Raw genomic sequence first — 53,844 nt, forward strand, 5'->3', positions numbered from 1 at the left:
AACAGTGCTGGTGCAGCGCTGGGTCTCTGGCCTCCAGGATGGTGCCTGTTCCCCTGTCTCAGGCTAAACAAGACGGATTCTCACAGAAGGAAGTGTTTTCCAGAGGTGTGGGCTCTGTGCCCTCCAGCAGGAAAGCTGGTGGGTACAGCAGGCTGCATGTGGTAGATCCTCAGAGAGGAAGGGGTCCCAGCACCTGTTTCCCTGACGGTGCTGCAGGGGAAGCACCCCACTGAGGGACAGGACCACCACCCTCCCTCTTACCTGTTGAGACCTTCTTGGGGCTGTTGTGTTGTTCATGTCTGTTGTCTGAGCTCAGACTTAGTCACCAGTGGTGTCTGACTGGCCTCATGGGACAGCTCTCTCCCACCCTGCAGGGAAAATCTATTTGGATTGGATTTTCAGGAGGTGAAAGGTGGTATCCAGCAAGAAGATACAGAACATGCAATAAGTGTTGTGTCTTCCCCGTCCCCACCTCCTTCACCCACGTAACTCAGTTACACATGAAACAGACATTCAACAAGTTCTGCAGCCAGGACTTGCGTGTGTTTCTTTTAATCACTAGAGATCTCTGACCTATTGGGTGCCGAGTGCATCACATAACCCTTTCATAATTGAAAATGGCTCTTCCTCAATCAGAGTGTTCAGACCGTAGGCATCAGGGGCCTTCTACTTCTTTGCTTTTGCTTTCTTCCCTTTGTGGGTTTTGGACAACTTAAGAGCTTCGTCTTGGCCTGGCTGACCAGCAATGGGGACCAAGGGAGGGATGGGAGCGTTGAGGTTTAGAGTCTTCTTCTGAAGTTTCAGGTCCAAAATATCAAAGGTTATCTGTATCTCATACTGCAGCAGCTCCTTGAGGCACTCGATCTGGATGTGAATGGCCTCAGTGATGAGTTTCTCTAGCTCCTGCAAGAAACAGAACGTGGCTGGTAAACAGGGCCTGGGGAAAGCTGAGGCCACCTGCAGGCAGAGTCCCACCTCAGGTGCCTCTTCTCAACCCAGCTGTCTCCTTTCTCAATATGCTGGGATCTTCCATTCCCTGCTCCCCAGACCTACTCTCTGTCCATCTCCACCCTACTCTATGCCCCAGGAGGCTGACTTTTAAGAGCTGCATCAACCAGCTCCCTTGACCTGTCACTACCGACTGGGTTCAGCCAGTGGGAGGCCCTGGCAGGAGATCGGAGGGCGGGGAGAGGATGAAACCCCCATGGCCCTTCCTCCATCCCCCAGGCCTCCATGAATGCCAGCTCTGCAGGCAGACAGGGCACTGCGGAAGTCTATGGCGGTTTGGAACCTGGGGGCTCCTTTGGTGGAATCTGTGCTAGAAAGAACTTGGACTTTGGGGTCAACCAGGCCTCAGTCCAAATGTAAACTCGGCCACATGCCAGCTCGGGAACCTTGGGTTAAATCAGTTAAACTCTCTGAGCCTCAGTCATCTCATCACTAAAATGGGGGATTGAATACATCTGAGGGATGTTTCATGAAACATGTGCACAAAACCTGTGCCCTCCTGTGCCCTCCCAAGGGTGAGGACCCCAGGGTCCCGCCCGCGGGTTCTCTTGGAGGGAAGGGACATAGACTGGGGCAGGAGAGCCTCCCCCTGCCCCACGGGCCCCTCTCACTTCTCTGTTCAGAGTCTGGTGCCGCCGCCCAGGCAGCTGGGAGAATGTCTCCTGCAGCAGGTGCTGCTGCTCTAGGCGCAGGGCCCCCTTCAGCAGCAGCATGTTGGTCCGCTTCTGCACCTCGGCCGTGCTCAGCTCCTCCAGCTGCTGCTCGTGCTTCCAGACTTCCCGGTCCTTGCCCTCGGCCAGTGGGAGCGGCTGGGGCGGCGTGCACACCTCCAGGTTAGTAACAGTCAGGTTGACATCCTGGTCCTGGCCCAGCACATACTGGTAGAGTTTGTAGTGGCGGATGAAGGTGTTGTGGAAGTAGTCGCACAGGGCCAGCAGGTGGGTGGTGTTGAACTGCCCCTGGTAATCTCTGAGCTTGTTTCCCAGGATTGTCACGGCCTCGGTGATGGAGCAACCTGGGGGCACAGAAGGGCTGGGCAGCAAGTATGAACCAGACCAAACTGGCAGGGATGGCTGATCAATATGTGCTCACCCCAGAGTCCATGTCCTATGAACAGTTGTATGTCACCAATTTTTAGCTCGAGAAAGCCATGGAGTGTATCATGTTTCCCTTTTTCCCTTGGCTCCTGGGAAGGTCAGGGGGCAATTTTATACAGTAACTTACATTTATCCTATTTTTTTCTTATATGATTATCCCACTCCTTGCCTATATTTTGACATTTAGCTCTTGTTTTAAAGGCTGATTTCAGCTATGCTTTATGCTGTTTCCACTTCAGACCCTTCAGGAAGGAGGTGAGAGTATAAAAGAGATTCTGATATGAGTGGAGCGTGAGATGGTTGCAGAGACAGGGACATTATACTGGCCACTTGGGTCACTGACTTAGGCAAGTATTGTTTAGACCATGTAGAGATCAGCTCTGAGGGTAGCACTGGGCAATGCTCCTTGGAGGATAAGCCATCTTCTCCCATCTTCTTCCTTTCACATCTCTCTCTTTTTAATTTGTTTACTTTTCAGCTGCACTGTGTGGCATACAGGATCTTAGTTCCCTGACCAGGGATCGAACTCATGCCCCCTGCAATGGAAGAACAGATTCCTAACCACTGGACCACCAGAGAAGTCCGCCTTTCATGCCTCTTGCTCACAACTCCATCAGAGGCTCAGGGTAAGAGTGTGGTCAGGATGGCAAGACTCTCCCCAGCATATGATTGCATCTCAAGACAGAGGTGGTTCAGTAAAGGGTCTTGCTGAGTGAGGTGCATGCCCTATGGACAGATCTCTGGCAGGGAGAGGACAGGACAAGTGACAGAGAAGGACCCTGGACCCTCATATGGATGCCACCACCAGGGGCACCGTGAACTCAGCCGTGTCTCTCTCGCCCCCTGTCTCAGTGTCAGCTCTGCAGGACAAGAGCTTGGGCACAGACAGGGGTATTCCACAGCTCCCTCTATGAAGATGGAGACCAGGTGCTGCACACAGGGAGCCTGGCTTTTCTCCTGGGGTGGAGGCCAGCCTGCTTGCAGATCCCCCCCACCTGGTGACCACCCTCTTCAGGGCCCTGCCAGAGTACCCCTGGGGCCTTCAGGAGGGGCTGTCTCTGCCTGGCCCATAGGGCTGTTTTTCAAGCCCTCCCCACCCGCTGATTCTGCCTTCACTTTGGCTCCTCAGTCTTGGCTCTGCATGAGTGTTTTTACCTTAACTCTCCCCAGAGTCTGAGAGAGCAGGGCTTTACACAAATATTAGCACACGGAGCACTGCTCCACCTTGAGCCTCAGCAGAAAGTGCTGTGAAGTGTCACTAGGATTTAGGCTTCAGTCTCTCAGGGGAGATCAAGCCCATCTATCCTAAAGGAAATCAACTCTAAATAGTCATTGAAAATACTGTTGCTGAAGCTGAAGCTCCAATACTTTAGCCACCTGACAGGAAAAGCTAAGTCATTGGAAAAGACCCTGATGCTAGAAAAAATTAAGGGCAGAAGGAGAAGAGGGTGACAGAGGATGAGATGGTTGGATGGCCTCACTCATTCACTGGACATGAATTTGTGTAAACTCCAAGAGATAGAGAAGGGCAGGGAAGCCAGGCGTGCTCTAGTCCATGGGGTCACAGAGTCAGACACAACTGAGTGACTGAACAACAGCAACTCCTGGGGGAAGGGGGGGGCTTCTGCATCGTGCAGAATTAAAGGTTAGTGGGCTGTGTTTTTCCTTCCTTTCAAGGCAAATCAGCGACTCCAGGGTCCAAGACAGTACCCTGTCTGAGGATGGGGGAGGGGAGGGTGCTGGGTGGATGATGGACACAGCTCTGGCTCCTCCTAGTTGTGACTCCTGGACCACCACTCCCTCCAACGTAAAATGGGGAATAGGCGTGTTTACTTCATAGGATTGTCAGGGGGATCAAGTGGGATGGTGTGTCCAAGTGCCTTATACAGAGCCCACTGCAAGGCAGTAGTCAATGAATGCTGTAGGAAAAGAAGTGTTTGTTTCTGCACTGTGGGAAAACTCTCCAGGCCACATCTTTGCATCTCTCCATAGGTCTTTTCATTCATCCATCCCTCTCTCCATCCATCTATCCACCATCCGAATACTCACTCGTCATCCATTCACCCATCTCTCAATCCATCTATCGCCCATTCACTCATTGTTCATTCATTCATCTCTCCACCCAACCATCTTTCCATCCATGCATGTGCATCCATTCATTTATCCATCCACAATTAATCTGTCAAGCTGTTCCTGAGGGCCTGTTAATCACTAGGCACTGTGCTAAGTTCTAGCAACATTAGGATGTGTCTTGTTAGACACATCTCTTGCCTTCAGAGTTCTCACAGGAGAGATACACAAGCCGATATTGACACATGTGTAAAGAGGAACAAAATCAGGTGACGGGGAATGCTCCGTTGAGGATATGGGTTCTCCTGGAGAGGACGAGGCTTAAGCGACATCTCAGTGGCTGAGTGGGACTGAGCCAGGAAAGACTGTGGGGGAGGCACGGCGTGGGTGCGGCCTGCCTGAGATCCGAGGGGCAAGGAGCCACATGGCACGGGTGGGAAACAAGACTGAGTTTGTTGTCGTTGGCACCTGTCGGGGGAGGCAGAAAACCGCATGTTGAGTGGAGAGGTGGGAGGAAGGCAGCTGGGAGGGCCGTGAGTGCTGTGTTAGAAGCCAGGGCTTTGTACTCCAGGCAGCCCAGGGCCTGCCCAGGGAGACCGTGGTCATGTGGTGGCCTGCGGGGAGACTTTGGCCCAGTCCAGACAGGAGTCAGTGTGGCCTGAGAGTGCCAGGTCAGCAGGCACGGGCAGCAAGGGCAGATTTGAGCGGCAGGACCGATGGTCGGGTGTGGAGGGGGATAGAGGCCTGCCTGACCGCAGCCTGTCCCCGGGGACCCTTAAGGAGCAGGAGGGCCACCAAGAGAATGTGACGCAGGTGGGACGCACCTCTGTCGTGACCCCTGCCCTCAGAGAGCTTCCAGCCTGGGGAAGAGGAGACAGCTGGACAGATGGCATCCCCTCTTTTCTCTCAGTCCCCAGCTCAGCGCTCTGTGCTCAGTGAGGGCCAAAACATGTCTAGTGAGTAAATGGACAAATTGTGACACGTGAAGTGTAGTAATGGAGCTATTCATTTATCCCTTCAACAAGTGTTCATTAGGGGCCTTCCTTCCATGGGTCAAGAACTCATCTGTGGTCCAGGAAGGTGGTGAAGTCCTGGGGGAAACACGCATAGTATAATCCTGCTCAGGGCTGCTTAGTGCTGGGTGGGCACCGTAGAAAGAAGGGACTTGCTCGAGGAAGTCAGGGAGCAGGTCCCTGAGGAAGTGGGGAAGGATGGGCTGTGTCAGAGGGGATCACTGAGCAAAGAAAGGTGGAAAAGGAGGAAGCAGACAGGGGAAACAGCGTGTGCAAAGGCCCCGTTGGAGAAAACGTGGCTCATCTGAGGAATGGGAATGCTGAGGACTGGGGGCTGGTGGACTAGAGGGCAGCCAGTGGGGTCCCTGGTTCTCACAGAGGTCTCCTAGACCACCCACCCCACATCCCTTATCAACTGGTTGCCTCGCTGTGTTAAGCAAAAGTTGAAAGTTAAATTTACTGAAAATAATTTTAAGGAATTAATTTTGCCCATTGTTTTCCCAGGAAAATAACAGTTTTGAATGACATTTTAAGAATTGTTTGCATTGCTGTTGTCATGATATATTTATATAAATTGTTTCTTTGCTTATATAAATTGACAATTACAAATTAGGTACATAAATAAGCCACATTAAAAGTTACTCAGAAAGTACAATTAAGTTTGATGTTAATAGTTTTTCAGTTTTAAATTTAATCTTAAAATGTTATTTACTTATCTTTAACCTTGCATTGAATATAAAGAGTAAGCTTTATAATGTATAAAGCAGATATAGTATATAATCAGACATACAGAATACCTATGTTATTAAAATTTGATGAGGTTGGACAATTAGGGAAAAAAAATCTCCAAAATGGTTTCTCAAAAGGCTCCAGCAATCCCACTTCAGAGTATACATGCAAAGAAATGAAACCAGGATCTTGAAGCTGTGGCTGTACCCCCATGTTATTCACAAGAGCCAAGGTATGCAAACAGGCTGTGTCAGGCCAGGTCTGTTGACAGATGAATGGTTAAAGGAACTGTGATACACACACATACGATGGAATACTATTCAGCCTTAAAAAGGAGGAAATCCTGTCATTAGCAACAACATGGATGGACCTGAAGGGCATTATGCTAAATGAAATAAGCAAGACACAGAAGGGCAAGCACTGCATGATTTCACTCATATTTGGAATCTAAAAAGGTGGAACTCGCAGACGCAGAGGGGGACACGCGGAGCTGTGAGTCAAGGACAGAGCTTCAGTTACACAGGACAAGAAAGCCCTGGAGATGGACCACAGAGGACGTCCCCGCAGCCAACCACACTGCTCTGTGCATTTGAAATGTGCTACAAGAGTATGTCTTGAGTATTCTCACTACAAACTGAAGTGGTGACTCTGTGAGGCAGTGGATGAGGAAATCGCGGGGTGTAACTGAAGCACTTATTTCTCATTTATTGACAAATTGATACATTTTGATCTGTCAGGAGACTCAAGTTCGATCCCTGGGTTGGGAAGATCCCCTAGAGAAGGAAATAGCAACCCACTGCAGTACTCTTGCCTGGAGAATCCCATGGACAGAGGAGCCTGGAGAGCTACAGTCCATGAGGGTCACAAAAGAGTAGGATATGACTTAGCAACTAAACAACAAACAACCACCCAGAAAAATAAATAAGTACGACAGCTTCTCAGGGAAATGATGGTGATAAAACTACATGGGTGGAGACACAGCTCCGGCAGCTCCAGAGCAACGCGCTTTCCTCCTGTTTGTAATCAAGCCTCATGGCTACCTGCCTGTGTCACAGAAACCAGTGACCCATGCATTCCTTGGAGTGTCTCTTGTGCCAGGAAATAAGCTGGCTGCTGATCCTGAGGTCCCCTTCACCCCTGAACCTCTGCCCCAGGGACCAGCAGGAGCCCTGGGTTCCATCACCATCCAGAGCTTTCTAAAAATACAGCACCCCATCCCTCCCCATATACACATACTCCCAACCACCTCAGAGAAACAACCACTGACTCCAGGATGGGGTCTGGCTCGAGAACTGCTGCCTGACTTCCATCAGAGTTATGAGGCAGATTGAGCCAGAGAACTCAGATTTCCATACCCAGGGGCCATCACAAATTGACCAACTGGTAGAAGGCTGGAGCCAAAGCCCCATAACACTCTTCTCTGCCAAGAGACCGTGACACCTGGCGCCTGGTCTCTTCCTGCAAAGACGTGAGCTTTGCACTGCTCAGATTCGGTGGGCATCTGTACTACTCTTCTTTGCTTTTGTGGAGGGATGGATAGAAAATGACAGTCTCTGGTTTAATTCTTTTTTATTTTTTTGATCATAATACTGCACAGCATGTGGGATTTTAGTTCCCCAACCAGGTATCAAACCTGCACTCCTTGAAGTGGGAGCGTGGTGTCTTAACCAATGGACTGCCAGAATGGAGTCCTGTTCTTTTTTTATGACACTTGTGTACATGACATAATGACATAGCAGGAACTGAAGATTCCTCCAAAAGCAACATGCGAGCAGGTGCCCAGGCTTAGGGCAAAACCAGGCACCAGGAGGAGAGATGTTCACATGGGGGAAATGTCCTGACCCAGGATGCTGAGTGTGGGAGCAGGGGAAGCTTTCCTGCAGGGAGGTTGTGGAGTCCAGTGTGGGACAACGAGGAGGAGTTTGGTGGGAGTCGGTGGGAATAGGCAGTCCCGATGGAGGGTCAGCAAGGGCAGAGACCAGAGGCAAGTGGAGTGCGCTCTTTGCGTAAAGGGACCACACCTAGTTTGCAGTTTCTGGGGGGCAAAACTGAAGTCTAAGGGTCTGGGCTTGGGGACAGAGGGCCTGAAGGCTTCAGTCTGCAGAGGGCAAGCTGTATAGATCATGTGAGAGCACTGGACTTCATCACAGAAGCTGGGCTCTTGAACTGGAATTCATGAAACGTGAGGACATCCAAGGAAGGATCTCAGGACTGACCGGAGCCCAGAATTGCATCTGGAATTTGCATGCACATTTTTTTCTGGGGAGAGTGTCCATAGAGAGAATGGTCAAATTCCTAAAAGAAAGGTTAAGAATCTCAGCTGAGAGCCCTGGGCCACTCAGAGGCCTTAACTTGAGAAGTGAGATGCTGGGTGGGTATTTCAGAAGGAGAGCATGTAGGCCACTCAGAGGCCTTAAGTTGAGAAGTGAGATGCTGGGAGGGTATTTCTGAAGGATGGTGTGTGGAGGATGATGGGCAAGGCCAGCAAACGTGTCCCAGAGGGCAGGTAGCAGTGTGGGGTCATTGGTTTCTGATGCTCAAAGCTGAACTTCAGACCTGTGTGGAGGCACTTGTGTGTGGACCTGGGGAGGTGAATTATGGAAGTTGTTCTGGGCTTTGCAGAGCTGAACCTGCCGGAGGGTGCTCTGATCTCCTCCTATCTGGCCGGGCAATACCTGCGTGGAGCTGGGGTCACCCACAACCTCCCAATGGGGGCAGCCATCACTGTCCCATTCGGCCAGGCCAGCAGCCAAGCGCAGAGCCCAGGTTTGAAGTGAGAAGTCCTTGGGCCCCGTCGTGCTAACACCCACAGGTGTCCCAGCTGCCTGTCATCCTGGCAGATGCCCTCCTACAGTCTTGGCCATGACCTCAGCCTTCAAACGCAAGTGTGGGCCTTGTCCTGGGTGGAATTCTAACTTTCAGCCCCAAGACACTCTTTGGACCAGTTCTGGTTTTTAGCAGAGGTTGTCCAAAGCTGGCTTACGAGACACACTTGGCCCCTAGACCACCCTCCGTTTTGTCTTGAGCCAAGAAGCCCCCGATGACTCAGAAAGCTAAGGATTAAGTCTCCTGGAGAAGCCTCCAGCTGCCAGGCGGCCAGATCTGTCCTTGCAAGTTACTCTTCAATTACAGGGAGTGGCTGGCTTCATTTGCATTGGCTGCTGGGAACTTCCTGAAGACGGTCCCCAAGGGCCTGGAGGCCAGCACCTGCGCGGAGCTGGTGGGAGTGGGGAGGGGAGCTTGGGGAGAGCGTGGGTGGGATGACAGCCTCCAGAATCAGGGCAAAGGGGTGCAAGGCCTGGACCAGATGGGCTGGGCTCCCTCCTTTCCCCATCCAGACTGTAGGATCTGGGGCTGGGCAAGGGGGAGCACGTGGAAGTGGGGGTTTGGGAAAGGAGAAGAGGGGCTGCTCCTTCTGGGTGGGCATGAGGGGGAGAATCCAGGTGCCACTGGTGGCCCTGACAAACCAGTTTGGTTGCCCCCGCCTTGGCTGCCAGGGGAGGAAACCGGTCAGGCTGCAGCCTGACCTGGCTTACAGTTCCCAATACCTGAACTCCTGCCAGGGCAGCCTGGGATGCTGGGAAAGCGGAAGAAAGCCAGGACCCTCCACCCCACCCCCATTCGGGGTCCCTAATGCTGCCCCTGACAAGCCCCTTTCTGCCCTTGAAAAGGTTCTGCCAAACTCATCCACCCCAGGGTGCTGGTGCCAGCTCAGAAGAGGGTGTGTGTTTTCTTTGGGCAAGAGAGGGCTCTTGTTCAGGGAGTTCCCTTTGTTGGCCCGCATGCCCTGGGTCATCTCAGGCTCTGCCCAAGACCTCCTGGCAAGGTGAGCAGGTGTAACCACCATCACCACTTTACCTTCGAAAGAAACTGAGGCTTCAGGAGGTCAAGGGATATGCTGCAGGGCACAGAGGTGGCCCTAGTGGTAAAGAACCAGCCTGCCAATGCAGGAGACATAAGAAACGCAAGTTTAATCCCTGGGTCCAGAAGATCCCCTGGAGGAGGGCATAGAAACTCACTCAAGTATTCTTGCCTGGAGAATCCCATGGACACAGGAGCCTGGTGGGCTATGGTCCAGAGTGGCAAAGAGCTGAACACGACTACTGAAGCGACTTAGCATGCATGCACACACACAGCTGGGGAGTTGCAGAGCCAGAGTTCCAAAGTTCCAACCCCAGCTTGACCTGGGGAGGCCTCTTTCAGTATCCAGATTGAGGTGGCTTGGACTTGCTTTGTAAACCCTGGAGATGGACACTGGAAGGGGCCTCCAACACTCTCGGTCATAGTTTTCCAAAGGTTGTTTTGCAACAGGTATTACGTAGAAATGCGTGGCCTTGAATATAGGTTGGAGCCAGGGAAATTAAACATGTGTCCTTAATATGCTCATGAGCACAGCAGAGTATGCTAACAAGCTCAGCAAATGGCCAGAAAGGGTTGAGTCTATGCAATATTTCTTAGATTTATTGGAGGCAAACACACGCAGATCTTGGAGGTATATTGAGTTCAGTTGCAGACCACTGCAATGAAGTGAACAGTGCAATAAAGTGAGTCACCTGAATTTTTTGGTTTCCCAGTGCTCATGAACATTACACTGTCTGTAGTCTTAAGTGTACAGTAGCACTCTGTCTATAAAATAGTGTGCAACTCTTTAAAAAAAAATATTTACTTCTAAAAATGCTAACCATCACCTGAGCCTTCAGGGAGGTGTCATCTTTTTGCTGGTGGAGGGTCTTGCCTGGATGCTGATGGCTGCTGCCTGACGGACACCGAGACCACAGTACCTAGGATCCGGTCACATTGCACCTTGCCAGGCACGTGCTCTGTTCTCAGCCACCACTCAGAGTCGTGAGGAGGCCACCTGGGAGTCCAGGGCAGCCCCTGGCCTGAAGATGGCCTTGATGCTGGGGCCGTGCCTCAGAACTTTCTGTGGTTGTAAGAGCATAGACTGGGAATTCAGGCAGCTGTGAGCTCCTAGCTTGTTTCTGCTCCTTAACTACTTGCGTGAGTTATTTTGCCTCTATGGGCATCAGTGTTCTCATCTGTAAAATGGAAGCAGTAAAAACATCTAACTCGTAGGGTTAGATGTGAGCATAGGGGATAGAGCTCCCACAGTGCTTGGTACACAGTGCGTGCGTGCGTGCTTCACTTCAGTTGTGTCCAGTTCTTTGCGACCCTATGAACTGTAGCCTGACGTGCTCCGCTGTCCATGGGATTCTCCCAGGCAAGAATACTGAAGTGGGTTGCCATGCCCACCTTCAGGGGATCTTCCTGACCCAGGGATCAAACCTGTGTCTCTTACATCTCCTGCATTGGCAGGCGTGTTCTTTACCACTAGTGCCACCTGGGAAACCCTGGTACACAGTGGCACTCAATAAATCACATGGTTGTCATCATTGTCATTGTGAAGATTCCAGGCATCCCCTACTCCCCGGGGGCTGTTCTGGGATAAATCTGTCTTCCCCAAGGACTCCGAAGACTCCTAGGGCAATGAGTTCCTAGAGGCTGGTTTTCCTCAATCCACTGTTTCCTAGGTCTTTACCTGGAGACTCTCTCTTCCTTGCTGGGGGTGGGGCATGGGATGCTGATGTGCTTTCTCTCCTGGCCACACCGGCTGCTAAGGGTAAAGGATGGCTGGGAGTTGGCTAGAGGGTTGCAGAGGACAGAAGAAGAGGCAACCCTTCTGGTCAGAACATGTAGTGAGGACCCAATAGTACACAGTTCTCCCCAGATCTCTGGAGTATTCTCTTCTCTCCCTGCTACTGTGAGCTTCTCAGTACCTGCTGGAAAGGACTAGATTTCTCATTTCCAAAGGATCTTTCCAAAAAGCTCTGGACATGTAGTTGCTGCCCAGGATTCAGCTCTTAGTAAATAATAATACAACCAGCCTGCACAGGTGTGCTACTTTATAGGTTTAAAGCATTTAATTATCCATCAATTTATTTAATTGGTCACAATCAACCTATGAAAGAGGTAATTGCTGCCATTTAACAGATGAGGAAGTTGAGGTTTAGTGTATGCAACCAGAATCAGGACTCAAACCCAGGTTCTCCAACTCCAAGAAGTATGCCTCAGCTACTGGGGTATTTTTAAGGTGTGAACAGAAGACATGGGCTCCGTAGAGCTACAGTACTTCCACTAGAACTTTTTAATTTTAATTTTATTGTGGTAAAATACACACAACATAACATTTACCTTTTTAACCCTTTTTTGGTGTCAGTTCAGTGGCATTAAGTCCATTGTCGTTGCTGTGGAACCATCACCACCATCCGTCTCCAGGACTTTTTTCATCTTGCAAAACTGAAACTCTGTATCCATTAAACACTACCTTCCACTTTCCCCTCCTCACAGTCCCCTGCAAATCCTTTTCTGTTTTCTGTCTCTACAGATTTGATCGCCCTAGGTACCTTATATAAGTGGAATCATACAGTATTTGTCTTTTTGTGATTGGTTTCTTTCCTTTAGTAGAAGGTCCTTAAAGTTCATCCATATTGAAGCCTGTATCTGAATTTCCTTTCTTTTAAAGGCTGAATAATATTGTATTTTATGTATAGACCACATTTTGTTTATCCATCCATCTGTTGGTGGGTTACTTCCACTGTCTGGCCATTGCTGCTATGAACATGGGTGTGCAAATATCTGCTCCAGTCCCTGCTTTCACTTCTTTTGGATGTATCCCCAGAAGTGGAATTGCTGGAACATAGGTAATTCTATGGGTAGGGTAATTCTATGTTTAATTTTTTGAGTAAGTGCTTAATGTTTCCCCGTTCACTAAGCTTTTGTGTTTATCTTAAAGAAAAACCAATAGCCACATTAAAGGAAAAATCTACCCATACATTAAGATTTGGAAAGATTTTGTTGTCCTTTTAGAATTTTCTTCCCTGTTCATTTTCTTGGAACTCAAGGAGCAAACACAGGATCAGGTATTTTAAAGATTGTTGAGCTTTTGCCTAAGCTCTTCTCTTCGTCCGTAGTGGTCCTCTTGCCTTTTCTGCTCAGCAAATACACTCTTCACCATCCTTCACCCCTAGTCCTCGAGAAGTTGGCTACTGCTAAATAGCTTTGGCAGGAAGGATAGACTCTGGTGCCAGGCAATCTCGAGGTTAATACTGGTATTATTTTTCGCTGTGTGATGATTTGCAAGTTACCTAACCTCTCTGAACCTCAGTGGCATCCTTGTGAAATAAGGACAATAGTACCCACCCAACCGAGCTTGGTGTGAACATTAAATGAGATGATCCATGTGGAGAGCCTACGCATCACGACTGCTGAGTGGATGCTTGCTCTTCTCCACCCACTGGTGCAGAGCTCTGCCAGTGCTGGCTGGAGGATGGCTGAGTGAGTGGAGCAAGGATTAAGCTGATTTGGAAAGGTTCAGAGGTCAGAACAGGAGCCATCAGATGGAAGCATCAGAGAGACAGATTTCAGTTCAGCAGCAGGGAGAACTTTCTAGAAGTGAGAGCTTTATCAGTGGAGGAGTGAGCAGGCAGTTAGCTGGGAAGAGAATTCCTGAATAATGAGTGTGTGGTGGTGGTGGGAGGGAGGGAGGCTTGAATCAGGTGACTTTTGGGGTCCTTTTGATTCTAAGCAGCCGTGCTGAACTCCACCAAGCTCACAGTCCCACATTCTAGGGTGAGGTGGGGGCCTCCTGCAGCCGTCTCAAGTTTGCTGAAGGGCCGCTGACTTTGGATCTTCATCCTCCTACTCTTCATCACCCCCAAGGTGAAAATGACCACGTAATCTCACTGTCTCAGGGACAGGGCACTGTACCAAGACTAATATTTGGTGACTTCATACCATTCTTTGTCCCTTCTGCCGGTGGGGGACTCAGAGACTGACCAAAACGTCCACCCAGCCAAGGAAAGACATGGGCAGTTAGAGGCAGGGGAGGGGACCACTCCAAAGGGCCAGCAGTCTGGTCGCAAGGACACCAGTATCAGCCCCCACCCCACACAGGGAGCACGTCCATCCAGAACACATCAGCTGATGCTGAGGGTGCAGTCTCACTCCCGGACATATACTCCGAGAAAGCCATGACTCAAAAAGACACACGCACCCCAGTGTTCATTATACCACTATTTACAGCAGCCAAGTCATGGGGCAACCTAAATGCCCATTGACAGGTGAATGGATAAAGAAAATGTAGTACATGTATATAATGGCATACTACTCAGCCATAAAAAGGGATGAAATTGGGTCACTTGTAGAGACATGGATGGACCTAGAGACTGTCACACAGAGTGAAGTAAGTCAGAAAGAGAAAAACAAATATCGTATATTAACGCACATATGTGGAATCTGAAAACCGGTACAGGTGAACCTTTTTGCAGGCCATGAATAGAGACACAGATGTAGAGACTAGACGTGTGGATTCGGGATGGGGAAAGGTAGGGTGGGATGAATAAGGAGATTAGGATTTACTATAGACACTACCACGTGTAAAACATATAGCTAGTGGGAAGCTGCTGCAGAGCACAGGGAGCTCAGCTCGGTGCTCTGTGATGACCTAGGGGGTGGGTGGGAGGGAGGTTCAAGAAGGAGGGGATATACGTATATATAGCTGATTCACTTCATTATACAGCAGAAACTAAGGCAACACTTGTAAAGCAATTATACTCCAATTGAAGCAAATAATGTCTATGACAAGGTCACAGTGAGGCTTACAGACGCTACATGTGAAAACGCTGAGATTTCTGTACCTTCCTCTGCAGCAGGTGCAGCCTCTCAGGAAATGTTCCAGCGGCACCTTGATTTCTGGCTGGTCGACTGATTCAGCCCCACCTGGTGGTCTGTGACCTCTCTCAGCATCATGGGCTGTATTAACTCAGTGTCCCCCCGCCCCTAGTCGTTCATGGAAGTCCTCACCCCCAGGATCCCAGAATATGACTGTACTTGGAGACAGGGTCTTTACAGAGGTAATTAAGTTTAAATGAGGTCATGAGGGTGGCCCTAATCGGCTATGACTGATGTGTTTATAAGAAGAGATTAGGGCACACACACACACAAGAAAGGCCGCATGCGGTGTATAGTGAGGAGACGGCCGTCTGCAAAGCCCGAGAGGCCTTGGAAGAATGCAGTCTTGCTCACACCTTGATCTTGGACTTCCAACCTCCAGAACTAGAGAAAATTAACTTTTGTCGTTGAAGCTGCCCAGTCTGGGGAACTTTGTTATAGCAGCCTGAGCAAACGAATACACTCAGGGGAAAATCTCTAAGAGTTGCCCCTTTGATGTGGAGTTTGAGATGGACATGTACACACTGCTGTATTTAAAACGGATAACCAACAAGAACTTAATGTACAGCACAGGGAACTCTACTCAACATTATGTGGCAGCCTGGATGGGAGGGGGTTTGGGGGAGAAAGGATACATGTGTATGTATGTCTGAGTCCCTTCCCCATACACCTGAAACTGTCACAACATTGTTAATCGATTATATGCCAATAGAAAATAAAAAGTTTTTTAAAAAAAGAGTTGCCTCTTTGCCCCAAGAGATGGTCTCCTAAGATCTCAATTAGTGCCCTCTGTGGGAACTTCCATCCTCCATCAGCAAAGTTGTCTCCAAGAGTTTAGTCCGAGGGGTGTGGTGTTCTGGCTGCCCGGGAGAAAGCCGCTAGACGGACAGGCTCTCAGGAAGGCAGAGGGCACCTGCTCTCTGCAGCGCTGGTCCTGAGTCACTGGAGGCTCCCCCATGTGGGCGGATGCTTAGGGGCTGGCGGTGTGGCTCCTAGGCATGGCTGTGAGTGCGCTGGGAGGGAGCATTCGTGCAGGGAGCTTGGGGGAGTCATTACCTCCCGCCAGCCCCCTTCCACCCTACAGCTGCCTGGATAACATTTCCTGGAGAGTCAGGTGTGGCTGTGGGTGGAACCACAGATGCCAGGGCCATGACACAGTTCACTGGACCCTTGCCTGATCGCCTCTTGCCTCCACTGACTGGTCATCAAGGCCCACTGCCTCCCGGACTCATGATTTGGGGGCCAGGTCAGCAGGAAAGAGGTGTTCCCCAGCCCAGATGTGCACACGGAACCCCAGAGGAGGCCGATGCTTGCCAGATGTTGATGATGACAAGAGGTGGAAGCTGCAAAGTGGCTCCAGTGATGGTGGGCAGGTGTTCCCAGGTCCCGGGTGAGCTTGGGTGCCTCCAGCCCTCAGTTCCCCACTGAGCGAAGCCTGAGTCAGAGGAGGCTGCTCCCTGCTCCCCTTCTCCTGCTGCTATGGGCCCACTGGAGATAGGAAGCTTGGAGTCTCCACGGCACTCTGAATCTCTGCAGCTCCCTGAGGTCCCCAAATGCCCCAGTATCTCTCCTCTCTCCTCTCCCGGAGCTGAGGTAGGGTGTGCAAAATCTGCCACTTCCTGCGGTTTCCTCCCACCGGGCTGGAACTGGCAGGCTTCTGTCCCTCTGCGCTGAGAGTGGTGACTTCACCCTGGGCCCCAAGGACGCGGCAGGATAGGATCTGCCCGGGGCTTCCCGGAGCCTGGTAGAGGAGGGGCCAACACAAGGACTCTTTCTTCTGGCTTGGAGCTGAAACCCGAACATGCCGATGAGCCGTTTGCCGAAGCGGAATCAGCTTCTGCTTTTGAATAAAGGGCCACCCTTTCCCTCTCAGTTCTGGGGCCCGATTGGACCTGGAGATAAGCTGAGCTGGCGGCCAGCCTGGCGGAGCTCTGAATCACTGTTGTGCAAACATGACCCTCCTTAGAGGCTGCCGGCCAACTTTGTTACCTTGTCTGCAAACAGAACTCAACCACCACAACCCCAGATTAACTAAACAAAAACAAACAAAAAAATCACCCTCAGAGAAGCTACCTTCCAAGAAAAGTGACAGCCCAGTGTGGACTTTAGCTGAAACAGAAGCTTGAAGGTGAGATGATAGCCAGTGGGAACCCTGGCTGTTGGCATCTCGCACCCCACAACCTGTGATGGGTGGGCCAGGCCTGGAGGCAGGAGGCAGGCAGGAGATGAGATGAGGCACGAGGTGAGGAGTACAGCTCATCTGGAATCTGACCTGCCTGCCTCTCATGGCCTGGGTCCCCTAACAAGGGGAATGAGTGGTGAGCACTGGGGTCTCCTTGCCTGTGTGCCAAGGGCAGGGCAGCTGCCTCACAGGCCAGTCTGGACCTCCCTTCCCCCGGCCCCTGACTTGAACCCAGCTGCAGCCCTATCTGCAGGGAAGGAGGAGACAAGAAATGGGCCAGACAGCGAGCCCCCCATTCTCAGGGGTGGGGAGGGGGGGAAGCGTGCAGCAACCTCTGGTCCCGGACCACAGTCTCTGCTGTGTGACCCGCTTCACCTCCACGCCTGGTTGGGGGGCTGACCTTTGCCAAGCACTTCCTGTCTGTCACGCTATCATCCTCTGCAGGCCTGTGTCTTTTTCCAACCCCACTGTGTGTGGGAACTCTTATGGCCTTCATTTTAGAGATTAGGAACTGCAGGCCCAGAGAGGTAAAGTGATGTTTTCAAGGTTGCACAGTAATACATGCTGGAGATGGACTTGAACCCAGGTCTATGGACTGAAGAGTTCGGTGCCTCCTGGTTCTGCTGCGTGGCCTTTGGCCCGGCCCAGCCTGGGCCTGGAGCTGATGCAGAGTGAGAAGGAGTGCCCTGGAGTGGAAGGCACTCCCTGCTTCAGAGGATTGAGGTGCTTGTTCATGCCCTTGAGTGTCCTGAGGATGGGGTTCTGGGAGGCAGTATGGACATAGCCCGATGTCTGGGCTGGCCTGGCTGCCTTCTGGAGTGGCAGATATCATCTGTTTGGCACCATGGCAGGGCTCGAGTGCAAGGGCCCAGCTCAGGAGGCAGAGTTCTAGGGTGGCTCCCACCTATGGGGTTCCCTGCTGCACCCCACTGTCTGCACCCTCCAAGCCCAGAGCCAGCCAAAGTCGGCACTCGTGGCGGGTCCATTACCCGGGACCGTCTTTTCTGCCTCCTTCCTTGCGCCCCCACTTCAGGGGTGAGTCTGCCGTTTGCTTTACCTCTAGGTCCTCTGCCCATTGTCCTGCCCCCTTTCCTCTGATGCATCTGAGGAGAAAGGGTCTCGGGGCCATCTCTGCTGATCCTGAGAAAGGGCTGATGACTTCGGTATGTTTGGAGGCTGATGAGAAGCATACCTGGCTGCGCTTGATCAGGCCATCTCAGAATCACATCACCCACCTCGAGTCTCTGGGTCCCTCCTGAAAATAAGAGCCAGTCCTCACTGAGCCCCTCCATGCACCGAGAGCCATGCTGTAGGCTTCATCTTCATAACCTCAATCCTACCAATTGAGTGCTCTTTTTTTTTTCCTTTTGATGTGTAATCAGGGGCTCAGTGGTGGTGTGGCTGCCTAGGACCACACGTCCTACAAGGGACTGAACTAGGATTTGAGTCTTCCATCTGGGCTCGGAGCCTCCAGATGAATTATAGCGTCATTGAGTCCAATTTCAGGCACTAGGAGCCCTCCCAAGAGCTTGTTTCTACTTGATATTTTTAACAACCAAGTTTCACAAACTTGGAGTGGATTTAAAAGTAAGAGGAAGATCTTGTAAGCTGGATGTCCCAGGATCAAGATTTAAAAGCTGCCAGAAGGAGGAAAAGACGGGTCAACAGTGACAAATGGAATCAGTGGGAATGATTGTAAAGTCCTGCATGTGTATTCCATATCGCCAAGTGCAAGGGCAGGATGGGGAACACGACTATGGGCGTGCACTGCCTGCCCAATATGACTGTGACATTGATGCTGACAAAGTAAATGTGCCCATAAGCTATAGAAGCAGGAGCATCACCACTAGGATAAAGGGTGATGATAGAATCCCTCATCACTGCATCGATCAAATCGCAGGTGGTATTGTGTTGGGATCCGGAAGCCATAGTTTGAGAATGACATTAACAAACACAAGGATGCTCAGAGAAGGGTAGCAAGAGAGGGGGCAGGATGAAGAGGTAGGGTAGAGGAAGGAAAGTGAAAGTGTTAGTCACTTAGTCCTGTCCAACTCTTTGTGACCCCATGGACTGTAGTCCTCCAGGCTCCTCTGTCCATGGAATTCTCCAGGTAAGAATACTAGATTGGGTAGACATTCCCTTCTCCAGGAAATCTTCCTGACACACGGATCAAACCCAGGTCTCCTGCATTGCAGGAAGATTCTTTACCGTCTGAGCTACCAGGGATGCCCATGCGGTGGAGGGGTCTATGGAAATGACATCATGGTAAGAATGATAAAATGCACTCGGGTTGTCCAGTTGACATGTGAAGACATGATGATCAGAGTGTATGAAGCCCATTGAGTATTTGCAGGGCCCACCCACTGCTTCTAGAGGACAGGCTTTGGGCATGTGAGTATGAATAGAAGGTGTCAGAGGAGGGTGTAACTAGATATGAGGAGGAATTTCGAATAATGAGAGTGGCTGTACAAGGGAGTGGACTTCCTCAGAAGGAGGGAGCTCTCTGTTGCTTACAGTGCCATCAGAAGCCAGGAAAGCCTTGCTGGCTTGTTGAGGGGGAGTCCCTTCAGTAGAGGGAATTGAGTTTTCTGATCACCAAGTCTCCTGGTAACTCTGAGGTTTAGGAGTCTAGAGATATAGATAGACCGTGTATTGGCAAGGTATGCAATAGCCAGAAATACTGAAAGTGCCAGAGCGATCTAATCTCCTCGGTTTGAAGTTGGGTTTGCATCATCGTCGACTGTTTCTCAAGGGCTCAGCCTGTGGAAGGCTCTGATGGAAACTTGAAAGAGCCCGAGTTCCCACCTGCTCGGGGCTGACATTCTTCTCCTGCTCGTCAGTGTTTGTTCTGGCCGTGAGCCATGGCAGAGCTCAAACCACAAGGCTGAACCTGGTACCCAGGCATCGCTGTGAGCAGCGGGGAGTGGGATCCAGAGGGATGCCAGGAAGGCTCCAAAGGGCAGGGGGTTGTCTGCGGTGGGATGAAATTTCCTAAGGATCCCGGAAACTAGCCCCTGAGCGCTGCATGTCTTGCTTCAGCCTTTGGGCTGTGATCACTGGGTTGGAATGCTGGCCTGAAGGACAGGCATGGAAGGGTGCCCACCTGACAGCCCCAGAAATAAAAAGGAAGGGCTGATGCAAGTGCACGTAAGATATACAATAGGAACACTGAGTGGCTTGAAGTAGAGGAGTGATGGATTTTATTTGTGTCTGAAAAGAATCACGGAGCGGTTTGGTGAACGGATGCATGATGTGAAAGCCATGAACTGGTTGAGAGACGGAGATAGGTTCGGAAGGGTGGTGGACAAGGAGGCGGTGAAAAGTGGCTAAGACTGGACGCTGAGGTGCAAGACATCCTTCAGTGGGTGAACGGACACATCAGCTGTGATACATCCAGACAATGGAATATTATTCAGTCCTTAAATGAACTATCCTGCCATGTAAAGACACGGAGGAAACTAAAATGCATATTACTTGTGGAAGTAGTCAATCTGAAAAGGCGACAGACTGTGGGATTCCAACTATATGACAAAAGGCAAAAACTACAGAGGCAGTGGAAACATCTACTTTCTACTGGTTGAGGGGAAGGGAAGGAGGATTAGATTGGACTTGGAGAATTCCTAGGGTAGTGAAAGCATTCTCTGATACTGTAATGATGGATACATGCCACAACACATTTGTCAAAACCCAAGAACGCATAACACCAGTTCAGCTCAATTCAGTTGCTCAGTGGTGTCCGACTCTTTGCGACCCTATGAACCGCAGCACGCCAGGCCTCCCTGTCCATCACTAACTCCTGGAGTCCACCCAAACCCATGTCCATCGAGCTGGTGATGCCATCCAACCATCTCATCCTCTGTCATCCTCTTCTCTTCCCGCCTTCAATCTTTCCAGCATCAGGGTCTTTTTAAATGAGTCAGTTCTTCGCATCAGGTGGCCAAGTTACTGGAGTTTCAGCTTCAACATCAGTCCTTCCAATGAACACCCAGGACTGATCTCATTTAGGATGGACTGGTTGTATCTCCTTGCAGTCCAAGGGACTCTCAAGAGTCTTCTCCAATACTACAATTCAAAAGCATCATTCTTCAGGGCTCAGCTTTCTTTATAGTCCAACTCTCACATCCATACATGACCACTGAAAAAACCATAGCCTTGACTAGACAGACCTTTGTTGGCAAAGTAATGTCTCTGCTTTTTAATATGCTGTCTAGGTTGGTCATAACTTTCCTTCCAAGGAGTAAGCGTCTTTTAATTTCATTGCTGCAATCACCATCTGCAGTGATTTTAGAGCCCAGAAAAATAAAGTCAGCCACTATTTCCACTGTTTCCCCATCTATCTGCCATAGTGATGGGACCAGATGCCATGATCTTAGTTTTCTGAATGTTGAGCTTTAAGTCAACTTTTTCACTCTCCTCTTTCACTTTCATCAAGAGGCTCTTTAGTTCTTCTTAACTTTCTGCCATAAGGGTGGTGTCATCTGCATATCTGAATTTCATCAAATCCTGAAAGATGATGCTATGAAAGTGCTGCACTCAATATGCCAGCAAATTTGGAAAACTCAGCAGTGGCCACAGGACTGGAAAAGGTCAGTTTTCATTCCAATCCCAAAGAAAGGCAATGCCAAAGAATGCTCAAACTACCGCACAATTGCACTCATTTCACACGTTAGTAAAGTAAGGCTTGAAATTCTCCAAGCCAGGCTTCAGCAATGCACGAACTTCCAGATGTTCAAGCTGGTTTTAGAAAAGGCAGAGGAACCAGAGATCAAATTGCCAACATTCGATGGATCACTGAAAAAGTAAGAGAGTTCCAGAAAAACATCTATTTATGCTTTATTGACTATGTCAAAGCCTTTGACTGTGTGATCCACAATAAACTGTGGAAAATTCTCAATCTGCCTGACTTCAGGCTCTACTACAAAGCCACAGTCATCAAGACATTATGGTACTGGCACAAAGACAGAAATATAGATCAATGGAACAAAGTAGAAAGCCCAGAGATAAATCCATGCACATATGGACACCTTATCGTTGACAAAAGAGGCAAGAATATACAATGGATTAAAGACAATCTCTTTAACAAGTGGTACTGGGAAAACTGGTCAACCACTTGCAAAAGAATGAAACTAGAGCACTTTCTGACACCATACACAAAAATAAACTCAAAATGGATTAAAGATCTAAATGTAAGACCAGAAACTATAAAACTCCTAGAGGAGAACATAGGCAAAACACTCTCCGACATACATCACAGCAGGATCCTCTATGACCCACCTACCAGAATATTGGAAATAAAAGCAAAAATAAACAAATGGGACCTAATTAAACTTAAAAGCTTCTGCACAACAAAGGAAACTATAAGCAAGGTGAAAAGACAGCCTTCAGAATGGGAGAAAATAATAGCAAATGAAGCAACTGACAAACAACTAATCTCAAAAATATACAAGGAACTCCTACAGCTCAATTCCAGAAAAATAAACGACCCAATCAAAAAATGGGCCAAAGAACTAAACAGATATTTCTCCAAAGAAGACATACGGATGGCTAACAAACACATGAAAAGATGCTCAACATCACTCATTATCAGAGAAATGCAAATCAAAACCACTATGAGGTACCATTTCACGCCAGTCAGAATGGCTGCGATCCAAAAGTCTACAAGCAATAAATGCTGGAGAGGGTGTGAAGAAAAGGGAACCCTCTTACACTGTTGGTGGGAATGCAAACTAGTACAGCCACTATGGAGAACAGTGTGGAGATTCCTTAAAAAACTGGAAATAGAACTGCCTTATGATCCAGCAATCCCACTGCTGGGCATACACACTGAGGAAACCAGAATTGAAAGAGACACGTGTACCCCAGTGTTCATCGCAGCACTGTTTATAATAGCTAGGACATGGAAGCAACCTAGATGTCCATCAGCAGATGAATGGATAAGAAAGCAGTGGTACATATACACAATGGAGTATTACTCAGCCATTAAAAAGAATAAACTTGAATCAGTTCTAATGAGGTGGATGAAACTGGAGCCTATTATACAGAGTGAAGTAAGCCAGAAAGAAAAACACCAATACAGTATCCTAACGCATATATATGGAATTTAGAAAGATGGTAACAATAACCCTGTTTACAAGACAGCAAAAGAGACACAGATGTATAGAACAGTCTTTTGGACTCTGTGGGAGAGGGAGAGGGTGGGATGATTTGGGAGAATGGCATTGAAATATGTATAATATCATATATGAAACAAGTCACCAGTCCAGGTTCGATGCATGATACTGGATGCTTGGGGCTGGTGCACTGGGATGACCCAGAGGGATGGTATGGGGAGGGAGGAGGGAGGAGGGTTCAGGATGGGGAACACATGTATACCTGTGGCAGATTCATTGTGATATATGGCAAAACCAATACAATATTGTAAAGTTAAATAAAATAAAATTAAAAATAAATAAATAAACTGTGGAAAAATCTGAAAGAGATGGGAATACCAGACCACCTGACCTACCTCTTGAGAAACCTGTATGCAGGTCAGGAAGCAACAGTTAGAACTGGACGTGGAACAACAGACTGGTTCCAAAACAAGAAAGGAGTACGTCAAGCCTGTATATTGTCACCCTGCTTATTTAACTTCTATGCAGAGTACATCACGAGAAACGCTGGGCTGGAGGAATCACAAGCTGAAATCAAGATTGCCGGGAGAAATAACACCAGGTGCGAACTTTAATGTAAAGTATGGAGTTGAAGTGATAATCACGTATCAGTGTCGGTTCATCAATTAGAACACAAGTACCCTCCCTGGAGGGGGATGTTGATAGTGGGAAAGGCTGTGAGTGTGGGTTGGGGGAAGGCAGGGTTTCCGTGGGGAACCTCTGTACCTTCTGCTCTATTTCACTGGGAACATAAAACTACTCTAAAAAACAAAGTCTATTAAAAAATTGTACAACCTGAAATCATAAAACTCCTAGAAGAAAACAGGTGAAAGCTCCTTGACATTAATCTTAACAAATAATTTTTGGGGTAAGACAGCACACGTAAAGGCAACCAGAGCAAAAACCAACGAGGAGGACTACATCAAACTGAAAGCTTTTGCACGGTAAGAGAAATGATCAAGAAAATACAAAGGGCCGCCTGAAGAGACTTCCCTGGTGGTCCAGTGGTTGAGATTCTGAGCTTTCAATGCAGGGGGCATGGGTTTGATTCCTGGCTAGGGAACTAAGATCCACCAAGAAAAAAAAAAAAAAAAAGCCAATATCATCACAATAAATATTTAAATAAATAAAAGCAACCTACAGGATGGGAAAAAATATTTGCAAATCATATGCCTGATAAGGGGTTAGGACCCAAAATATGTTGAGAAATCATAGAACTCAACAGTAAACACTCAAATAAAGTACTTGAGTATTTTTACTCAAGTAAAAATGGGGAAAGTACTTGAATATACTTTTTCCCAAAGAAGACATACAGGTGGCCAGCAGGTACATGAAAAGCTGTTCAGCATAACTACCATAAGGGAATGCAAATCAGAACCATAGTGAGATCTCATTTCATACCTTTTAGTATGGTTATCATCAAAAAGACTAGAAATAACAAGTCCTGGAGAGGATGTAGATAAAAGGGCACACTTGTGCAATTTTGGTGGGACTGTAAATTGCTGCAATCACTACAAAAAATAGTATAGAGGCTCCTTAGCCAGTCAGTTCAGTCGCTCAGTTGTGTCCGACTCTTTCCAACCCCATGGACTCCAGCATGCCAGGCCTCCCTGTCCATCACTAACTCCCGGAGTTTACTCAAACTCATGTCTACTGAGTTGGTGATGCCATCCATCTCATCCTCTGTCATCCCCTTCTCTTCCCACCTTCAATCTTTCCAGCATCAGGGTCTTTTTAAATGAGTCAGTTCTTCGCATCAGGTGGCCAAAGTATTAGAGTTTCAGCTTCAGCATCAGTCCTTCCAATGAGTATTCAGGAGTGATTTCCTTTAGGATGGACTGGTTGGATCTCCTTGCAGTCCAAGGGACTCTCAAGAGTCTTCTCCAATACCACAATTCAAAAGCATCAGTTCTTTTGTGGTCAGCTTTCTTTATAGTCCAACTCTCACATCCATACATGACTACTGGAAAAACCATAGCTTTGACAAGATGGACCTTTGTTGGCAAAGTAATGTCTCTGCTTTTTAATATGCTGTCTAGGTTGATCATAACTTTTCTTCCAAGGAGCAAGTGTCTTTTAATTTCATGGCTGCAGTCACCATCCGCAGTGATTTTGGAGCCCAAAAAAATAAAGTCTGTCACTGTTTCCTCTGTTTCCCCATCTGTTTCCCATGAAGTGATGGGACCAGATGCCATGATCTTAGTTTTCTGAATGTTGAGTTTTCAGCCAACTTTTTTACTCTCCTCTTTCACTTTCATCAAGAGGCACTTTAGCTCTTCTTCGATTTCTGCCATAAGGGTGGTGTCATCTGCATATCTGAGGTTAGTGATATTTCTCCTGGCAATCTTGATTCCAGCATGAGCTTCCTCCAGCCCAGCGTTTCTCATGATGTACTCTGCATAGAAGTTAAATAAGCAGGGTGACAATATACAGCCTTGACGTACTCCTTTCCTGATTTGGAACCAGCCCATTGTTCCATGTCCAGTTCTAACTGTTGCTTCTTGACTTGCATACAGGTTTCTCAGGAGGCAGGTCAGGTTGTCTGGTATCCCCATCTCTTGAAGAATTTTCCAGACTTTGTTGTGATCTACACAGTCAAAGGCTTTGGCATAGTTAATAAAGCAGAAATAGATGTTTTTCTGGAGCTCTCTTGTTTTTTCAGTGATCCAATGGATGTTGGCAATTTGATCTCTGGTTCCTCTGCCTTTTCTAAATACAGCTTGAACACCTGGGATTTCTTGATTCATGTACTCTTGAAATCTGGCTTGGAGAATTTTAAGCATTACTTTGCTAGCATGTGAGATGAGGGCAATGTGCGGTAGTTTGAACATTCTTTGGGATTGAGATGAGAACTGACCATTTCCAGTCCTATGGTCACTGCTGAGTTTTCCAAATTTGCTGGCATATTGAGCACAACACTTTCACAGCATCATCTTTTAGGATTTGAAATAGCTCAGCTGGAATTCTATCACCTCCTCTAGCTTTGTTCGTAGTGATGCTTCCTAAGGCCCACTTGACTTCACATTCCAGGATGTCTGGCTCCAGGTGAGTGATCACACCATCGTGATTATCTGGGTCGTGAAGATCTTTTTGTACAGTTCTGTGTATTCTTGCCTCCTCTGCTTAATATCATCTGCTTCTGTTAGGTCCATACCATTTCTGTCCTTTATTGATTGAGCCCATCTTTGCATGAAATATTCCCTTGGTATCTCCAATTTTCTTGAAGAGACCTCTAGTCTTTCCCATTCTGTTGTTTTCCTCTATTTCTTTGCACTGATCACTGTGGAAAGCTTTCTTATCTCTCCTTGTTATTCTTTGGAACTCTGCATTCAATGGGTATATCTTTCCTTTTCTCCTTTGCTTTTCACTTCTCTTCTTTTTGCAGCTATTCATAAGGCCTCCTCAGACAACCGTTTTGCTTTTTTGCATTTCTTTTTCTTAGGGATGGTCTTGATCCCTGTCTTCTGTACAATGTCACAAACCTCCATCCATAGTTCTTCAGGCACTCTATCAGATCTAATCCCTTGAATCTATTCCTCAACAAATTACAAATAAAGCTACCACAAGATACAGTGGTCCCATTTCTGGGTACATGTTCAAAGGAAATGAAATCACTCTCTAAGAGATATCAGACCCCCATGTTGGCTGTGGGCTTCCCTAGTGGCTCAGATGGTAAAGAAGCTGCTTGCAATGCAGGAGACCTGGTTTTGATTCCTGGATCAGGAAGATCCCCTGGAGAAGGGAATGACTACCCACTCCAATGTTCTTGCCTGGAAAATTCTGCAGAATCACCTGGTGGGCTACAGTCCATGGGGTAGCAAAGACTTGGACATGATTGAGTGACTCACACTAACACATATTCACTGTGGCATTATTCACAATAGCCAAGATACAGAAATAACCCCTGTATCAAATGACAGACAAATGGATAAAGAAAATGTGAATATACACTATATATATGTGGGTATATACACATATATGCATTGTTGATGTTGTTGTTAAGTCACTTTAGTCTGTCTGATCCCATAGACGGCAGCCCACCAGGCTCCCCCGTCCCTGGGATTCTCCAGGCAAGAACACTGGAGTGGGTTGCCATTTCCTTCTCCACATATATGCATACATGTGTATAAATGCATGCATATATACAAAGGAATATTCAGTTCAGTTCAGTTCAGTCGCTCAGTCGTGTCCAACTCTTTGCGACCCCATGATTTGCAGCACGCCAGGCCTCCCTGTCCATCACCAACTCCCGGAGTTCACTCAGACTCATGTCCATCGAGTCAGTGATGCCATCCAGCCATCTCATCCTCTGTCATCCCCTTCTCCTCCTGCCCCCAATCCCTCCCAGCATCAGAGTCTTTTCCAATGAGTCAACTCTTCGCATGAGCTGGCCAAAGTACTGGAGTTTCAGCTTTAGCATCATTCTTTCCAAAGAACACCCTGGACTGATCTCCTTTAGAATGGACTGGTTGGATCTCCTTGCAGTCCAAGGAACTCTCAAGAGTCTTCTCCAACACCACAGTTATTATTCAGCCATAAAAGAAGGAAATCGTAGCATTTGTAACAACATGATGAACTTTGAAGTCATTATGTGTTAAGTGAGAAAAGTCAGAGAAAGACAAATACGGTATGATTTCACTTACATGTGGAATCAAAACAACCCTCAACTTCATCATGGAAATAGTAAAGACAGGTGGTTGCCAGAAGCCATGGGTTGGTGCATGGGTGAAATAGGTTAAGGTGGCCAAAGGTACAAACTTCCAGTTATAAGATAATTAACACCTGAGGATATAATTTAAAACATGATGACTATAATTAACAATATCATATTGTGTATCTGAGAGTTGCCAAGAGAGCAGACCTTAAAAATTCTCATCCCAAGGGAAAAAAAAACTAGGTGAGGTGGTGTTCATTAAACTTATTGTGCTAATTATTTCACAATATATACATATATCAAACCGTGTTGCATACCTTATACAATACTGTATGTCAATTATATCTCAATGAAGCTAGAAAAAAATAGTACAAAGAAAAATTTCCTGAAGTACTTAAAGAACAAGTGATCCAGTTAATGCCCCATCAAGCAGGATCTTTTCGTGTGCATTTCCTACACAAGGACCTTCACAATCACAACCACCAGAGTTAGAGATCACCTCAACACAACACTAGTGTGCAATAACCAGACCTGACCCAAGGTTCTCCAGTTATCCCAGTGACATTCTGTACAGTGAAAGGACCCAAACCGGGTCCACCTGTCACGTTTAGTGGACACGTTCCCTCAGTGTCTTTCAGTTTGGAGCAGTTCCTCTGTCTTTCCTTGGTTTTCATGCCCTCTGTGCTTTGCAGCTTACAGGAGAGGGCCTTTGTGTAGTGCTCTTAATTGGAAGTTTTTCCCGATGATGTCAGGCTCTGAGTCTCTGCTACAACCATTACAGAAGGATGCTGGCTGCTTCTTTCGCATCCCACTGGGTGGCACGATAATCTGTGTCCTCTTACTGATGGAACATTGATTGAGGAGGTGTCCCCCAGGCTCCCTCACCCTAAAAGTATTCTTTTCCCCTTTGCCATCAGTAATGATGTTGTGGGGAGACTCTGAGGAAGTGTGTAAATATCTCATTTCCCATCAAGCATTCAGCCTCTGACTTTAGCACCTACTGATGATTCTTGGTTGAGTATTACTACAGTGGTGGTCCTGGAGGGGATGCTCCATGTATCTGCTTAATGAATGAATCTGCATCTCAGACAAGGAGTGGGAAGTTGTGGCCACACCCCCTCGTGCTGTGGATCACAGCGAGAGAGGCTTACCCTCTTCTTCTGAAGCCCAACACAGGGTAGGGGTGGGAGAGATGCTCTTTCCACAACCTGACTCTGGTTCCAGCATCCCTGCCAGCAAGCTGACATCTATAGAGGATTCCTCCAAGACATTCAGCAGAGCAAAAACGGATGCTGGGAACAATTTGCAGTCTCTCAGGAGTACAGTGGAAATTCAGTGAAGGATTTTAAGCAGAATAGTGACACATTTAAGTTAAGCAGGACCAAAACAAAACTTCTGAATTATTATTATTCCTTCTCTCTTTTCTAAAACAAAAATTGACTTCTCTTGGACCCTACTCTCAACTCACTGCCCCAGAGATATAGGTTTAATGATGAAGTTCATTGCTGTTGTTTATTTGCTAAGTTGTAACTGACTCTCTGCAACCCCATGGACTGTAGCCCACCAGGCTCCTCTGTCCATGGGATTTCCCAGGCAAGAATACTGGACTGGCTTGAAACTTCCTTCTCCAGGGGTCTTCCCAACTCAAGGATCGAACCTGTGTCTCTTATGTCTCTTGCATTGGCAGGTGGATTCTTTACCACTGAGCCTCCAGGGAAATATAATGTAGTTCATACTAAAGTATAAATGACTGACTGAAAAAACGAACATCCTTGGTTGCTTTGTGAATAGCTTGGCGTGGGGCAAGAGTTCCCACCAGGGTGATCAGGAACAAGACTCAGCAAGAACATTCTGTTTGTTCCACTTTTCAGAAAGTCTGGACAGGGCCCTGTTCTGGACCATATGAAGAGGCTAAATGCCAGGGAAAGAAAGCAAGTAGCTTCAGGCTCTTTGGAGCGCCCCTAGGGCTGTGAGCCCTCCCCAGGCCTCACTGACTCCTGCCCTGCCTGCCCTGTACCTTTGGTTTCCTTGAGCAGCTCTTCCGTGAACTTGACCACCTGCGCCACCTCCCGCCATGGGAAGCCTTTGCCCACAGCGAAGATGATGCTTTCATAGAGGGTGTCCAGCAGGATGCTTCTGCGGGAGTCTCTGAGCTCGTCAAACTCTTCCCAGTTCAGCAGTCTCCGCAGGTGCTCCCGACCTTCTGGTTTCTGCAGGGTGTGATATGAGGGGTGGAGGGTGAGACTGAGGAATCAGGACAACATCATCACTGGGAACCCATGCTGTGCCCCTGGATCCTGAAGAGTGACCAGGACTAAGGGTACACTTGGACAGAATTAGTCTTTCATTTCTGGACAGCTTTCCCTCACCTTTCTAGCCCTGCTCCTTCCTCTGGGAGTTTTCATCCTAGCTGCTACAGCTCCAGGTTTCTACCCCGCCAGCAGCCCTCAAGTCCTGAATTAGTATGATCCTCTTCCCTCAAACAAAATTTGACTTCCCTCTGAGACTGCTCCAGAGATAGTGATGTGACCATGAAATTCATACTAAAGTGTAAATGACTAGCCAAGAAGAAGCTTGATGAAGCAATGCTTTAGCAGAAGGAATGCATCTTGCTTGGTGAAGCTAGGGCCTCAAGACTGGTTAAGGTACCTTTTAATCCTTTCTTTAGGTTAGAATTAGTTTTACTTGAGAGTTCATCTGGCCTTTCTAGCAAGTTTCTTAGAGATCACCAACACATGTAGGAGAATCAAGTCCCTTTCAAGGAGGGGGTAAGAAAAGGTGTGGCATGAATGGGGATTCAGTGAACACAAGAGTGTTGCTCCCCTGGGGGGAGAGGAGTGGAGAAGTGATGGTAGACAGCGCTTGAGGGAGGCCCAGAGCCTGTCTCAGCCCCTGGGGATCCTCTCCCCTCCCCCACAGCCCCTGTAGACCCCTAAGTCAGCATCTGAAAGGACAGCTGGCTGGAAAATCCAGGAAAGATGATGAAAGCACCCGTCCTGGGCCAGGGAAGGAAGCCTCAGCCGGGGGTGCCTTGTCTGCTGCCTCCCCGTCAGCTCAAGACTGCTGATCAGAGGCTGACCTGTGCACACCGCTGGCCCGGGGTGGTCTTGCCTGAGTTCTACAGCAGAGCCTTTCTGGATGGACCGGAGGCCCAGGCCCTGCAGGCTAGAGTCTCCTCCATCCACAGGTGTTCACATTGCTCATGCATTTTGGCCTCAGAAATGATTCTGAGCAACCATCGAAATCTGCCCCCTTCTCTGCCTTAAAGACACAGAGCCCCCGGCTCCCACCACACCCACAACCACACACATATTCCCTCTACACATTGGCCTACAATCCTGACAGGCTCTCAGGGCCTGAGGGCTCTGGTGAAGGTGGCACCCCTGTGACCGGCTGCAGGGGACTCCCAGGCCCTCCCTGGAGTGTAGGCGGGCACAGCACCTCCACGCCCACCTCCTCTGTCCTTCCATGCAGGCTCTGCTGCATCAAGGGCTGTCACCGCAGGCCTGGAAGATAGCCCTCCAGCTCCAAAGACTGGGCTAACTTTGGCCTGGCATACACCTGGCACGCACATTCCCTGGGCCCACACCTGCCTGTCTTGGGCCTCCGAGCTAACACGCAGGGACACGAGAGCTGTCCAGGGGTCGCTGGGAGGACACACCTCCCTCTTAGGCCAATAGGAGCACACTTTCTCTTAAAAGTCATATGTTCTCTTCACCTGAAATTGGAAGACTTTTTTCACTCCCTGGGCTGTTAGGAGTGCCATGGCCCCTGCATCCAGTTGCTAGGAGACCTAACCAGGACTGCCTTGGAGCTTCAGGAACGCTGGGCTGAGGATGCCTGCTTTGTGAGGTCATGAAGACCCACTTGGAGGTGGCTCTCCCAGCTTCCCTCCTCTGGTCCCTCTTCTCCAGCGGGCTCTGGGCCCCCACAGCTGCTCAGTGACCTGGAGCCCTTTCTATTTCTAGCCCCGTTCCTTGAAAGTTGTTCTCCTTCAGGCAGTGAGCCTTCTCAGGCTTTCCGGCACACATACACATGGCCCCTCAGGTGCTACATCTTTCTAATCCAAGCCTGATTTTTCTCCTTCCTTCCATAGTCGGGGATTTTTTCTCTATGGAGAAGCTGGCTTCCATATGCCATCCTCACCGATGCCTCGTCCTGCCAGGATCTGGTTTCTACCCACTTCTGCACTGGCCAGTGGAATTGTGACTTCCGGTTTTGTGCAACCCAGTTTTGTCTTGGGTACAGAAAACAGCTCTGTAGGGGTGTCCCTGTGCAGTGCCCAAACACCCCAATGTGGAGACCCCGTGGGGATCCAGTCTCTTTCCTGGTTAGCCTCGCCTCGCTCTCTCCTGGAAACCCAGCTGGTGACCCGCGGGTCGAGTCCTGCTCCCTGCTACCCCCTGCCTCCCTGCCTGTAAGCCCTGACTGTGCACAGGAGCATCCTGGGGAAAGCCTGGGATGTTGTAGGGAGTTGGTGGTTGAGCCCTCGGGTCCTGGGGCCACCCCCACTGATACCTGCCCAGTTCCCTTGGCTCTTTTGGGGGTGAGAGGGGGGTCCTGGCCAGACGTGAGCACTCCCAAAGGTCCCAACCACACAGAGCCAGCATCCCCTTTGGCCATATGACTCTACCTTCCTTGACCTTGTGGGCAACTCACTTAGGATCTCTGATTATTTTATGTGAGTTATATTGTCCCCTCTCTCTGCACACACAGATACACATGCACTTAAAAATTAACTATGTCATAAATATTCAGGCAATTGTCTATGAGTATACAGATAGATGGAAAGATAATTGATAGATAATATGAAATAACAATAAAAATTAAACATTAAAAAAAATTTTAAATAGTGTCATACTGCCCATGCTTTAAAAATTCTATTCTTTATAATTTTTACTGATACACAATTTCAAAATACAATTAAACGTTTACATCAGAGGAAAAAAAAATGGACTACGTCAGTTTCTTGCTTCAAACCCTTCCATGGTTGTTCGTGGAGCAGCCCCCTTATAAAAGACTACATGGGGCTTACAAGGAAGGCCCTGTGATTTGAGCCATTCTTCTCCAGCCCCTTCCTCTCCCCCTTCCAGAACTTTACACGTACTGCTTTTCTTCCTGGAAGCTCTTCTAACCTCTCTCTGCCTTCATCCTTCTGGTGCCTCGGGTCTCAGCTTAATCATCTCTTTCCCAGGAAAACCTTTCCGGGTCCGTGTAACAGGGTCCGTAGCCCTGAATGCATCATCGGCAGCACTTCACACTTTGTAAGTGTTCACTTAACCCTTTTGATGATTTGTTTTGATGCCTGTTTCCTCTAGGTTGTGAGACGCGAGGGCATTTCCTCTTATTGATGACTTTTACTCACCACTTAACATGCCGCGGTGTGTTCCACTGTATGTTGAATGCCCGTGACTGTCTTTATCATGACCCTATGATGTGGCATTTCACCTTAAAAATATATATATTTATCTATTTGGCTGCACTGGGTCTTAGCTGTGGCCTGTAACTCTTAGATGCAGAATGTGGGATCTAGTTCCCTGACCAGGGGTTGAACCCAGGCCCCTGGCATTGGGAGTGTGCAGCCTTAGCCACTGGACCACCGGGGAAGTTGCTGAGTGGCTGTGGCTATCTTTATCATGACCCTAGGACGTGACATTTCACCTTTCTACTGAGTGGATGCCTCCCCGTCCAGCCTACTTGTCCCTTGAGGGTGTGGACAATGTCTTCTTCACCCCTGGGGCCCTGGGGCCTAGTGGACAGCCTGGATGGTGGCTGGCACCCAGTAAATTTTTGCTAGGTGAATAATTGGAAGCATCATAAAGTGATACCGATTGAATGAAAACAGGCTACGGACAGAGTCTGCCTAGGCACTTGACTCATTTCCCCCGTATCCAGGAGGCATCCCTTGTGGCTCAAACGGTAAAGAATCTGCCTGCAATATGGGAGACCCGAGTTCAATCCCTGAGTCAGGAAGATCCCCTGGAGAAAGGCATAGCAACCCACTCCAGTATTCTTGCCTGGAGAATCCCATAGACAGAAGAAACTGGCGGACTACAGTTCATGAGGTCACAATGAATCAGACAGGAATGAGCGACTAACACTTCCAGGGTTCTTTTATTAAAATGGACATCCTTGAATTCTGCTTGAGATCCATACAAAAGCCACATAGTCTGGCTTTGAACTTATTAACCTTTAAGGTATCTTTTTTATTTACCATTTGTGGAATGAATATATCTCAGCTTACTTATCCTAAAGGCCTGTTTAGTCATAGAAACAAAACAAAAATCTCATAGAATTACCAAACAATGCTAAAGAATGTTTTTAGTTAGTAAATAATGGAAGTTATAGTCCAGGAGTGTTAAATACATTATCTCTTTTAATCTTCACAATTCCATGAGATAGATATAACGATTATCATTCCCGTTTGACATATGAGGAGACTGAGTCCTAGTGCGATTATGTATCTTGCATAAGATCACAAACTAGTGCTGGCACCTTGGTCTTAACAACTGGCCATAATGGGGCTTCCCTCGTGGTCCAGAGGGTAAGACTCTGTGCTTCCACTGCAGAGGGCGCTGTGGATCCCTGGTAGGGGAATTGAGATCCATGTACAGTGCAGCCCCCAAAAAGAAAACCACAGTTGGCCATACTAAATACTACTGCAGACTTCAAGAGTCTTCTAGATAAGTTCAGAACATTCAGGCTTCATAGACTCTAGTTAATGCTCAAGTAGAACTGACTTAACTGCTTGCTTCAGTCTACAATATACATAATCACCACCAACAGATTTTTGACTACCCTTGAATGATTCAGGGCAGATTTGGCCATTATTGTTTCTTTTTATCCTTTATCAGCATCACCAACCTTGGTTTTATTTTTCTATTTTTTATTTTACCGTCACCGTTAGACTCTCAGAACTTACTCATCATACAGCTTAAAGTCTGAACCCTTTTACCAACCTCTCCCTGACTCCCCCACTCTCCAGCCCCTGGTAACACTTCCTATTCTCTGTTTCTATGAGTTTGACCTTCTTTTTAGGGTCCACATATAAGTAGCTTCCATGCAATGTTTGTCTTTCTCTGGCTGTCTTATCTCACTTAGCATAATGCCCGTAAGTTCTGTCTGTGTAGTCATAAATGGCAGGATTTTCTTCTTCCCAATGGCTGAATAATATTTCATTGTGTGTACATACCATTGATGGACACTTAGTTTGTTTCCGTATCTTGGCAGTTGTGAAAAATGCTGCAGTGAACATAGGGGTATAGATACCTCTTCAAAATCCTGTTTTCATGTCCTCTGGGTGCAGACCCAGAAGTGGGATTGCTGGATCATACGGTAGTTCTATTTCTTAATTTTTTGAGGAACCTCCATACTCCATAACGTTGATTCTCATCAACATCATTTTTATCATCTTAGTCATCAGAATTGAAGCCCTACTAAGACATGAGTTTGGATGCAAGACATACATACAAGAGGACATGCTCAGTGCAGTTTAGTTCACTCACCCAGTCATGTCTTTGTGGCCCCGTGGACTGCAGCATGCCAGGCTTCCCTGTCCATCACCAACTCCTGGAGTTTGCTCAAACTCATGTCCATTGAGTCGGTGATGCTATCCAATCATCTCATCCTCTGTCACCTCCTTCTCTTCCTGCCTTCAGTCATTCTCGGCATCAGGGTCTTTACCAAGGAGTCAGTTCTTCGCATCAGGTGGCCAAAGTATTGGAGTTTCAGCTTCAGCATCAGTCCTTCCAGTGAATATTTAGGACTGATTTCCTTTAAGATTGACTGGTTTGATGATCTTACAGTCCAGGGGACTCTCAAGAGTCTTCTCCAACACCATAGTTCAAAAATATCAATTCTTTGGTGCTCAGCTTTCTTTATGGTCCAACTCTCACATCCATATGTGACTACTGGAAAAGCCATAGTTTGACTAGATGAACCTTTGTAGGCAAAGTAATATTTCTGCTTTTCAATGTGATATCTAGGTTGGTCATAGCTTTTCTTCCAAAGAGCAAGCATCTTTTAATTTCACGGCTGCAGTCACCATCCACAGTAACTTTGGAGCCCAAGAAAATAAAGTCTGTCATTGTTTCCCCATCTATTAGCCATAAAGTGATGGGACTGGATGCTGTCATCTTCATTTTTTGAAGGTTGAGTTTTAAGCCAGCTTTTTCACTCTGCTCTTTCACTTTTCATCAAAAGGCTCTTTAGTTCCTCTTTGCTTTCTGCCATAACGGTGGTGTTATCTGCATATCTGAGGTTATTGATATTTCTTCCGGCAATCTTGGTTCCAGCTTGTGCTTCTTCCAGCCTAGCATTTCTCATGATGTACTCTGCATATAAGTTAAATAAGCAGGGTGACAATATACAGCCTTGACATACTCCTTTCCCAATTTGGAACCAGTCTATTGTTCCATGTCCGGTTCTAACTTGTTTCTTGACCTGCATACAGGTTTCTCAGGGTCAGATAAGGTGGTCTGGTATTCCCATCTCTTTCAGAATTTTCCCGTTTGTTGTGATCTACAGTCAAAGGCTTTGGCGTAGTCAATAAAGCAGAAGTAGATATTTTTCTGGAACTCTCTTGCTTTTTCTATGATCCAGCGGATGGTGGCAATTTGATCTTTGGTTCCTCTGCCTTTTCTAAATTCAGCTTGAACATCTGGAATTTCTTGGGTCATGTACTGTTGAACCCTCACTTGGAGAATTTTGAACATTACTTTGCTAGTGTGTGAGATGAGTGCAATTGATTGTGTGGTAGTTTGAAAATTCTTTGGCATTGCCTTTCTTTGGGAAAGGAATGAAACTGACTTTTTCCAGTCCTGTGGCCATTGCTGAGTTTTCCAAATTTGCTGGCATATTGAGTGCAGCACTTTCAAGGCATCATCTTTTAGGATTTGAAATAGCTCAACTGGAATTCCATCACCTCCACTAGCTTTGCAGTAATGCTTCCTAAGGCCCACTTGACTTCACACTCCAGGATGTCTGGCTCTAGGTGAGTGATCACACCATTGTGGTTATCTGGGTCGTGAAGATCTTTTTTGCATAGTTCTTGTGTGTGTTCTTTCCACCTCTTCTTAATATCTTCTGCTTCTGTTAGGTTCATACAGTTTCTGTCCTTTATTGTGCCCATCTTTGCATGAAATGTTTCCTTGGTATCTCTAATTTTCTTGAAGAGATCTCTAGTCTTTCCCGTTCTATTGTTTTCCACTATTTCTTTGCATTGATCACTTAGGAGGCTTTCTTTTCTCTTCTTGCTATTCTTTGGAACTCTGCATTCTGATGGGTATATCTTTCCTTTTCTCCTTTGTCTTTAGCTTCTCTTCTTTTCTCAGCTATTTGTAAGGTCTCTTCAGACAACCATTCTGCCTTTTTGCATTTCTTTTTCTTGGGGATGGTCTTGATCACCACGTCCTATACGATGTCATGAACCTGTGTCCATATTTCTTCAGGCACTCTCTCAGTCAGATCTAATCTCTTAAATCTATTTGTCACTTCCACTGTATAACTGTAAGGGATTTGATTTAGGTCATATGTGAATGGTCTAATGGTTTTCTCTACTTTCTTCTATTTATGTATGAATTTTGCAATGAGGAGTTCACCATCTGAGCCACAGTCAGCTTCTGGTCTTGATTTGCTGACTGTATAGCGCTTCTCCATCTTCTGCTGCAGAGAACATAATCAATTTGGTTTCGGTATTGACCATCTCATGAGGTCCATGTGTAGTGTTGTCTCTTGTGTTGTTGGAAGAGGGTGTTTGCTATGACTAGTGCATTCTCTTGGCAAAACTCTGTTAGCCCTTGCTCTGCTTCATTTTGTACTCCAAGCCCAAACTTGCCTGTTACCCCAGGTATCTCTTGAGTTCCTATTTTTGCATTTTAGTCCCCTATGATGAAAAGGACATCTTTTTTTTTTTTTTGCTGTTAGTTCTAGAAGGTCTTGTAGGTCATCACAGAACTGTTCAGTTTCAGCTTCTTCAGCATTAGTTGTTGGGACATAGACTTGGATTATTGTGATATTGAATGGTTTGCCTTGGAAACGGACAGAGATCATTCTGTCGTTTTTGAGATTGCACCCAAGTCCTGCATTTTGGACTCTCTTGTTGACTATGATGGCTACTCCTTTTCTTCTACAGGATTCTTGCCCACAGTAGTAGATACAATGGTCATCTGAGTTAAATTCACTCATTTTCATCCATTTTGGTTCATTGATTCCCAAAATGTCGATGTTCACTCTTGCCATCTCTTGTTTGACCACTTCCAATTTACCTTGATTCATGGAGCTAACACTCCAGGTTCCTATGCAATATTGTTCTTTACAGCATCCGACTTTACTCGCATCACCAGTCACAGCCACAACTGGGTATTGTTTCGCTTTGGCTCCGTCTCTTCATTCTTTCTGGAGTTATTTCTGCACTCTTCTCTAGTAGCATACTGGGCACCTGCCTACCTGGGGCATTCATCTTTCAGTGTCATATGTTTTTACCTTTTCATACTGTTCATAGGGTTCTTAAGGCAAGGATACTGAAGTGGCTTGCCATTCCTTTCTCCAAGCAACCACATTTTGTCAGAACTCTCCACCATGACCCGTCCATGGGTGGCCCTACATGGCATGGCTCATTGGGTCCTGCATTGAATGTGGATTCTTTACCAGCTGAGCCACCAGGGAAACCCGTTTATCTATTTAGCTATCATTTAATCAAATTATCCATCAATCATTTATCAATCTATTAAATACCTACCATCTGTCTGTCTATCTCCTACCTATCCCTCTATTATCTATCTTCTTGGTTGTGTTCCTCTGAAGACTCCTGACTGATAACACTGCCGTAAAGGGACTTACATGGCATACAGAGCTTTCTGTTCACATATATGTTGTTGCTGTTTGTTTTTAAGTCACTCAGTTGTGTCTGACTTTGTGACCCTTTGGACTGTAGCTCACTAGGCTCCTCTGTCCATGAGATTTCCCAGGCAAGAATACTGGAGTGGGTCAACATTTCTTCCTCTACAGAATCTTTATGATCCTGAGATAGAACCCACATCTCCTGCTTGACAGGTGGATTCTTTATCACTCGCCAGTGCAGGAGATGTGGGTTTGATCCCTGGGTCTGGAAGATCCCTTGGAGAAGGAAATGGCAATCCACTCCAGTATATTCTTGCCTGGGTTAAACCCATGGGCAGAGGACCCTTGCAGGCTATAGTCCCTGGGGTCGCAAGAGTTGGACACAATTTAGTGACTCAACAACAGCAGCAACTGGGTCTCACAACACCTGCGGTCATGTTGTAAGCACATGCGTGGGAATCCCATCCTGGGGCCCCTGGTGATACAGCTGAGGTCTGCTGCACCAGCCACTGACCACTGACCTCAGGAGTTTTTGTGATGTGAGAGGAAAAACCACCCACATTTGGTTAAGCCACTGTTACTTGGGCTTTAGAGTTACAGGTAGCTCTAGTTGGGTCAAGCCAGGTCATAAGATAGACCAGGCCGAGAAACGTTCTTGTTCACAGAAGTAAAGTGATTTGCCAGAACCAGGAAGTGGGGGTGTTTTGGTTGCCGGATATGTCCCCTGGTCACCAAAGTGAGCTGCACGTCCAACTTCCTGGCAGGGCCCTGAGAAAGGGACAGTCTTGGGAGACTTTTCCAGGGCTGGGGAGGGTGGGAAGTCTGCTCATTAACAGAAAAGGAGCCCCATGGAGGGCAAATCATGCTAATGAGACAGGAGTCTACCCTACTGTGGACACTTCTCCGAAGGCAGATGTAAGCCTTGGGAGTATGCAGCCCTTCGACAGATGGGAACCCTTGGTTTCCCGGGGGAGGACCCCGAAGGGATGGGCAGATACACAGATGACAAAGGTCATTTTTAAGACACCTCAGCCTGTTAATAAACCTCTGTATGACTCCAAGTTTGGTTCATTCATTTACTCAAAGACTGAATGGAGCACAGAAGAGCCACCAGCCTGTTAAAAGTGTGAGATGCAGACACAGCCTCCAAAGTCTGCTCTAATGCGGCTCCTGCCTCCCTCTCCCATCCTGTCTGCGCTCACTCTCCTTTACTTTATTTGCACTGCTGGACTCTCTAGGCCTTGATCATGTCTTCTCAGGGCTTTTGTGTTTTTCTTGCCCCTGTCCTGGGGGGTGGGGGGCAGCTCATCTCCCAGGTGCCTGTTTGGCCAGCTCACTTCACTCTGGCCTTAACCACAGATCACAGCCCCAGAGATGCACCCTTTGACCCCGCCTTTAAAAGGCCCACCCCCCTGCTCTCTCTAGCCTGTGTACTGTGCTGTGCTTAATTACTCAGCTGTGTCTGACTCTTTGTGACACCATGGACTATAGCCCTCCAGGCTCTTCTGTCCATGGGGATTCTCCAGACAAGAATACTGGAGAGGGTTGCCATGCCCTCTTCCAGGGCATCTTTCCAACCAAGGAATCGAACCCAGGTCTCCCACATTGCGGGCTGATTCTTTACCACCCGAACCACCAGGGAAGCCCATGAATACTGGAGTGGGTAGCCTATCCCTTCCCCAGGGGATCTTCCCAACTCAGGAATTGAACCAGGGTCTCCTGAATTGCAGGCAAATTTTTTACCAGCTGAACCACCAGGGAAGCCCTTCTAGCCTCTGGTCCTGCTTTATTTTCCTTCCCAGCACTTACAACCACCTAACACATATGGATTTACTCTGCTTTCTCCCACAAGAACGTAACCTTCATGACGGCAGGGTCTTTGCTCTGTTAGGACCCAGTGCCTAGAACAGGGTCTGTCATGTGGTGGACACTCCATGCATATTTGTTGGAGGAATGGAGTCAGGCCTTACCGCAGATGCTTCCTGTCTTGGGCAAGAGTGGATCAAGAGAGTGGCTGAAGCCATGCCCCGAGGGCGCTAGACTGGTACAGAGAGTTCTCAAGCTAGGAGGGGGTGACGGGATCGGGGAGGGTGGCTATAGTTGGCTAAGAGTGAAGAATGGAAGTGGCGGGAGAGGAAGAGCCAGAGCAAGACGGCCGGGCCGAGATTCCCCCCACAGGTCGAGGCTTCCAGAGTCGAGCCTGAAATGAGGGCCAAGTCCTGGGCAGTGAGCTGGTGATGTGGGGTGCAGACACAGGGGATTGAGTCAAGGGAACGTGAGGCCGGGTTGTGGGCTGGGTGCCACACACATCCCAGTCTCACGGGACTGTGGCAGGACTGGAGCGGGAGCGAGGATCTCCATCACAGGTGCCCAAGGGGGGACTTCCCTAGTGGTCCACGGCTAAGACTTCATGCTCCCAGTGCAGGGGGCCAGGGTTTGATCCCTGGTTAGGGGATTAGATCCCACATGCCACAGTGAAAAAAAAATTTTTTTTCCCTCATACCGCAACTAAGACCTGGTACAGCCAAATAAATAGATACATAATTTTATTTCTTTCTTTCTTTCTTCTTTTTTTTTTTTTATAAAATGTGCCTAAGGAGACTGAGAGAGTGCACAAGTCTGGACAGGCTAGGTGGTGAACTCCCCAAAGGGACAAGGCACTTTGCACTAAAGTGAGAAATGGGGTCTGGAGGCTGCAGTTTTGTCGAAGACCAATTGGTCCCTCGGAAGGCACGGGGTCAGGGGTAACATGGGGGTCCCCTCGAGGATATCAGGAGGGCGGGGCTACAGTGACAGCGAGGAAGTGGAGGGCTCATGCCACAAAAGAGTGGACAATGCAGCAGAGCTGACCTCAGAGAGCACCGTGCTTGGGGCCCAGCATGCTCAGGCTTGGAAGTTTCTACAGATGACTTATCAACCTGATTGATTTCCAGTGAGGAAAATGTCATGCTTCAGATCACATGGTTATCCCTGCCTGCAGGCAACCCCGGACAACCTAAACACAGTATTTTAAGAAAGAATCAATTTCTGCCCTCAGAGTGTATTTGAGAATGCTAGGTTTCCCCCAAACTGCTGCCAACATAAAACCCAAATGACCAATTTACTCTAAAATAGTAAGAATAGTCCTCCCAGGAAACTGGTTACTCAGTGTTGGTAGAGAAAACAGCTGATGGATGGGTCAACTTGTTAGCTGGTTCTTTCAGGGCTCCGTGTACATTAAGTCCCCACATCTGAACGAGTTCTGTTGTAAGAGCATGTTCGTAAATCCAATTTGTTTGTAGATCCAACAACATTTACCACTGAACCAACTGGAAAATCCCAACCCGTGCCTGTATTCTTGCTTGGAAAATCCCACCGACAGAGGAGCCTGGTGGGCTGCAGCCCGAGGGGTTGCAAAAGAGTGGGATACAACTTAGTGACTAAACAAGAGCAAACAAAACCCAGCCACAGTAGCCTAGGAGTCCATTAACACAGTCGGCTGTGTAGTACTGTACTGTCACAGCTTTATGACACTTTTCACACAAATGATACATTAAAAAACAAACACAGAAAATAAACATTTTTAATCTTACAGTATAGTACCTTGAAAAATTCGGTAATACTTACAGCAGGCATACAGGGGCTGGCATCGAGAGAATGGCCAAGAAGAGTTACTGACTGGAGGAAGGAGAGGAGGTGGGAGATGGTAGAGCTGAAGGGTCATCAGCCATATGAGACGGAGGGCAAGCTGTGCTTTCACTCATGCCTGACGCTGACACGCTTTGAAAGCTCTCAACTTGAAGGTTCATACGTAGGGGACTCAATGTACCTAATTCCTATCTTGTGTACGGCAACCAGCCAGCTACCTCGTCCCCCAGTGTCCCCCACTCAGGACTGGCGTTTCCGTGGGGTGGGTGTCCTGTGCCCTTTGCCAGCACAGGCCGCTTGTGGGCCATGCAGGCAACTGGAATCGGGGCCGAGGAGAGCCCCTTTTAGCCCTGGTGCTTGGCGGGCTCCCCTACAAGCCTGTGTTTAACTGTCTTGAAGAGTGTACCCTTGGGCAGAGGGCCAGGAACAGTCTGTGTAGCCTGCTAAGCTAATTACTCTCTCTGCAGATGGCGTCCCCCTAATCCTCCTGGGTTTGTCGTAATCCAGCTCTGTTCTGGGGAGAGATGCTGGGTGTCTGGCCTCAGTGCAAATGGGCAGAGGAGACCAGGTACCTGCTCTCTGGGGCTGGGACTCTGGGCTCTGGAGACAAGGAGAGCGGCTGTGAGTACGCCAGCCCTTCGGCTCCAGGAGGCTGAACCACAGCAGGTAGAGAGGCGTGACTTCCCTCCGCTGGATGTTACCCCCACCCCAGGGGGCTCAGAGGACTCAGGGGAGCTGGCCTGCCCTTGTGCTCTCTCAGAGGATGGTGAGTCCCTGTCATGGGGTCGGTCAGCCCACGGGCAGAGTATCTGGGGTCTGGGCAACAGCCAACAGGGAGGTGCTTGGGCCCAAGACTGCGGGACAGACGTCCTGAGTGAGATGCTCGCATGACAGAAGGCCGGGTCTCTTCCCCCGCTGGCCGGGCTGTGTGCTAGGAGGTCATGTTGCAACATGGCATTGCTGAGATGCAGGTTCCTGCTCGTTGACGTACAGGTTGTTACTATCAGAGCCTGGACCTGGAGAGGGAACGAGACAGTCGCTAGAGCCAGAGAGGGAGAAATCTCTCCTGAGGACCCTCCTCGGGCTCCTGGAGGAGGGAGACTGCCCCTCTTCTATACCTGCAGGGGAGCAGAACCCCCGTGTTGGGGGTTGAGCATGTCTGCTTTTCGGAGGACCCAGAGCCAGGGCGACAGAAGAATGGCAAAGAGTGGGTTGGGGTCCCTAGGGTTGGGGCCCCTAGGCATTGCCTCTGCATTTTCTGACTTTAAGGCTAGCATCGCTGAGCCTGTTTCTACAGAAGAGGAAAGGGTGGCGCCGAAGGATTAAGTTACGGAAAGGCCACCAAGCCCAGCCCATATCTGCCTGTGAGCTCTTTCCTCCTTGTTCTTCTCACGTTCATGTTCATCCCTGGGTGGGGCAAGTGCCATCCTCCTGTCCCAGGTTTGCCTACAGAGAGACCCAGGCCAGGGGACCAGGGTGATTGGCAGAAGGCGTTCAAGCAGTGAGGACCAAGCCCAGCACGACTGCCCCTAAGTGTGCCTGCACCCTGGCCTGCATCCTCTTCATGCCCCTGCTCATGGCTCCTTCCATGGAGGAGGAATCTGCTCCGCAGTCACGGGAAAGGGCAGAAGCCATTGCCTCCTGGTGGTGTGACTGTGGAGGAGGCCCTGGGCGGGCATTTGGTCCTTCCTTCAGCCAAAAGAACCACGTAGATAGTGCGAACATCCCCTCGTGGGGCAGCCTTCAGAGAAGTATAACCTAAGTTGTTCCCTGTGCCCCCTCTAAGATGCGTCATCACAGATTCTTATCAGTTGTGGTGACCTGGGAAGAGACTTGGCTAACCTTGGGGAAACAGAAGAGCTGGTTACCATTCTCAAATGCACGTCTACGTATGTGTGTGTGGGGTGGGGGGGCGGGGTGTGCAAGCCTGCACGTGTGTGTATGTATGTGCAGGGGTGTCCTTGTGTTTGTGCATATGTGCATGTGCGGGCGGGGGAGACCTGGCACTGGGGAGATACGGTTGCTACCAGCAGCCACAATGCCCAGCCCTGCTCTGGCTGCTTGTGTGGTGCCCGTGCTCTCTGGGGCCTGGCTCCCAGGTGGGAAGAGCCTTGGTTAGATGTAACCAGCCATCATTTCTTTCCAGCAAGATGGCCTGTACATGCAGTGTTCATCAGCTTCTCAGCTCCAAGTTAAATAACCCTTGTCCCTATAACCTTTCCCTGTAAAGCACATTTTCCAATCCTTTAATCAACTTGGTTATTTTCCTCTGAACTCCCTCCAAGACACCGATGTCATTGGATAAGTATGTCGTATAAATTAGTCAGTAAATCAATCTGTCAACAATATTTCTTGAGCAACCACCCTGTGGCTTGCAGGAGGTGCCGGGCTGATACAAACCAACCACACAGGAACACAAAGAATGTTCACTCCGGCTCGGATTTTGGGTGCATTTGTCTGGTTGCGGCCAGAGGCACCGGGGTCATGCTGGGTGGACATTGTTCCTTTTAATGAAGAAGCCCCAAAGAGCAAGACCTTCCCTCAGCTTCAGTGTCTGAAAATACTTTAAGAAATCATTGAATGAATCACTGCAAGGGTTACAGAGTGGAGGGCGTGGAAGCAAAGAGGGCTTAAGATGGTCCTCACTGGGTACCAAGCCAACCTCAAGGTTGCAGATGAGACGTTGGCACTAGGCTGCTTTGGAAGGTTTTCTCCCAAATGCAGTATGATCAATAGTAAAGTGAAAAAGCAAAAAAAAAAAAAAAATTCAGAATCTGGAGAAAACCAGACCTTTATTTGAATAGTGATTTCACCATTCATTAACTGAGTGAGTCTTGGGTAAGTTATTTAAGCTTTCTGAGCCCCAGGTACTTTAAGCATAACGTGGCAGGATTATACCTACCAGGAAGGATTATTTAGGCTTAGATGACATCACATTTGTAAATGGCTGGTGATCTGCATTTATTATCTCTTCCCCACACCAAATTATGGATCCGTTTCCAAAGAGTGTTCAATTCTTCTGGGTGGATATACTGTTATATTGTTGGCCATCCCACTAGCTGGATTCTCATACATCGTATGATGTATACGATGGCATTGCCTCTGCTTTTTGATCTGAGACCATTTTCTTCAAGGTTGAAAGACAATCCTCTTTCAACAGTAGAATGTATGCTTCATAATTTTACAGTCTCAGGTCAGTAGCTGTGAACTTAGCTTTTATCTTCTGGTTCGGGATCCAAATTCCTTTTTGAGTTTAACCTCAGTTTTTTGTGCTGGGCTTTCCTGGTAGCTCAGCTGGTAAAAAATCTGCCTGAAATATAGGAGACCTGGGTTTAATCCCTGGGTTGGGAAGATCCCCTGGAGAAGGGAAAGGCTACCCACTTCAGTATTCTGGCCTGGAGAATTCCATGGACTGTATAATCCATGGGATCGCAAAGAGTTGGACACAACTGAATGACTCTCACTTTCACTTTCTGTGCTAGAAAGAGCACTTGGCCTTAACTGAGACCCCCGTCTCACTGAGCAGGGGAACTTCGGACCAGTCAGCCAAGAGACACTTGCAGCTGCGGAGCAAACGTTTCTCACCTGTGAGTGTGCATCAGAGTCACCTGGAGGTCTTAGCAGAGGAGATGGCTGGGCTCCACCCTGGAGATTCTGATTCAGTCAGTCTGGGTGGAACCCAATAATTTGCATTTCTAAGATGTTCTCTGGTGATGCTGAGGCTGTCTGTCCTGGGCCTGCACCGTGAGAACCACTGAGGTAGGAAGAACAGCCTGGAGCTTAGTGGAGCTTGGCCAAGTGAGCCGACCCTCCGAGCCAGCCTCTTCATCTATAAAATTCCACCTTAGAGATGGGATTTAAAGGTAATAATTAGACAAATGATGATGTGCAAAGCACTTTATAAACTATAGAACACAACGTATTTGTTAATGGTTTAATACCCGCCATCAGCTTTAGCTTACTCACCTATAACATGGGGATAATAATAGTAATTTTTGTAAAGATTAAGTGTGATGATCTATATAAAAGCAATTTGTGAAATATAAAGAACTATGGATTCTTGTTCTTATAATTTCCTCATTTGTCGTATGAGAGGATGGCCTCCACGTTCACGGTGTGTGCCAGTGCTGGTCGCGCGGCAGTTCACTGCTCTAGGTGTAGATTAATGCAAGTTCGTGTTTGATATCCTGGCTGATGCCACCCTGGGTCCTTGGGTCCCTTTGGTCAAAACTGCATGTTGGGCCACTGTTGCAAGTTAGGACGCTTCTGCCTGCAAGAAATAGAACTTCAGCTAAAAGTAGCTTTCAGATACGGAGTTTGCTGTCTAACCCCATATCATCTAACCAGAAGTCCAGAGGCGGGTGGTTTCAAGGTTGCTTCTTTCAACGGCTTGACCAAGACTTTGGAATTCTTTTTTTTTTTTAAGCTTAATTTTATTTATTTATGTAGCTGTACTGGATCTTCACTGTTGAGTGGGCTGTTCTTTAGTTTCAGGCCGAGTGGGGGCTACTCTCTGGTTGCGGTGTGTGGGCTTCTCACTGCCAGTGGCTTCTCCTGTTGCAGAGCACGGGCTCAAGGTGCTCGGGCTTCAGCAGTTGTGGCACATGAGACCATCCCCGTGAAGGGGAGAGAAAGAAGCAGGATGGGCAGGAGGAGCTAGGTTGCCATGGAGTCTCGATGGCAACGCAGCCGATTTCATGGGGAGTCTGAAGGCAGGACAGCTCTTCAGTGCAGCCCCACTGGGAGCAGGAGGACAGGCCTTTAGAGCTGGGGAGTGGGCCTGTCATTGGTTGTACTCTTTCGCAAGGGCGTGGCCTTGGACCAGGCTGCCTTCCACGGAAGCAAGCTCTAAGGAGGGCGACAGCTGAGAGCTGTTATTTGAAAAAAAAAAAGATGCAAAGTGCCTAAGAGCAGAGGTGCACCATAGGCTTTTCCTACCCATCTTTTGTCTTCATGTAGCAGTCTCAGAGGCAAGCAGTGTCTCCTGGCTTTGTATGCAAGGCACCCTGCAGTGAAGTCTCTTGCATGGCCTCAGAGCTAGGGAGTAGCTGAACTGCTTTAGAACTCCCACCTCACCATCTGAGCCCAGGGCTCTGCCTTCCACCCTTAGGCACCAGCAACAAAGGCTCTGCCTTGGGCCCTGGACATTTGAGGGGCTATCTCTGACCTTCCTCTATCTACACCCCTTCCTGGGGATGGGGAGTCCAGAGGAACAAGGGGATGCGCCCCACCTGGACTTCACATCTTTCCCTCCCTTCTGACCAGGCACTGGGAACATGGAATTTCTGGGAAGTTTCTAGGGCTTGGATCACCTCTTCTCTGGGTCCATCCCCCCCAGGGCCCTGGTAAGATACGTAAAGTAAAATCCTTCAATGGCTTGAATAAAAGACACGGTCTAAACAGAGCACAGAGGGCACTTATTCAGAAAACCAGCATTGCTCTCCTCACTTTTCGGTTCCAACCCCAACTTCATTCCTCAGTTGTCGCCTGCCTCCAGGTAATTTCAGTCTCCCAGCCTCCATTTCCTCCGTCATCAAGAAGGTGATAACGTGGGTCCGAGGTTAAAAAGGGATGCTGAGGTTGTGAGATCAATATCACAGCAGACTCTCAGCAACAATTCAGGGTCCGTCTATACTGTTCACGTGGCGCCTTTTGCTGTTCCCGTCGCAGCCCGGCCCTCATCTCTCTGCCAGACTAGACCCCAAGCTCCAGGTGCAGGGGAGGTTTCTGTCGTGTTTTCTGCGGTGGCCCAGTGCCGAGTCTGGGGCTCAGTCTGTGTCTGTTGAGCAGAGGGATGAAGATGGGGCAGGAGAGTCCACAGGGCGCTGAGGTGACCGGGCTTTCTGGGTGAGATGAGGGGCTGAGCCAGTGTGGGTGTGGGTGGGGGAGAGCGGGGAGCCAGCCAAAGCCAGCAACAGCATGGAATCTGAGTCCACTAGCAGCCTCCACTCAGGCCAGTTGCGACAGGGCTTTAAGACGTGTCTGTGTGCTTGCGTGTGCTAAGTTGCTTCAGTCGTGTCCTACTCTTTGTGACCCCATGGGCTGTAGCCCGCTAGGCTCCCCTGTCCATAGGACTTCCCAGGCAAGAATACTGGAGTGGGTTGCCATGGCCTCCTCCACGGGATCTTCCCAACCCAGGGATGGAACCCATGTCTCTTACATCTCCTGCACTGGCAGGCGGGTTCTTTACCACCGGCGCCGCCTGGGAAGCCTGCAAGATGGGAACTGCACGACAGTAAACCACCTGCTGGCTAAGACCCCGAGCACCACCAGAACCCATCTTTCACAGGATCTCATTGCACAGTTGGAAACACGAAGGCCCAGGTAGCAGAACCCGAAGGCTCACAGCCACACAACTTCTTCCCTTCCTGGAGGCCCTCTTTCCCGGCAGGATGTACCCATCCCAGAAGGTGTTGGCAGAGGTTCTCCAGCCTGGCTGTACTTCAGAACCACCTAGTCCAATGGCTTATACCCCTTTCCCACTCAGAGGTTTGCATTCATTCTGTGGAGTGGAGTTTAGAAAACCTGTAACTTCAACCAGAACCTCTGGTGGTTTAGATACACACTTAGTCTTGAAGACTGATGATTGGGAACCACTGGTTTGAGATCTTTACAGAGATTAAGATTTTGTTTTTTCTATTTGTTTATTTCCTCATTTCCAGGAGAATCTGAAGCATTGTAGTCACTCAGTGTTATGTGAAACAATGTTAACATAATCATTAGGAGAGAAATGGAGTCACACTGGTTGTTGCTGTTGTTGTTCAGTCGCCCAGTTGTGTCCAACTCTTTGCGACCCCATGAACTGCAGCACGCCAGGCTTCCCTGTCCTTTGCTGTCTCCCGGAGTTTGCTCAAACTCATGTCCATTGAATTGTTGATGCCACCCAACCATTTCATCATCGGTAGCCCCCTTCTCCTCTGCCCTCAGTCTTTCCCAGCCCATCGTGGTCTTTTCCCAAGGAGGTGGCTCTTCACATGAGGCGGCCAAAGTACTGGAGCTTCAGCGTCATATCTCTCCTTCCAATGAATATTCAGGATTGATTTCCTTTAGGATTGACTGGTTTGATCTCCTTGCTGTCCAAGGGACTCTCAAGAGCCTTCTCCAGCTTAGTTTTATATAAACTAAATAATTGCTTGACTGAAATTTCATCTTTATGGGTGTTAATAGCCCCTACATTTACACAGAGTTGAAGAGAAGTATTTCCCTGGCTGTACATTAGGATTGTACATTGGGAAAGTGCCAGTTTGGTAGGGGTCTCTGAGGAGGCTCTGGATGAATTCTAACACACAGCCAAGTGTGAGAACTGCTCTGCATTAACAGAGCTCCCACCATCACCAGCTTCATAACATCCTCAGGGCAAGCCTGTGAAATAGGCAGAGATTTTGTTTTTATTTTACTGATGAAAAAACTAAGGTCCAGATAGTGAATGGGCCAGCTAAAAGCTAAACAGGGAACGGGCAGGTACTGTGTCTCTCTTGGAGGATATGGTAACCTCGCCTTGAGCTGGTCAGTTCTCAGTCACCATAGCTCTCTGTGTAGTGGAGAACAGGGGTGAATTGGGCCCATGTAGCTTCATGGACGCCTTCTAAGGACACGGTGTGGCAGGGATGGATGGCCATCCCTGAACATTCCCCTACAGTTCAGGAGATCTGCTGGTTTCCTGCAGAAACACAGACTGGAGATGGCCAAGATTTTTAGGGACCATGTTGTCCAGCCTCATCACTTTTTGGAGAAGAAATAAGAAGTCCAGAGATGTGGTGTGAAGTCCCTGAGCCCTCACCGCCCCAGGGAGACAGCATCGGGGTCACTGACCCCCAGACCTGAGCATTCTCTCTATGGTGCCAGTTGCCAGCCCTTGAATGCAGCTTTGGTCCTCCGGGAGAAGAGAGGCAGGAGCAGCCAAGTTTTCCCAGAAGGCAGAACGAGGCTGGGTGCTCTTGGAACCCAACAGGGCCTCCCCAAATCCCAAACCAGTTCCTGGCAACACTCGCCCTTGCTGACAGATGCTGGAACATGCTGCTACCCTCCCGGGCTCCCTCCCACTCTCCTTCCACACGCCCCTGCCATGTCTGCCAGAATGACACACACAGTACCCAGTTTTATTGCTCTGGTCTTGTAAATCAGTCTCTTGTAAACTTCCACTTGCTTCCATCCACTGAATTTCCATGGATCTATCAACATGCTCCTGGAACAGGAGGCTTTGCCACGTACCATCACCTACCCAGGTGAAAGGTAGCCGGCAAGCCCCAGGGCGAGCAAGGACTATCTTTCCACCACCCATGTTAGGTCTAGGTCGTTGGCTGAACCTGGGTCTTCTCTTTCTTGGTGCAAGGATTGGCTTTTCTCTCCCAGGCAGGAAAGACCACATTCCAGCTTTTTCCAGACTCTGTTACCTGGCCGGAGAAACAGATGGAAAGACAGGGCTTCTCCCGCCTCCCTCAAGACATTACTATAAATACTTTCTCCTCCTTTCTGAGAAGCTGAGAATGTGTCCCTCAAGTTATCAGGTGTGAGATTCCAGAGGTTGGGGACCCCCTGCCCTAAAAGGAGGGAAATGCCCCACGGCCTTTGCCCATGCCATTCCTTGTACTCAAAATGCTTTTCGTTTCATCTTTGCCAAGTTAAATGCCCTTCATCTTTTGCATTTGTTGTCTGGGGATATTTTGATGGTTTGGTAGCGTAAGTAGTGTTTAGCCAAGCTTTCCCGGGAGTCGTGAAATAGAAAGGCTTACATTTTGCAGTAAGATGCTCAAATAGCACAGTTTATTAAATAAATTGAAAACATCAACAAGAAGCCAAAGGAAAGAGATGGGACACACCTAGGCTAGAACTGCTTTAGCCGAATCCTGGATTATAAACTGCCTCCAAGTGCTGTCAATCTCTCTCTCCCCTTCACTCTCTCCTTCTCTCTCTGCTGCATCAACTTTCCTGGTGATAATGGAGTAACGGGGACCAGAACTGGAGATAATCCAAGGGCCTCAGCAGAAACGACACGTGCCTGTTCTATCAGAGAGCAGAGGAGCTGAGAATGACTGGCCCCAAGTGCCCATGTGTATTTCCTCCATCAATCTGTGGAACAGTTAACAGGTTTTATCTGCATTCCTCGATCTGGTGAACCTTCTTACTTGTCCTCAGCTCTGGTCCCAGTAGTCCAACCCTCGAAAAATTTGAGCAGAAAGTTTGATCTAATTTTGTGAGAAAACAAAAAATCAAGGCAATGTATTACTGCAATTCTTTCTTCAACCCGTTTCCTATGTGAATCAGTCTCAGATTCTTGTGGAAGTCCCAAGCATCCATGGAAAGTTCCTACTTCATCCTTCCATTTATACATTTACCTTCAAGGTTAACCACATTGCTTTAGTACTGGTTAGAACTCGGTAGAGCATCACAAATGCCTGTGGATGAATGGAAATGTGTCCGAATGTGTTTACTTTGCACAGGCAAGCTGAGCCGATAGTTTGGTGTTCACGTATAGCATTGACATAAGCCATACCTGAAAGTAACAAAACATTACAAAGCAGGTGCTTTTTAGATGTTTCTTGTTGTGGATTTAGGGCTTCTTCCAGGTCTGGGTTTGTACCACCTAAGCGGCTCATGGGCTCTGGGAGGGGGTGCATGGCTTGCTCTCGCTGTCGAGGGGACCTGGCCCTGGGGCTTCAGACAGGAGGGTGGGGCCATCCCAAGAACTAGTTCCTTATCAAGAGGATACAGAGTCCTGAAAATCCCCCCACCCCTGGAGCTTGTATTTCCTTTTGGATCTCTGAGCATCTTTTGATCTTGAAACTAATCCATTTTTCCTCTCTCTCTTCCTATTCCCCCCCCCCTTTCCTCTGCTGTCTCAACCAATTTAGGGAAATAAGTGACCACAAATAACAGCTCTATTAACCCCTTCCTTGCAGGAAAGCTCAGCCGAGCTGTAATTAACTAGAGCATGTAGTACACATCTAGTGGGTTGCCTGACTAAACGGGGAGTTCTTTCAAGTATATATACATGTAACTTTTTTATTGATACACTTATTTCTCTGTTTAAAGGCTTCTGTGGTGGCTCAGTGGTAAAGAATCCACCTGCCAATGCGGGAGACGTGGGTTCAATCCCTGGGTCGAGACGATCCCCTGGAGAAGGAAATGGCAGCGCGCTCCAGTATTTTTTTTTTGCTGGACTCCAGTATTTTTGCCTGGGAAATCCCATGGGCAGAGGAGCCTGGTAGACTATTGTCCACGGGGTCGCAAAGAGTTGGACACGACTTAGCGACTAAACAACAGCATAATTCCTCCAATTAATGCCACAAAGACCTGGAGGACTCTTCTGGTCCCCACACAACATCACACACAGTAAGTGTGGCTTTAATGTGTCCCCTAATTGGCTTGATTTCAGTCATTAGAGAAACACTGAAGGAGACTGTGAGCTCTACTCAGGGGCAGACTCTGTGATAAGCCTGGAGGGGCCGAAGCTTCCGACCATCTGAGCCCAGAAATCTGATCCAGAAGGCTCTGCTCTCTCCTTACCTGCTCTGTGGACCTTCAGTAGACGTGTCTAATCTCTGGGCCCCAGGTTCTCTCCCTCTAAACACTCTGCCTATCTCCCTTACGAAGTAGTTGCAAGGAACAGCTGAGAGTGGGTGAAAGTGCTTTGTATATTGCAAAGGGCCTCCCTTGAGCAGGGTTTTTGTCATGACCTCAGGTTCTGAGGCTGGGCTGCCTGGGGAGCTGTCTCAGGGAGCCGTGTGCATGGGCTGACCCTTGCCCTGGTCACTGTTTGGGCATCTGACATCTTCCCTGCTGAGAGGCATTTTTGCCCAGCTCAGTCCCCGTGTCATCAAGGATGGGTTGGTTCCGACCTGCTGCAGGCATCAAGCCCAGCTCTGAATTACCTAATCCCAGCTAAAAGCACTTCTGATTGCTTGACCACTGACCTCCTGCAGCTGGATTATCAGATGTGGCTTTGGGGAATAGGCTTGTTTATAATGCTGGAGACAATGGGAGGAAACGCAGAGCAGTTAAAACAACAGTCCTTCCTGTTGCCCCAGCGCCTTTCATCCAAGGAGGTCAGTACGAAGCAGGCTCCTCGGGGCTGGCGGGGTGGGGGTGGGGGTGCTGAGATGCTATTCGAGGAGGGAAGGGGAAGAGGGAAGGCACTGCGTGGGCAGGGAGGGCTCAGGGAATCCCCAACAGAGCCCTGAGGGCAGGTGCTGACATCACCACTTCATACAGGAGAGGTGACCAGGTGCAGACAGGTTCATTCATTAGCCCAAGTTCACAGTTTTACAGCTACCAAAGGGAAGCCCTGGACCTTGGAGGGGTTGTGGCTGACCTTCCTGCTTCTCTCTTTTTGCCTTCTTTATGCTGGACAAAGCTAGTCTTAACCTTACTGAGAAAGTCCCCAGCATCCGTCTTCAAGGACCAGACATGAGATGGCCTGGAGCCTTTCTTATGGGTTCAGAAAGGGTGAGCATTAGAAAGACCCACAAACATTACTGAGTCCAAATAACTCATTTTAGAGATGAGGAAAGCAAGGTCTAGAGAGGGAAAGCAATTTATCCACACCCACACAGCACTTAACACCATACCTGGTAGCAGGCAGGTCATCCACGGAAAGCTGCTGAATAAAGGATGGAGTTAGCGGCAAAGCTGAACAGGAGCCCAAGCCCCTCCCCCAGCCTGTGCTTCCATGGGAATAGTTCTGTCCACGGGTCAGTGCAATGGCCTGACCGGGGAGGGGGGCATCTTCTCATGTCTGCTGCCTCCA

At 48.3% G+C, this 53,844-nt stretch overlaps 1 protein-coding gene across 1 annotated transcript; it reads right to left on the reverse strand.

Moving 5' to 3' along the window:
* Positions 1-521: 521 nt before the first annotated feature.
* On the reverse strand, positions 522-31,458 carry C8H8orf74 (chromosome 8 C8orf74 homolog). The gene is made up of 4 exons (XM_061425026.1): positions 31,351-31,458; positions 29,650-29,842; positions 1,620-2,023; positions 522-903 (listed from the first exon to the last, which is right to left on the reverse strand). The coding sequence occupies exons 1-4, from the start codon at positions 31,396-31,398 to the stop codon at positions 667-669; spliced, it is 882 nt and encodes a 293-aa protein (XP_061281010.1). The 5' UTR covers positions 31,399-31,458; the 3' UTR covers positions 522-666.
* Positions 31,459-53,844: the final 22,386 nt, after the last annotated feature.

Source organism: Bos javanicus, chromosome 8 (assembly GCF_032452875.1).
Source record: "Bos javanicus breed banteng chromosome 8, ARS-OSU_banteng_1.0, whole genome shotgun sequence".
Lineage (NCBI taxonomy): Eukaryota > Metazoa > Chordata > Mammalia > Artiodactyla > Bovidae > Bos > Bos javanicus.

Coding starts and splice junctions, on each gene's coding strand:
- C8H8orf74 (XM_061425026.1), bottom strand. CDS start 31,398: ATGGCACTCCTAACAGCCCAGGGAGTGAAAAAAGTCTTCCAATTTCAG. Junction 29,843..31,350: donor AAAAAGTCTTCCAATTTCAG/GTGAAGAGAACA, acceptor CACACCCTGCAG/AAACCAGAAGGTCGGGAGCA. Junction 2,024..29,649: donor GCTGCTCAAGGAAACCAAAG/GTACAGGGCAGG, acceptor CTGTGCCCCCAG/GTTGCTCCATCACCGAGGCC.